We start from the raw sequence: 72,089 nt of genomic DNA on the forward strand, positions 1-72,089 counted from the left end.
AGCTATCTTCAAAATTTCTTTTCTTATCTTGCTGTCTTGTACATGGATCAAGCTAATTCTCCTCTGTAGACCTGTGAGCACCTTGTTCCTTCTTCTCCCTGAGAATAATTTTCTTCCTCTTTTTCAACTACCCAAATCCTTTCATTTGTTCATTCATTCATTGACTTTCGTCAACCTTTTATCAACATTTTATTGAGCAGTTACTATGTGCCAAGCATGGTGCTAGAGTTCGAGCACTAAAGAGAATAACCCTTGCCTTCAAATAGTCCATCTGGGACACAGTCTAGTTGGCCACAGATATGTTCACACGAGGAAAGATAAGGGATAATGCTGGAGAAGTATGGACATGCTGTCACAGGATCCTGGAGTGAGGGAGTACTGGGTCTGCCTGAAGGTGTTTTCATCATGCTACCCTGATACACATCTGCCACCCTCTTCTCTGCCTCCTGTTATTTAAAGAGATGGCCTCACATACCTGAGCCCATAAGAATATTTCACTGGCTACTATTCTAGTGATGCCAGGCTGCAGGTAGGAATAGGTGTATCCAGTCAGTAGAGTTTGGTAAGTACTGGTATATTTTGAGCCAGCCATCAGGAGAACACTAAAAATGCAAACATGAGTACAACACAGCTAGTCCTACTCCTGCCTTAGAAGACAAGTCTCTATCCTGGAAAAACTGATAGCCAGATGGGAGAGACAGGCAAGCTAAAGTATACCATCAATTGGATAAGACCTTAGACAGAAATAGGTATAAAGTGATGTTGGAACACAGAGATAGAAACAGCCAATTCATTCTTATGAAGGGGAAGAAGCTTCTCGGACGACATCACCTTGAGACGACATCGCCTTGAGACGGGACGGAAATGATGCATAGGAATCTCCAATGGGAAGGGGGTGGGAAGGACATTCCAAACATGGGATGGGCTAAGTTAGGCTAAGCTCCACCTCTCACTGAGCTCAGCAAGCAGATCAGATGAGTGGCGGCAGATGGCTGAGTGGAAGGATTAGGGCGCGCATTCTCTGGGGGCAGGAACTCTTTAGGCATTTCTCAGGCAGGGATTTGGATGTTGATCATGTCATTGATTTATAGCTGTTTCATATATCATTTTTATTTCATTTCACCAGGTATTCCCTGGGTGCCTATTATGTACCTAGGAGACAGTCATAAACACTTGAGAGGACATAAACACACAAATCCCCTCAAATTTGAGTATCAAGAAAAGCTTCCTGAGGAAGCTGAAGCTGAAGTAAATCTTGAAGAGTTGAATGGAGTTAGAATGAAGAGGAGGAAAAGAGGAAAGGGGCAGAGTCATCCCACAAGTGCAAGGCATGGGTTTGAGAGGAAGCCCTGTACATATAAGAACCTTTGATTTCAGTGGGGCTGGAGGAAAGCAGTGGGAGAGAGACAACCTCAGATAAGGCTGAGGAAGAAAATGTGGTGCAGGTTGTTGAAAGGCCTGTTAGGCTCTGCTGAAATCTAGACTTCTCTTAGTCTTCATTTGGGAATACCTGATTATCTTATGCAGGGCAGTAATTGGGTCTGATTCCGGGTTTCCATCTTTTGAGTAGCAAGGATCTCAAAACTCTGTTGCCTTATTTGGAAGAGTTCTGACAGTGGGGTCATTTATGAGTGTGGAATTTTCCATAGGAATTGTAAAATGGGGAGTCTTTACCATGAGAGACTGTCCTTGGCTAAGACCTCAGAATGGCTCCTTTGGGACTGGTTTTGAAGGCGATGGCCTGTCTTTGGGGGTAGATATTGATATTGTTTGCCTTTAGGGGAATTTCTGATGCTGCTGCCAGTTTTCTTCTTAAGCTGCCAAGTGTTGAGTTCCACAACAAAATCTATTAGTAACAGTGGAGCTAATAATGGAACAGCAGATAAAGTCAGAGGGCTCTTAAGACAGTATGCTGTTGGCATGTAATTTGTTTAGGCCTATGCAGAATATAGTCTTTCCTTGGTAATTTTCAAGTTTGAAATTTGATTATAAGCCAGTTTGTAATTTCTTGATAGTTTCCTCTTTTTCTCTGTTCACTTTTACATACTCTTTGTCAGAGAGTTATAGTGTGGATATCCTGCGGGCCTTTCCAGCCTGAGGGCATAAAAGCAGCCTCCTTGGTCAGGCTGAAGTCCACTGGCTTGATGCCACTCATCAGTATGAGGGGGGTATGCAGTCTCCAGGTGGAGGTCCCCTGCCTCTCCAGTGGCTGTCTGAGAAGCCCGAGGCCAATTTCCCTGCTGTACCTGATATTGATGTGTTCCTGCTTGCACTTCTGCCATCATTCAGCAGGGGATCCACAATGCCTGTTCTCTCCTCACACGACTCCCCACACCAGTGCCAGTCTCCTCCATCTGGATCCACTGCATACTGGGGGTGCATTCACAAATCTGCCTCCTGGACCAAAAGCTGCTACCCCTTTGTGGGCCTAAGCTGGGAGATCCCCCATTTGCCTCGCATTTAATGAGGTTCATTTCCATCTACCCTTTACTCCTGCTCCTACTTTAGCTCTGTGAGATAAGTAGGGCCAGGATCACTGGAATTTCTATTCCTAAATGAGAAAACGTAGATTTGGAGAGCCAGGGAACTTGTCCATAGTCACCCTGTTGTCACTCGCTAAGTGAGGGGCAGTGGGAAGGAAATCGCAGACCCATTCTTTGGAATTTAATTCAGTGCCCCCTGGATTGCTCTAAGTGACAATGGATACTTTTGTAAAAGTCTCAACCTACTACTAAGAGTCTTTTTTAAAGCTGAAAGCAAAACAAACAAACATGAAGTCTTAAAGAGCTGGGAATAAGCTCCAGAGAGCATGAGGGCAATGGAAATAGTTATTGGGACAGGGAAGCAGATCGCAGGGCACCTCATTGTAAGCCCCGTGAGCTTTGTTGCCTCCCCCACTTTCAAGTCCTGTGGGCAGTCTGAGCTTGGCTGAGGGTGAGGTAGGGGAGACGCCAGGACTGGAGGGCTCAGAACTATTTTAGATTCTATGCCAACATCCACGGAGACCTTGAGTTATGTCATCGAAGCTGTCTGGACTTTGGGCCCCTGATGCCAAATGCGGTTTCCAGAAAAAGGATCCGCCACATATTTGGAAGCCCATCACTTCCAAAGTCTCTTCACTTTTGTGCATGAGATCTTTTCATTTGTGAATAGCATATTATTTTGCTTAATTATGGGCTTTGAGGCGATGGCATAGAACAGCGGAAAATGCATGGGCGCTGGAGTCAGAGGGACCTGGATCTGAATCATGGCTCTCATGTCCACCATCTGTGGCCACTGGCCTGGTGGGCCTCAGGTTCCAGGAACTGAGAATAATCTTGTAATGATGACCAATCTTTGTATGGCAGTTGTTAGGATTTGATAGTTAATGTGTGTCAAGAATCTTTTATCGTTCTGCAACTCAGATGTTTAATAATCAGTAGCTATTATTTATAAAGTCTCTGACATTTAACACAATACGATTTGTCTGACATTTTCACAAATGAGATTACACTTTTACTCCAAAAGCACGTAGGTGTTGGTAGGTTTTATATCAGAAATATAGCTCCTTTCACTAATAAAATACTGTCTATATTACATTTCCATTTCCTAGTAGTACTTAGTGTGATTCAGTTTGAAAATGCCTCTACAAGGTCAGCTTTTCTAGGAAGTTTCCTTGGAGGGAGCCCTCCTAATGGCCCACTGATGCTGATTTTCAGCACCTTAACAATTCATTGTTTCTTAAATACTCACTGTAATTTGTCATCAGTGCCATGTTTAATTATACTTTTCTCAAGGAAGGGGCACATATGGATAGGCGGCAAGGTCAGAAGACTAATCTCCATCAATGCATCACTCACTTCCTGTCACTTAACTTCTCAAGGATGGGGATAATTTTTGAGCTATCTACCTCACAAAATATTTCCCCGTGAAAGAATCAGATCCAATCATTGATAGGAAAGGATTTTTTAAATTACAAGGATATGTAAATGCAAGTTATGAGATCATGATTTCTGCCAGACATCCTTTGAAGGGAGCTAAGAAACTTCTTCTAACTGAGACCACCTACTAACATGGTAGAGAGGCTCATGTTAGGTGGCTGGGAGTTTCCCTGGGGTCACTTAGAGTCTCTGTCCTCCACCAGGTGGAAGGAAATTGGGTAACTTTATTGAGTAATTGTCTCTTCTGACTCATGTTTCTTGCAGTTTCCATTGTGATCTTTGTGCGACCCTTGGTGAGCAAGGGATTCCTCTCTAGAGCTGCTTATGGAATAGCCCAAAACTTTCAGGTTCGTGTTTTTTTCACCTCTTCTTATACTATCTACCTGTGTTGCAAAAGTAAAAGTATTTGCTGTTGCTACTGTATGAGCAAGTGAAATATATTTTGACTACCTACTCTGTGAAGAATGTAGAATCCCACTAATCAAATGAGATTCCATTCAAGGATATCCATCCCCCTTTTAAAAGACCTATCTGGGATGGTGGCATAGTTAATACATGGTGTGAATGCTGATGAGTGGTCAAGAGTACCTCTCAAGTGTACATGACCACTTCTCTTTTCTTAGTCTCTCTTCCTATGGTTTCTCCGCTTCTATCCTTCTCTTTCTTTACTTTGCCTTTGCTACTCTGTCCCAAACAGTAGACCTGTGTTTTGGTTTGTCAAAGCTACCAGAATGCAGTACACCAGAAATGGAATGACTTTTAAAAAGGGAATTATTAAGTTGTAGGTGGATAATTCTATAAAAATGTCTAAACTAAGACATCCAGGGAAAGATAACTTGGTTTAAGAAAGGCTAATGGGTCCAGAATACCTCTGTCAGCTGAGAAGGCATACGGCAACATCCGCTAGCTTTCTCTCCTGGCTTCTTGTTTTAAAGGATTCCCCAGGGAAATTTTTCTTCTGGTTTCTGGCTGCATGGGCGCTGAAGCTTTTTCCAAAGTGGTTCCCACTTAAATGACTCTAGAAAGCAACCACCCATACCTTGAATGGGTGTAGATACATCTCTGCAGAAACAACTTAGTAAAAAAGATCCCACCCAGAAATATTGAGTCAGATTAAAGAACATGGCTTTTTTGGGGGTACACAGCAGTTTCAGACTGGCAGAACCTGCACATGGCATTCCCAAACATAATTCATTAGCTTCATTGGAAATACTCAGAATGCAAACATTTAAAGCCATTTAGTTAAGGTCCGAGGTTCTCACCCCTTTCTGGGTATTGTTATTACTTAGACTGCTTAAAAGTCACTGGCGCCAGGGTCCCAATTGAGTCAGTATCTCTGGGAGTGGGCCCAGGAGGCTTGGACTGTTTTTTTAAAAGAGCTTCCAAAATGATTCTAATATGCATCCAAGGTACAAACCATTGATCTGGTTGAAGGTGTTCAGGAAGGAAAGGTATGACTAAACTATCCTAAAAATAAAATAAAATAAGATTTCAGGCACAAAGGGCTGTAATCATGTGGTTTGGCTACATTTGCTTATTTCCTATCCATCAAATAACAAGTGTTTATGAGAACCACAAAAAGAGAAGATTTGGTCATGCCCAAACAGTTTCTAAGTCCATTTCAAAGATAAGGTGAATGGCCGTGAAATACTTTTTTAGTTAACCTTGGTTGGATGCATACTCTCTGCCCTGTCCTATGCTAAGCACCTCCACTTACATTGTCTCATTTAATCCTCTCAATAACTCATTTAAACCTCTCAATAACTTCATGAGGTATTTTTCTTCTTCCAAGATTACAAATGAAAGAAATAGACACAAAATGGTTACATAACTTATTCAAGATCCCACCACTGGTTAGAAGTGGATTCAGGAGGTTTGAATGAAGGCAATTTGACTGTAGAGTCTACCTTTTATCATCAGATGATACCTCTTCTCTTCACAATAGAAAACTTTACGAGAGGAGTGCTCCTCCATTAGGAACTGCATAATAAGTAGTTTCATAAGGGGAAGCTTTGAAAAAAATCCATTACCCAGGCCACACCCCAGCCCAATTTAAACTGCATCTCTAACAAAAATGAGATCCAAGTATCAGCAGTTTATAAAGCTCCTCAAGGGACTCTAATGTGCAGCCATGATTGAAAACTGCTCGATTAAAGACAAGCGAGCAATACAGATGAGAGTCATAGGGAGATATCAGGTAGGATGTTACCCAAACAGGGCCTGCTATAGGAAGAATAATGCCTGCCCACCCCCCACAGATGTCCACATACTAATCCTCAGGACTTGTGAATATGTTAGGTTACATGCCAAAGGGGAATTAATATAGCAGATGGAGTTAAGGTTGCTAATCATCTGACCTAAAAATGGGGTAGCCTAGATTATCCAGGTGGGCCCAATGTAATCACAGGGATCCTTAAAAGTAGATGAGCTAGGCAGGAGAACCAGAGAGATGTCAGTGTGAGAAGGACATAAACCAATGTGGCTGACTTTGATAGATGGAGGAAGTTGGGCCATGAACCGAGGAAGTGAGTGGCCTCCTGAAGCTGCAAAAGGTAAGGAAACAGATTCTCCCATGGAGTCCCCAGAAGAAATGCATCCCTGTTGACACCCTGATTTCAGCCCAGTGAAACCCATTTCAGACTTCCGACCTCTAGAACTAAAAGATAATAGACTTGAATTGTTTAAACCCCTAAATTTGTGGTAACTAGTTTCAACAGCAGGGGGAAACTAATACAGAGCCTTAATTAAGAGGTAAGATTTAGAGAATGGGTGGTGAGAGTGTATGTGAGAGATTTGCATTTACTGCAGATTCAAATTTTGGTGGAACTCAGTGCATTTCCACCTTCATTTCTTGCCTCATGATCCCCTTCTTCCATCTTCAAAGCCAATAGCATAGTATTATCAACCCTCTCCCTGACTCTGACGTTCTTCTTCCTCTTCTACATTTAAATGACTCTCCTGATAATACTGGATCCACCCAGATAACCCAAGATAATCTTACTAATTGTTCTAGTTTCCTAGCTGCCGGATGCAATATACCAGAAATAGAATGGCTTTTAAAAAGGGGAATTTAATAAGTTGCTAGCTTATAATTCTAAGGCCAAGAAAATGTCCTATCTAAGGCATCCAGGGAAAGATACCTTGGTTCAAGAAGGCCGATGAAATTCAGGGTTTCTTTCTCAAGTGGAAGGGCACATGGTGAATACAGTCAGAGTTTCACTCATCTGGAAGGGCACATGGTGAACATGGTGTCATCTGCCAGCTTCTTCTCCTCGCTTCCTGTTTCATGAAACTCCCTGGGAGGCATTTTCCTTCTTTACCTCCAAAGGTCATTGGCTGGTGGACTCTGCTTCTTGTGGCTATTTCATTCTGCTCTGCTCTCTCTGAATCTCTCATTCTCCAAAATGTTTCCTCTTTTATAGGACTTCAAAAACTAGTCAAGACTCACCCAAATGGGTGGAGACACGCCTCAACCTAATCCAGCTTGACAACCACTCTTGATTAAATCACATCTCCAGGGAGATGATCTGATTACAGTTTCAAGCATATAATACTGAATAGGGATTAGAAGAAATGGCTGCCTTTACAAAATGGAATTAGGATTAAAACAGCACACTGATTTAAGGTCAGATGATTGGCAACCATGACTTCATACCATCTTAATTTTCCCTTGCCATGTAACAATATAATCACATCTTTGGGGGAGTCATTATTCTGTCTACCACATGCCGTGAACATTTGGAGAAGTGCATATGGGGCCTTCAGAGCCAGGCAGGAAAATGAGGGTATAATAAGAAGTAAATGTTTTGGAATTTAATACTAATAACCAAGGTGTATTGTGGATCATCTATATTCTGTGCACCTCACATCTCTTATCGATGCAATGCTTCCACAAAATAGGCATTTCGAACTCCAGAATGGGTGCTCATTTCAATTAACATGCTGTGTGCTTCATCTCCTCACAATAACAATTTGAAGCTTTGGAGTTTTTGGGGTTTTTTTTAAATCTCTTTTGAGCAAAAGGCAAGGAAGCATGAAGTCAGCAGTGACTTTATGGTACAAAGAAAGTAGGGTTCTCATAAACTTTTTAGAAGAAAAAAATCACTGCTAATTATTTGAGACATTTAAACAGAATTGACCTAATAGTTGTGTACAAGAAAGATTGAGGTTCATGAACCTGGGAGTACATGGATTAGTCAGGATCTTGGGCAATAACTTTTGAAGATTTGCCCCAAAGACAGTGGGAGTGGAGAGGAAAGAATGAATCCAGGAGACCTTCGGAAGAAAATCAATCCAAGGGAAATGCCATATGCATTGCCATGTGATGGAAAAGCCAAAGACCAAGGATCACTGGCAACCAGCACTAGAATCCCATAGTTTGCAGGGAGAAAGAATGCCACAGACTTCAGGGAGAAAGCATAACTTTACTCTCAGCTCAGGTTTGAACTGCTCCTAGCCTCAACCAGGAGCTGATAAATTCCCCTTGTTTAAGCCAACCCGTTGTATGGCATTTGTTTTAGCATCCGGGGAAACTAATATAGAGGAGTAGGTGGTAGGGGACACACTCAGATGATGTAAACACTTGCCTGTGGGCAAGCTCAGAATTGTGAGAGACCAATTTTTCCCTCAAAACTAGGGCAAAAAACAAATTCAGAGAAAATTTAAATATTTTTTAGATCTCTACTTCTTGATTCTTAACTGATTTCGCAGACTTCTCCAGTCACTGAACCAGTGTGATGGAATAAAAATAGCATGGATTTTGATGACACAATTGAGTTCAAATTCTGACTCTGTTACTTTCTTGATATGAAATAGTGAGCATGTTTTTCCTTACCTTCTTGGGTTATAGTCCCTTATCTTTAAAATAGGAATATTCACACCTAATTAATAAAGCTTTTAGAAAGGTGAATATAAAAAGGGTGAAGCTCTTGACACATGAGAAATTAAAATAATGTAACTTTCAGCTGTCCTTTAAGATCATTCCCAATGTTAGAATGGAAAGAGATTCTCTTTTATCCAGAATCATTAGGAGGAAAACAAAATGACTAATGTGGCTTCACAGAACACTCAACAAAATGTCTGACTTAGGGAGGCCATGTTACTTAACCTCTCTAATGTAGTGACTATTAGAGTTTTTTCCTAAGGAGACTCTTACCATAATTAAAAATAAATAAATAAAAATCACTCTCATAACGATGAATCCTAGAAGGGAGAAATCTCTACAATGCTGGCACCTGCTTGGTGCTCTGCTTGGAAGAGAATATCTGAGGTGCTGATGCACTGTGTCTATACTTGGAATGGCATCCTTGCAGTAAGCATAACGTAAGTTTAATTGATTTGCCCATGGAGACCAAGCAAGTCTGGAGCCCAGTCAGAAAGCGGGCCAGCTGATACCACCTTGTATTCTCAACTGCCTTCTCCTGATTTGACTCTTTTCCATTTTATGGTGAAATGGTTACAGGTCGGAACCAAATAATTGGCCTGGTTACCTGAGGGAATGTCCCCTTATCTTTGCCCTCAGTGATCACATGACATGGCTGGGAGCCTTCCCTTAATTTGTCTCTTGTGAAGGAGTAAGTTTTAAACTCTTGCTTACTATGCCAAGTACTATGATAGTACCTTAAAGAGGATATAAAAATAAGCTTCTGATGTTTTATTCTATTATGCAGATAGGAAGACTATGCCCCCATACAATTAAGTAACTTATCCAAGGTCACAGAATGAAGGAGCAGAGCCAGGATTTGAAGTCAGGTGTGTCTCATCCCAAAGTCTGCTCTTCTTTTACTGATTATTAACTCATGTTCTCCAGAAGTCTGCCACTTATTCCTCTTACTTGTAGGTATACTGTACTCTTATTTTTTCTTTATCCCCAGACCTTATCAGTTTTTATTTTCTCTAGAAACTTTATTATAATATTCCTTGCTCTTTAAATGTGGCTTATTCAAGAACCTGCTTTCAAATTGTTGGGAAATAATATTAGTGCTAGTTACAGCCAAGTACCAGTCTGCTGCCAATAAACTTGTCCTTTAAAAAAATACCAGTCCCAATTTCAGGGTCTGTGTTGAGACAGGAATTTATTCTGAAAGCTTGAGCAAAGTCTGCTTCTTTTGCCATCTCCTCTTAGTAAGCAAATCCTGGATGCTTTCCTTGCTGAGTACTTAATGACAGAGTACATTTTGTTGTCATCCAAGGCAGGTCCTTTTGAGTGGCATATTCTTCTGGCTAGAGAGGAAAATCTGATGCAGACCCCACAAATAGCAGATGGAGTTTTCCATATAAAACATTACTCCTTAATTCCTGGCTAGTGGATTTCTGTTACTCAGAATTGTGACTTTTTCTCTTTTGATTCTTGATGTCATCACATTTCAGGGTTGATGTTTGGCTTCTTAAACATAAATCCAAAGGTATAATCAGGATTGGTAGGATGTTAAGTTTTAGGGTAGCTGGGACTGTAGATCAGGCAAGCATTTCACCCACTCCAAGCAATAAACTGTGGTAGAGATCCCAATTAAATGAGTGGTGAGGGTCAATAGACAGTAGTAGAGGTCCCAATAAATAAGTGGTGAGGGTCAAAAGCCAGCTAATAAGGGTGTTAGGATTTAGTAAAATGTTGATGACTTAATAAGTGACTGTTGGAGGTCAAGGAGAATCAGCTAACTGGGTTGCTGGCATTTAATGAAATGATGTCTATAATGGATCTAAATGTAGTGCTGTGCTCCTAGAAAGTGTTCAATAATTGGCTTTTACTGTGAGTACCAGGGTTATAATGTAAGAGCAATAGCAAATCAGTAGACAAATCTGTGATTTCCTGACTTTTGGCTTTATGGAGCATTGCCTTCTAGGAATTTAGGTGGCTCTTGAGCCTAGGGCTAACAAGAAAACATTTAATAAATGATGATGATGATGATGATTACTACTACCACCATTAAGAGTAGCATCAAGGAGACAGGCTCACTAGCAATTATAAGGTCACATAATCAGTGCAATGATAAGTGCATCCAAAGAGGGGGACTAATTTTTCCCCATGTTCATTAAGAAAAGTACAAAGTTACTTAACAGAAGCCTTGGTAAGAGTAAAGTGCTCTGAGTTATGCTACCACCTGTGCAATTTAATCTCTCAGAGCCTCATTTGGATTCATAAGGATTGGGGTGGAATCATGTTTCCCAAAATTGCTCAATAAGAATTACAGCGCCTCACCCCTGAATCATGCAATCAAAATTAGCTTGAAAGTTGGCTTCATAGAATCAGTTGGGTAGCTTTCCCTCCTCTTCAATTTTTTGAAGAGTTTGAGCAGGATTGGTACTAATTCTTTCTTGAATGCCTGGTAAATTTACTTGTGAATCCATCTGTTCCTGGTCTTTTCTTTTATGGGAACTTCTTGTGATTGATTTGTTGAGGTCATCTATTTCTTCTCGAATCAGTGTTGGTTGTTCATGCCTTTCTAGATAGTTGTCCATCTATATTAGCATATAGTTGTTCATAGTATCCTCTCAATTGCCTTCTTTATTTCTTCAGGGTCAGTGATTATGTCTCCTCTTCCATTTCTGATTTTATTTATTCTATGAAGCCAACATCACCCCATACCAAAGCCAGACAAAGATACTACAAGAAAAGAAAATTACAGACCAATCTCTTTAATGAATATAGATGCAAAAATTCTCAACAAAAAACTTGCAAATCGAATCCAGCAGCACACTGAAAGAATTAAACACCATGACCAGGTGGGATTTATTCCAGGAATGTAGGGCTGGTTCAACATAGGAAAATTAATTAATGTAATACACCATATCAATAAACCAAAGCATAAAAACACATGTTCATCTCGATTGATGCAGAAAAGGCATTTGACAAAATTCAACATCCTTTCTTGGTGAAAACACTTCAAAGGATAGGAATAGAAGGGAACTTCTTCAACATGATAAAGGGAATATATGAAAAACCCACAGCTAACATCATCCTCAATGGGTAAAGACTGAAATCTTTCCCTCTAAAATCAGGAACAAGACAAGGATGCCCACTGTCACCATTGTTATTCAACATCCTGCTGAAAGTTCTAACCAGTGCAGTTAGACAAGAAAAAGAAATAAATGGCATCCAAATTGGAAAGGAAGAAGTAAAAACTCTCACTGTTTGCAGATGACATAAGACTATATGTCTAAAAATCTACAGCAAAGCTACTAGAGCTAATAAATGAGTACAGCAAAGTAGCAGAGTACAAGATCAACACTTAAAAATCAGTAGTGATAAACAATCTGAGGAGGAAATCAAGAAAAAAATTCCATTTACAATAGCAGACAAAAGAATAAAATATTTAGGAATAAATTTAACTAAGAATACAAAAGACCTACACACAGAAAACCACAAGAAATTGCTAAAAGAAATCATGGAAGACCGAAATAAATAAATGGAAGGGCATACTTTGGTCTTTGGTCATGGGTTGGAAGATTAAATATAGTTAAGATGTCAATTCTACCCAAATTGATTTATAGTTTCAATGCAACACCAATTAAAACCCCAGCAACTTACTTTGCAGAAATTGGAAAACCAATAACCAAATTGATTTGGAAGGGCAATGTGCCAGGTTGAAAGTAATAGAAACTCCAGAAAAGCCATGTTTTAATCCTGAGCCAATCTTGTGGAGCCAGCTGTTTCTTTTAAACCTACTTCAATAATGTAGGTTGGAAACTTTTGATTAAATTCACTCACAGAGCTGTGACGTGCCCAATTGTGATTAGTTTGCTGGAATCCTTTAAAAGAGGAAACATTTTGAAGAGAGACAAAAACAACAGAGCTGACAGCAATAAATGGGATCTCCTCAAAAGTAAACACTTTTGTGCATCAAAGAACTTTGTCAAGAAAGAAAAAAAGGCAGCCTACACAATAGGACACAATATTTGGAAACCACATATCAGATAAGGTTTAATATCCAGAATATATAAAGAAATTCTTCAACTCAACAACAAAAAAACAAACAATCCAATTAAAAAATGGGCAAAGACCAGAACAGACACTTCTCAGAAGAGGAATTACAAATGGTTAATAGGCACATGAAAAGATGCTGAACTTCATTGACTACTAGAAAAATGCAAATCAAAACCACAATGAGATATCATCTCACACCCACTAGAATGGTGATTATCAAAAAAAAAACAGAAAACGACGAGTGCTGGAGAGATCATGGAGAAAGAGACACACTTATCCACTTTTGGGAGGAATGCAAAATGGTTCAACTGCTCTGGGAGGCAGTTTGGCAGTTCCTCAGGAAGCTAAGTATACAATTGCCATATGATCCAGCAATCTCATTACTATGTATATATTCAGAGGAATCGAAAGCAAGAACACAAACAGACATTTGCACAACAATGTTTATAGCAGTATTATTTATGATTGCCAAGAGGTGGAAATAGCCCAAATGTCCTTCAATGGACGAGTGGCTAAACAAGTTGTGGTATATACATACAATGGAATATCATGCAGCTGTAAGACAGAATAAAGTTATGACACGTAATAATGTGGATAAACCTTGAGGACATCATGTTGAATGAAATTAGCAGGAAACAAAAGGACAAATATTATATGGTCTCACTAATGTATAATAACATTAATGAGTGAACTTTGAGAGTTAAAGTTAAGAATATGGGTTGTCAGGAGATTCTGTCCAGGAGTTAGAAATAGGGTAGAGATTGGGCATTTGGTGCTGAAGGAATATAGATTATGCAACAGGACTAATTGCCAAAATTCAGAGATGGATAGCACAATACTATCTGATTGTAGCACAATAATACAAGTACTGAATGAAGTTAAATGTGAGTATGATTAAGGGAGAACGGCTGGGGCCATGTATGAAACCAGAAGGAAAGATAGAGGATAAAGACTGAGACAGTATATATTAGGAATGCCTAGAGTGGGTAATGACGGTAATTAAATGTACAAATATAAAAACATTTTGCATGAGGGAGAACAAATGAATGTCAATATTGCAAGGTGTTGAAAATGGATGGTATATAGGAAAAAGTACAATCAGTGCAGCTAGGGTCTATAGTCAGCAGTAATATTATAATTTGCTTCCTATGAATGTAATAAAAGCATTATGCCAAAACTAAATGTCAACAAGCAGGGGTATGGGGAAGGGGTATGGATTTTTTGTGGAAGAAACAGAAATGTCTTCATATAGAAGATTAGCTTGAAAGGATGGTAGAAATATGTATTTTGAACGAATATCTCAAGTGATTCTTGTGATATGGCAAATTTGATAAACAGTGTGTTGGGGCAATAATTGTAATAATAATAAAGGACCTTCCTGCTCTAAAACTCCAAGAGAATAGGAGCTTCTAATAATTATGAAATCATTTTTGCCTCATTCCAATTTCAGAGTGAGAGTTCATAAGTCCTGGAATTGTGTTCCATTGACTATGGGGTTGGGGTGTCCCTACAGGAGTATCTTTAAAAGTGGTTAAATCCCAAGTCATCATTCTTCAGGATGGCTTAGGTATGGCCAGACTCAAGGCAAGAGAGATGCACAGATGACCTTGTGATATTCCTTAGGCACCTGTGATGCCATGGCAATGATACAGGCTTTCTGCATGATCTGACCTGTTTACCTTCTCTAGTCAGAAGTCAGTGAGTCATGAAAAACCAAAATTGCTGTAAAAATGTCATTTTGGGAGATGTCTTTGTTTCAGTTAGAATGATTTTTTTTGTGGAAATATGACTTAAGTTTTTGTGTCTCAAAAGATGAGGTGGATTTCACTGGGAAAAGACTCAAGAAAACCCAAGGAAATGAGGGATTTAGTTTGAATTAAACACTTGGAAAAAGACAGAAATCTCCATCCATTAGTCATAAGCAAACGCCCAGCAATAGTGTTCCTCCTCTGATGACTCTTCTTTAATCTGAACCTTCCTTTCCTCCCTGGGCTCCCACCTTTAGTCAGAGTTGTCTGTCATCTCATGGCTGAACTGTTCCACCAGTCAACCAGATGGCTTAATTATCTCTAGCCTATTTCTGTTTAGTCCATCCTATACACGCCTGCCAGAATAATCTTCCTGAAATACTGCTTTGCAAACATTCACACCTTTATTAAAACCCCAATGGATGTCACTGTGTTTATGGGTAAATATTGTAAAATTAAAGATTCTCAGGTGGATAGGACTGCAAAAATCATCACATTTTGCCTGCCAAATCCAAACATCTTTGTCTGCTATTCAAAGCCCTGTTTTTACTCTACATATTAGTCAGGGCTCTTATTTGCAAGTGATAGAAACTGACTTGGGTGAAAAGAGAAATTAAGTATTCACAAAACTGAATACCAGGAAGAAAGTAAATGCCTAGAATGCAGGGCTCCAACACTACAAAGATACCTTGCCTGGTTCTCATGGCTAGTTCTTCCTACTCTTCCTTCTTAGCCCCTGATGTCTTAAGTTCACACCCTTAAGAAGCTTTCCACTGAATAGAAAAGAAATTTCTTTCAGTAATTCTAAATGCAAAGATCCTGTGGAAGATCTCTGATTAAATGACTTAAAGTTAGAGGTGGGGCAGGATTAGGGTAGGTAGAAAGAGAGGCAATTAATTATCAGCCCCTACTGGAAATACGTTGTTGGATTGGGGATGGGGTTGGAGAGAATAGTTTCCTAAAAGAAAGGGATGCTTACCAGAAATAAAAATAAAGTGCTAGGTCAAATAAGCAATTAGTTGTATCTATCTCAGGCACTAAACTAATACAATCAACTGCTATTAGCTTATTTTATACTGCCTTCGAATTCTTATACAAACCATATGGATTTAGTCAAAACCTCATACAAACCATATAGCTCTATGCAATGTTATGCACATTATACATATTTTAGCCTCTGTGCCTTTTCCGATAAAATTTCCTACATCCAAATATCCCACCTATTTCTTTTTGGTTATATAATGCCTTCTACAAGACCAAGCTTAGCTCCTTGGCCTTCCCTGGAGTTCATAGATGGCATTTAATAACTGTGCCATGTTTATATGACACAATCAACACTAAGCACATGTTGTTAGTCCTTTATGTGTATATTCTCTTTCCCTGACTAGAGTATATTCCAATAAGAAACATTTAAACTCAGTTATAGACAAGCTTGCTGTGGTTGAATTCCTGTTTTGTAATTTCATAGGTTTGAGGATAGAGAAATTTGGAAAACAACAGTGAGAAAGTCCCAAAGAATTAAAGCATAGTTGTTGTAATCAATAGCAACAATCATAATTATACAAACAAATGGAATAGTAGCCATCAGTAACTTTGATCAAGGGCAGAAAATGGTAAAAGTTTCTCCCTCTGAGTTTGGGTATCAACTTAGAAATATCTTCAAAGGTGCTAAGTATTTTGAAAAGGAGCTACTTCCAGGATTGTAGAAAATTGCTGCATTGGCAAAGAAGGGCTTAGAGCTTTCTCTTCTTATCAAGCTCATGTCTACACTCATGCATAACCACCTGTCTGTTTGTTTGATAGTGATAATTGCACAGATAGCAAATTAAAACAACCTAAGACTCGAAGTTCTGAAGGTAGTAATGGTTTGCAACTTTATCTCTTGCTTAGAACTGGGTATAAAGTGCATTATATTGAGTATTTTAATTGGTCACACAAGCATTTTTGAGTGAATTAATGAGTGAGATTTTTCAACAAAGCTGAAGGTACTCAATGTATGGAATAAGACACTTAGAATAGAAAATCATGGTCCTGAAAATTTCATAAAATATTTTGGCTGACAGGTTTAGAGTAAGAATTTATAAAATTGTTTTTTGGTTTGACTCTTTTATTCCCATAATACTAATCCTTCAAAAATGCTTCACAACCTGTGTGGGTTTATTGGTGGACAACAGGAGTCAATGATTCTGGACTCATGGGGTACAGTTTTAACTCCAATTAAATCTTTCACATCAAATCTTTAAACCATAATATTGACAAGTGCTGGTTTCCACTCTGGTATGTATAGAACTGGAGGACATACACACCTGGAAGTAGTGATGATTCCCAACTTAAATAAAAAAGGGCTAAACCAAGTCCAAGTCCAAATTTACTATTTTTCAACCGCATTGGAAACCTGAGGCCACAGAACAAATAACTGGCTTGCAATCTAAGAAACAGGGAATCCCAGGAGAGGAGGAATGCAGATATGTGCTCACCTGGGGTAAACACAACTGTACACCAATAAGAAGAGTTCAGCTAGGAGAGCTGAAACATTGATGAAGACTGTGTGTGGACTGGTGGAACCGCATGAAACCCTGGTTGCTGCCAAAATTGTGGGAGTCTACATCTTTTTACAAGTTCCTTCTCTATAAGCCTCATGGAACACTCAAAGAATGGATCAAAAATGGTCATAAAATGATGGGAGGAATGATAGTAGTCTGTGGTTAGGGCAAAAATCTCCACCCAGAGGAACAAAAGCCTTAATCTGTGGGGGATAGGGCAACACTCCTGGCTATAGGACATTATAACACTCTTTGCAGCCAAGGTCAGGGAAGAGGAGAGAATAAAAGAAGCCTGCCCCTTAGGGAATGGGCAGGATTAAGTGTGGAGCCCAACTGCAGCCAGGGAAGAGAATAACAGAGGCTGAACCTCCCACTCTTCATCACCAAGCTAAGGAAGCTCCAAATAACAAGTAGCAGTTGAATACCACCCAGAGAGGAATAGGAGAGGAAAAGACTGTGAAGAGAACCAATCTGAGGTACAGCTCAAAGGGAAGCCATGAGACTCAGAATCAGGCGTACATTGTTCTTTTAACCCTCCTTAACTAGAAACAAGCTGTGTCCATAAGAATTTGAAATTTCTGGTACTCTGAGGGTAATCACAGTGGCAACAACAAAACAATCCCCAAATCTAGTCCAATCACTAGATTAATGTGAAAACCATTTCTACTGATGTATGCAACATATTTGGCTCTCAACAACAGAAAGTTGAGGCATGCAAAAAAAAAAAAAAAGTAACAGAATGATAGAACATGACTCAAATATGATATAGCTATTTAATTAAAAAAGTTATCACTATTATGCCCAAAACTCTAACAGAAAAGATGGATACTGTAAAAAGATGGAAATTATAATAAAAAAGCAAATGGAAATGCTTGAAATGGATAAACACAGTGAGGAATGAAGAATGCCTTCAATAGAATCAGCAGTAGAATTGACATAGCCAAGGAAAGAATCAGTGAATTTGAAAATAGGTCAGTAGAAATTCCCCAAACTGAATCACAGAATAAAAAAGCATAGGGGAAAATGATAACAGAATATCCAAGAGCTTTGGAACAATATGAAACATTCTGTGTATTGAGATCCTAGAAAGAGAATAGATGGAGAAATGAAACAGAAGAAATAATAGCCAAGATTTTACCAAAATTAATGACTGATACCAAAACACATATCTAAGAAATTAGGAGAACATGGAGAAAGATTAATACCAAGGAAACATATACATAGGCATTAATATACAAACTGTTGAAAACAAAAGAGCGAGAATATCTTGAAGGCAGCAAGAGGGGACAAATATGTCTACAGAGGAATGGAGATAAGATTTAAAGCAGATTTCTTATTAGGAAGCATGCACACTGAAAGACAATACAGTGCTATCTTTTAAGTGCTGAAAGAAAAAAAATCACAGAAAACTTTATCTAGTGAAAATGTCTTGAAAACAAAGAGAAATACTCCCTTAGCAATCAAAAACTGGGGACATACAATATCCTGCAGACCTTTTCCATAAGAAAAGTTAAAAGAAATTCTTCCATTAGGAAGAATGTAATATCAGACTGAATATTGGATTCACAGAAAGAAATGAAGAGAATTGTAAATACAACAAAAATAAAATTAAATTCCTATTTTCTTACTATAATTACTCTAAAGAATAATGACTGTATAGACCAAAGATATAAGCAATGTACAATGTGTTTGTAGAATAGGTTAAAGTGAGGGATAACAAAGTAGCACAAAGAATAGAAGAAGGGAATTAGCAATGTACTATTGTAAAGTCTGCACACTACACATAAGTCAGTGTAATTGTTGAATATAAACTGGTTAAAGTTATACATTGCAAACACTAGAGCAACAAGTAAAAGATTGAGTTATAAATAATAATTTAATAGAATTAGCAAAATGCTATCACTTAAAAATGTTAAATAATGCACGAGAAGCAGAAAAAGAACTAAAAAATGATACAAAAAATAGAAAGTAGCTACCAGGATGATAGATTTTAATGCAGCCATATTAATAATCACATTACATATAAATAGACTAAATATGCCTATTAAAAGACAGATTGTCAAATTAGATTTAAAAAAAAAGACTGAACTGTATGCTATCTTCAGGCAAGATATTTTAATGTAAATATATGAGGTTAAAAGTAAAAGGATGGGGCGGGCCATAGTGGCTCAGCAGGTAGAGTTCTCACCTGCCATGCCAGAGACCCAAGTTCGATTCCCAGTGCCTGCCCGTGCAAAAGAAAAAAAAAAGTAAAAGGATGATGTAAAGGATATATCATGCAAACACTAACCTAAAGAAGCCTGGTGTTAGAGCAAATAGGAGATAAAGCAGACTTCAGAACAAAGGATATTATCAGAGATAAAGAAACATGTTACATAATGATGAAAGGATCAATTCATTTAGAAGACATAACAACCCTAGATTTGTATGCTTCTACAACAGAGGTCAAATACAGGAGGCAAAAATACAGTGATACTGAAAGGAGAAATAGACAAATCCACAGTTATAGTTAGAGATTTCAACACATCTCTCTCAGTAATTAATGAATAGGAGGAAAGTAAATATCGTCTTACTATAAAGTGTCTAAGTGACAGTACTCAAAACAGTATAGTACTGAAAAACATGCCTATCCTTTCACATAAAGGTTAATTTAAAAGAATAGAGATCCCATAAATAGACCCACACAGCTATCAGTTATTGCTTGACAAAGATGCAAAGGCAATTAAATGGAGAAAGGACAGTCTTTACAACAAATCATGCTGGAACAACTGGGCATCAGTATGCCAAAAGTATGCCTTCATGCACCACCACACCTTATACAAAAATTAATTCAAAGTAGACCATAGACCTAAATTTAAAATGTGAAACTACAAAAATTCTAGAAGAAAATTAGGAGAGTATCTGTGCAACTTTGGGTTTGATAAAAAATGTTTAGCTATGACACCAAAAACCACAATTCATAAAAAAACTTGATTTGATTATATCAAATTGTAAAACTCAACAATTAGAAAAATAAACAAAACAATACAAAGTAGGCAAAAAAAAAAAATCTATGGCAAGCATAAGAAAAGATGCTCAACAGAACTAGTTGTTAAGGAAATGTAGATTAAAACCACAATGAGATACCATTGTACACTATCAGGATGACTAAAATAAAACAGAAAGAAAGAAACTTTAATGCCATTTCTGACAAGGATGTGAAGCATCAGGAACTCTCATTCCTTGCTAGAAGGAATGCAAAATGGCACAGCCAAATTAAACTGCCAAACTATTTCCTATTATAAAGTTGAAGATACACTTACCATATGGCCATCAATCCCACTCCTTGGTATTTACCCAAGTGAACTGAAAATGTATGTTCACACAAACCTATATGCAGATATTTATAGAGCTATATCCATAATCACTAAAAACTAGAAACAACTATGATATCCTTGAACAAATAGATAACAAAACTGTGGCATATCCATTCGATGGAATTCCACTCAGAAATCTAAAAATTAAGCTATTGATTAATATAACAATATAGATGACTCAAATGTATTTTGTTAAATGAAAAAAAGGAAGCCTAAGAAGGCAACATATATGATTCAATTTATATGATATTTGGAAAAAGGCAAAAGTGTAGGGATGGAGGACAGCTCAGTGGTTGCCAAGAGTTGGTGGAGGGGAGAAAGATTGACTACAAAGGAGATACACAGAAGTATTTAGAATGATGGAACTATTATGTATGTACTATGTTGATTTAGGCACTTATCAAAACCTATAGTTCACCATAAAAAATATTCTTAACTGTATTTTAATTTAAAAAATATCCAGGATATAGGAAGCTTTCGGGATGGAATGTGGAAAGTAACAAATGAGTGCAACTGTATTTCAATATGTGATATAACCTAACTGAAGGGAGTAAGGACAAAGAAACTTACTCAGGTAACTTTCTGTAAAGATAGAGACAACTGTATGATACATAAAGATATAAAGATAAAGAACTCTGTAAGTACTGTATTCTAGTGGATAAATTTCCCTTAGGGGTACCTGTTAGCAATTCCAACAATACCTTGCTTGCATTCTAGGATTAAAAAAATAATTACAATAATCGTAGATATGATCCATGTTTCTCACTCTCAGAGAAAAATGTTGTAAATAATCAAGGGAGAGTGGAAAAAAGCTAGAAGGAACCCTACAGTGTTGTATAAGGATTGAAGATATCAATATGATTAGTATGTGTGTATGTTTGTATGTGTATCCATATATATAGAGAGAGCATATATATCTCTAATAGATGCAGAAATATAGATATAAGTATGTATACATGGGTTAATTCATATACATGTACTTTCTAGTTCTATTCACTGAGAGGGTCTAGAAGAGGTAATATCTCACTGACAATGAGTACACCTAGCACTCAGTCCTTGGTTTCTAAGTGCCATTCTCCAATAAAGGAGAAATGGTTGGTTCTAGGGCTAGGGAAGGGAAAGTACTAAATGATCATGGAGAATCTAGTGATGCCGAAAACTAGAAAAATACTCCAAAAGTAGTGGAGGACGTATTTGATTTATGCATTTATCAAAACCTATACTTCACTATAAAAGTAAATTTAACTGTATTTAAATAAAATATCCAGGTTGTATGTTAAAAGGCTCCAAGTTATGCCAAAAGGAAGCAAGAGCCAATGACCAAAGCTGAAACAATCTGAGCAATGAAATAAATAATGATGTTGTTGGAATATAGTCCAAAGAATAAAATAAATATCCATGATTCCAAATCAATAAAAAAAAATCATCGGAAAAAAAATGAGGAGAAGCTTACACAAGCACAATAATAACTGCTATAGACAAGCTATATTGACGAATGCTGAATAACATTAGTGAACAAAATTTTAAGGTGAATCAGAATATTTGCAACGCCTCAAAGTACATCCTTCTTAAATTGCTAATTTCTGTGGTAGCTTTGACATATGACCACAAATCTGTTGATACATCTCCCCCAATTCATGAGGAGCTTAATACCCCTCTCCTAGTGATTCACCTCTATTGACTAAAGTCTGGTGAAACCTGGCGAAACCATCTTTATCCTAGTTGTCAAGGTTCATGTCACCAGGAATTAGTCAGGTTGCCATCATTTGCCCTCTGAAATAATGCAATGAGAAGAGCTAACACTTCTGTGCTATTCTTTCTACAAGTCCACAACCCCTGTCTAATTCCTGAAAGAACATCAGACAAACTGAAATTGAGGGATGTTTTACCAAACAGCTGAACACTATTCTTCAGAAGTGTTAAGGTCATGAAAAACAAGAAAAGACTGACAAACTGTCACAGATTGGAGGAGACAAAGGTGGTAGGTTGACTAAATGTAATGTGGGGTCCTCAACTGGACCCTGAAACAGAAAAAGGACATTACTGGAAAAACTGGGGAAAACTGAATAAGTTTCTAGTTTAGTTAATAATATTGTACCAAGTTAAATTTTTTCTTTTTGATAAATGAATAATGATTACAAAAGATGTTAACATTAGGGGAAGATGGTGCAGGTATACAGGAATATTCAGTGTCCTATATTTTCAACACTTCTGTAAATCTGAAGTTGTTTCAAAATAAAAAGTTCAAAAAGACACACAAAACATTGCATGACTTTTAGTTGTATCACATTTGGAAGAAAAACTTGAAGTAAGCTGAATCCAAAGAAACAGGAGAGGGGCCTGTCAAATTAGCATTTGAATAATTTAGACTTGATGCCATTAACTTGAAAACATTTCTTAAATTTAAGTGACACATATAGGACATTTCTTCTTCTACAAACCAGGAGCTTTGTTCGAAGACCTGGAACTTCTAAAGGGAGAGAATAGGCTATTCATTAATTCCTGCCCTCCTGCTTTGACCTTCAGCATTTAATTTCTACAGTGTTTTCCACATCAAGTATTACGGTATGGGGATTCCCTTTTCCCAGTTCTGAGCCTCTTGGCCTCACCTTTGTTCCCCCCCACATACACATTTATGAGTTTATGTGATATTTACCACATCTTTTGAAGTGGCCATTCCTGATCTCATTTCACAAACATAGGTTGATCTGTGACAGTGTTAAATATTCTAAGTCACAGTCAAGTCAGAAAAAAAGGGATACAGGTGACCCTCTTTTAGAAGGTGATATCCTCTTCTTGGGAATTACTGAGACCCTTACTGACCATGTCTTTATCCTAATCACAATCTAGGATAATCAGTCTCTCTCCTGGGGATTTGAAATTTTGAGTGGAAAATTATGAGCTGTAAGACTGAAAGAAAGTATAGGAACGTCTGTCCCCGAGGATCTAGAGTTGTCTTGATTCTGTCATTTCTGAAGAATAGATGCTACCTCTATTAGTTTCCTGTGGCTTTTGGGAAAAAAAAATTCTATAAACTGGGTAACTTAAAACAACAGAAACATAATTTCTCACAGCTTTGGAGACCAGAAGTCTGAAATCAATGTGCTAACAGGGTTGTGTTCCTTCACAGACTTTGGGGGAGGTGGTGGGAATTTATTCAGTGCTGCTTGTAGCTTTCTGTGGTTCCAGCTTTCTTGTCTTGTAGCTATCTCACTCCAGTCTCTGCCTTCATCTTTACATTGCCTTCTCCTCATCTCTTTCCTCAATGTGTTTCTCATGAGACATTTGTCACTGGATTTAGAACTTTTCTTAATAATCTAGGATGATCTTTTCATCTCAAGATCCTTAACTTAACTGCATCCACAAAGTCTCTTTTTCTGAATGAGATAGTAGTCACAGGTTCCAGATATTAGGATGTGGACATATATTTTGGGGGGACCATCAATCAACCCGTTATATTACCCTTCCAATCAGCTTTCTGTTCTTCTTCAGCTAAGTAGTGTCACTTTCTCTTATTTGCAACTCAAAAAACTTATATAGGTTGGTCTCTCAATGTTCGTGACAACTGGTCTAAGTGGCTGGTGTTATCTGAATGCTGAGCCTGACTTCATGACTTCATCAATTTTGGGTGCATCTGAAAAAGGCAGACTTCTGCCCTCCTCCCCAGAGTTTCTCAACAAATTGGTCCTGAAATCTGCATTTTTAACAATTCCCAGATGGTCCTAGTAATAAAGGTAGAACAGGGAAGATTATGAAAGCCCAGACCCATCCTTATCCCATTCAAATGAAAACAAGAGGAAAAGTAATGAAAAATAACTTGAAAACTTTAATGAAGTTTATATAGTAAAACCATAAACTCTTTTAAATAAGGTACATTCAATTTCTCAGAGCATCTAATATTCAGATAACTTAAATTTCATACACTTTCCAACATTAAACAATGGGCTAAATAATGCATTTTCTATAAAATGATATTATAGCTTATACAGAAAAAATTATATTATAAGAACACTCTACACAGGAAGAAAGGCAGTACCTATTAGGAAATGCTATGTACTTTCCATTAAAAAATATATTTTATCTCTTTCTTTTGTCATAATAATAAACAGAATATAGCAGTTTTCTTCCTAAAATTAAGTCTTAAACAATTTCCCTTTAGGATGATAATATGTACAAACCTTATATCTGAATGGCTATAAATAGAAAATACGATAATAGTGTTACAGCTATATTAGTAACTTTTACAAAGAAGAAATAGGGCTTTCTAATAAAAGCCTGTATTACTGCTGAAATCACAAAGCTTTCCGAGTTAGACATTCCCATATTTAATAAGGCACAATGAAGTCTAGTTTATTACTTCCAGTTGAATTACTGAAGGCAGTAATAAGGAAAGATAGAGTCAGTAGATATTGGACCAGATCTGATGGTCAAATAAACTATTTGGGGTTGACTGAACTTTTGGGGACTGTTAGTTCCTTCTCCTCATCATGGTTTCTTTTAGTGCTGCACTGAGGCAAAATCTAATAACTAATGATGAGAGAGAAATCACTGCAACCCCTCAAGTGCCTGAGGAACAGTTGACCACCCACCACACCTGGCCCTCTGTGCGAACACGGCCCTCTGACCATTTTCACTTATAAGCAGCTTATTTTTACTGATTGGACCTGGTTCCCTATCATTTCTAAAAACAGCTTCTGATATAACCTGTACATGGTAAAGCTGTGAAGAAACCTGATGGTCTTCTTCAGGCTCTGAGTGACGGTTTTGGGAAAGCGGTACGTCTTCAGGTGCTTGAGTCCGTGCAGCAGTCCCTTGAGAGTGTCCTGGTCACCATTTTTAATTCTCCACAGGCTGAGCAGCTTCAGGATCTGCTCACTTGATTTGCACGCCGTCATCGTTCTTTCGATGTCCTCGGCTTCCACTTTTCTCCCCGGTAAGCTTTCCATCAAGCTACTTAGCTGCTCCAAGGTGAGGTTTATGTGCCCGATGTGCCGTTGCACGCTGTTTTCACAGAGGTCAATATCTGCAGTCAGCAAAGCCCCAAAAAGATGTCACGTGAGACATATTAGGCTAATGCCACCACGAACCCAGTCAGAGGCGAAAGGTTCTCCCAGGATTTCATTTTAAGAAAAACCTTTTCCTTTCTTCTTTAGGGGTTTAAATGACCCTAGTTATTTCTGAGGACTGAGAGAAGTATTATTTTGCACCGAAATAGGATAATGTCATAAAATCTAGGCATCCACAAAACTTTGTTAGAAGGTTTACTTTTGGAAACTAATAGTAGAAAATTACAAACACATTACAATCAGTTAAAAAGGAAAAAGTAGATATGATTTCAGTAAAATCAGAATATTTTGGAATAACAGAAACAAAGTATTCAAGATAGCTATTTGTAATAAAAACTTCCATTGTTTGATATCTGACATATGCACTGTTTGAAAGACTCAAATTTAATACATATACATAACATCAGAAAATTACTTCAGTGGAGGAGAATATCAAAAAACTCAGTGATCTGAGGCCACACCCCATAGAGAATATTTCAGCGATGAGGTGGGGCATAAACATTAGAGGGAGTAACTAATGTTTCTAATAGTGATGAGTCATTTAATATCTGTGAGCCCTAAGGCACGCCAGTTAATCTTTTGGGGCTGACATGTCTTCATTTATAAAATGGGAAAATTTGGTCCCTTCCAATTTTATCAGCCTCTGATTCTCTACTTCCTTTTCTTTTTTGCTTCAGGGCTAATTATACTTTCAGAGAATACTTTGATTTGCCAAAAACAGAAGAAAAGAAAAATTGACTCTTTGCACAAGCAAGAACATTCAGCTCCAAAAAGTTTTAGTTTCCTAAAATCTGGTGCCTCAGTTTCAGATGTTTTGGGGCTTTTTGGGTCATGTATGACTACTCAGTCATTTAACTACTAGCGAAAAACAAAATGAATTTCTGTTTTATGAAAGCCTTCTGTCTCTCTCTCTCTCTCTTTTTTTTTTTTTTTGACATGTTCTCTCAATGCTAATTTAAATTAGAACTTTTTGCTCTGTATATCTTAAAGCTTATAGTCCACACTGGATGAAAGTCACTTTTTCTGTCTTAATTCTCTCCCATCATAAACTCACACACATAAAATACACACACTCACAGTTCTAAAGGCAATTCTTTATAAAAACCTGACATATGAAGAGTAGTTGGTTTTAAGCTAACCTTTTCCTCCAAGAAACTCACTTTTCAGACTTTATCTCATTAATCCTCAACATATGCTATTAAAATGCTAATTTTAAAATAGGCTATGTTGTTGGAGCCTCTTTGGAGAGAATTACCAAATAAATACAGCATTTCTTCTTTTTGAAAATGCAAGCTAAGATCCAAAGCAGTTAAGGAACATCTCCTAGGTTATTAGCATCCTAGCATCCAGAGGGGATGCTAATAAAACAACTAAGGGATCTGGAGGCAGATTTCCCTGAGGTCTAGTCTTGCACTGAGGCATGCATTGTCTCTTCTTCCAGAGTATTAATGACACTTTAAAAAGAAAGTAGGGGAACCTAGAACTTTGCATGTTGGTTTAAGGGGAGCATCTACACTATCACAGGGTGAAAACTTTTTTCAATCCAACAACTATTCCAAAGGAAAACATTATCCACAATTAAACAGATATATAGTCTTGTTCCTATTGATTAATAAAAGGGTTTCTCTGGTTTCTGATTGATTTGCTTACTTCATACCTTGAATGATCTTCTTGACCATATCTTGGTCTTTGTTTTGGTGTTTCCATAACTTTAGCAGCTGGAAAGTCTGTTCCTGCGAGCTGTGTCGCCGTTTAATCCTCTCCACACTCTCTGTGTTTACTTTGGTGCCAGGCAAATTATCTGCCAGGACACTGAGCCAATTAGGGGTAAGCTTCGTAGGAACAGCAAACCTGAAGAATGCTTCCTCACACAGGGTGACATCTAAACAAAGAGAGGAAACCAAGAAGATTTACTCAACTATTAGATTCTTGTAAGTCTATGGGACAAAAACAAAAATGCAATGCAATCGAGTTTTCCAAGATATAAAATGCTAAAATGTAGGATTTGAATAAAAGCAACCTCTGTTAGCTGATCTTAGTTGCAGAGTACCAATCCAATTGGGCTCATGTCATTTCTAAAGTTCTCTTGGGCATACAGGTCTTTTGTTGGGGACAGTTAAATAAATGTCTAAAAAGAATGGTAATATTGACACGAATCGCAGCCAGAATGAATTATTTAATTTAATGTAAATATACACATTGTGTTAAAGGTTTATCTGCTGCCCACAAGATCACTGTCAAAACAAATAGGATCTCTGCCTATTAAGGAGCTTAAAATAATCTAGAGTAGTTTATTATTTTATACACATACATAAACACATAGTTTACCATTGTGAACAAGGCAAGGTATGAGTCCATATATATAAGCATACATTAAGTGGGAAAATAATCGAACACAAAAAATTCTTCAGAAAAGAGGGACCAGGGCCAGAGATCAAGAAACTCTTTGGATGCATTAGTTCTGGGTTTGAATGTTGGCTCTGCCACTCACCACCCAGGGACTTTAAACAACCATCTTGGAGTTGTTATAAAGATTAAAGCCTGTAGCGGTGTGCACAGCACATAGTCACTGCTCAATGAATGATAGAAATAAAATAAACATGAATTAAATAAATTTTAGAGAATGATAGAGTTTCGAAGATGCTTAGTAATTCATTCTTCTGACTACCCCATCCCTCATTCCATTTTTCAGATTAGAAAGCAGAAAAGCTAAATGACTTGCCTAAGATTTTGATTACACAAGTTTAAAAAAAAATGTTGGAGCTGACTTGGAATCTGAACTCTCTTAATCCATATTTCTGAGCCTCAGATACTTCTAAATAGCACAAAGAGATGTTTGCAGAAAAAGCCAATCTGCTTCATGACATTGTATGATTAAATGCTAAGAAGCTTAGAATGTAGTTAGTGTGATAAGCCCCTAAGCAGAAGGTCTGAGATTGGGGTAATAGTGGCAGTCACTGGGGGAGGACACCAACCTGATTAGTGTTATCACTAATAAGGAAAACATTCAGATCACCTGAACTTAGTTTTAGTGATCCTTACTGAATAGAGTTTAAGACAACCAAAGGGACTTGGAAATTTCATTCAATAGATGCAATGATTCCATAGGTAATATGCCAACTGTACATTTCTAACTTTGTCATCCGTTTATCTCACTTTACTTCTTAGTCAACAATTTTTATTTTGTCTAATAGCATAATAAAAATGCATGACAAAAAAACATTCTACAATCTGGACTCTGCTAATTTGATCTCAGCCACCTTTTACACTGCTCCTTTCCTGTGGGTAAAATTGGATTTAAGGGTGAAAGGAAGAGAAAAAAGTGTAATCGGTGAGAAGATGGGGAAGTTTTGAAGAATTTTGAGTTGTGGCTTTAATAGTGATGTGCAGGGAATAGTCTTAAGTCCTTAAGATTCAAAACAGGAAAATGTGAGTTTGACTAAGAAGGTGGCCAGGGGGCATTGTGTTCAACTCAGAGATACTATAAAATGCAACAGAAGCTGAGACTTGGGAATATAATTACCTATTCCACATTTTGGAGTTGATTCACTGTTTCCAGAACATATAGTGTCATTTGTTGCATTTCCTTTCTGAATTACCAGGAGCCCAAATGCACTGCAATTTGTGTGTCTCCTACAGGGTGCTTTAGATGACGTCTCATTTGAGAAGAACCCATGTGGACATCTTTTGCAAACTGTATTTCGCTCCGGGGTTCCTACGAAAAATACCAAGCAATTTAGCACCTTCTTCTCAAATATTGTCACAGCAGATACCCTCTTAAAGCAATTTTAAAAAGACTTTCCACTTGGTTTTTACTGTTACATTACCCAAAACTTTAGGCACTTTCATTTTTCACTTAAATAGATAGAGAGATTGAGAGAGAAAGAGAGAGAGAGAGAACAAAACTTCTAGTTGGCCTTAAGGCAGTTTCCTCCATGTAATCAGACACAGGTCTGTTTTGCTGTTACCTCCAAAACACTCATTAAATGTGAGAGGGGAAAGAAGGGCAGGATATTCATTAGTCCTGCCTCTGGTTAAGACTCCACAATATTTTTCACATAATTATTCCTAGAAAATCATGACAATAACTCCTGTATGTCAGCTGTAAAATCATTCTTAGAAATCAGCACCCATCGAATGCTGCCTTGTTAAATTCCAGTCGGTACCTATGAAGATCTTTCCTGAATCTTAAATGCAAAGCAACTCAATAAGTATGCTAACCTTGAGAAGTAAAAATTTACAACATTATAATAAACTTTTGAAGGTGGCAATAAAGTGGGCCACTGACTCAAAAAGTGTAAGCCTGCAGTTAAGCTACATGGTAAATGGAAGATGATATACTGTTTGCTTAAACCATTGCGTAAAACAGCAGTCATTAAAACTTCAGGGAAGGGTGACTGCAAGGGCATTTTATTTCATGGTGGGAAGATATTTGATAAATCAGGAGAAAATGTTGTAAGGAAAAACTTGAATCAGTCAACAACTAAAGAGGCTATTAAAAATTAATATCTTCAAACACTTACTCTATTTTGCGTGGATAAATCATATATTATGGTGTATTTGCTTATGAAAATGCCTCCATCTAGTGTAAGCTAGTTGAACAGATTTAGACCTCAGTATTCAAATGTAGTTTTTACAGGCCAATTCTGGTTTAGCCAAGATAACATAAACAAAAGAGACAAATGACAGCTATAGAAAGTTATTAAACTTCAATATTAAAAATTCAACCTCCTAACTTGAATCTGTTACCAAAACTAGCAAAAAATAAGGGAGCAAAATGGATTGGTTCTGGTTTCATTGCTGCCTGTTTCCTTTCTAAAGGGATTGATGATGTAAGGACTAGTAAAAATGGCAAAATGCTGGGAGAAAAATAGAGGAAAAACAAAAGCCTGAAATCTTCATACAATAAACTGCACACTCAAGCCCTGCAGGGACATTATCTTAGGAACCACGTAAAAGAGGTCTTTGGTTTTGGTTTTGTTTATTTAGTACTTTTCTTACCATATCACCCTCGTAAGTGGGAAAACAACTCCACACTAAATTCTATAATATCATAAGGAGAGATTTTTTTTCGGGGGTCAGAGTTCTATATTATTCCATTGCTAATATATTGGGAATAAGTGGCTTGTAGGTCTCCCTTTGCCATCTGCCACATTCTGGAAAGCCAGCTTCACAAAGAACAGTCATTCTTCAGATACGTTATTCTTGACTTGTGTCCTCTCCTCCATCCTAGTGTGGCTGTCCTTTGTACAAGATATTTTTTCCTTGTACTTTAACATTTCTCAACAAAAGAAACCCAAGAATCATAGGAATAAAGTTTCTTAATGCAATCAGAGGCTTTATTTAATGAGCTTTCTGAACAGGACTTTTCTCTTAAAATTGATAGAACTTAAAAGATGTATCCATCTAAGTAAATGATTTTATCTTACTAATTTCAGTGGAAATATATGATAATTATAACCTGGCAGGCCAGATGTGACTTATCATCTTAATGAGAAGAGTTCTTTTTCATTGAAAATGTCACCATGCTAGCTCTAAGTAATCCTATAGGAATTGTGGGGTTAGCAGATAGAACAGAAGTAAATGAAGTGTGGACAGTAGATAACAGGCCACCAACACACAAACAATGGTTATTAAATATGTTTTGGAACACCCTGTATTCCTTCTTTCTCTTCAGGCTGGAAACTTGCTAAAGGAGCTACCATGAGGTTTTTAGGGAGCGAGAGAGAAATTAGCTCCACTGTAGTGTCACAAATTAAAATGTCTACTTTTACCCTAAATCCTCTTGTTGCTTGCTTCTTGCATTTTGCAGATTGCCATGCTTATGTGAGAAAGATCCTTGCTATTTTCATATTTTTCTAATTTCATTCTGCATAGTCTATGCTTAATTAATACATATAAACTTATCACATTGAATTAAATGGATGTTTTGGTTGGATGGATTTTCTCCCCCCGTAGCATGGCTTAGTTTTGAGTCCCAAAATATGATGCAATAAAAACTAGGAAGTGTCACCAATACCTCCTCCAAGTACGCATATAGAGGCATTTTAAGTGAATCCCACGAAGCTTGTGACTTCTGCAAATAACGGTGTAAAGACACATAACTAAGGAAATTGAGCAGGTTTCAATTTTGGAATATGTTTCTTTTGTATGCTTTAAACCGAAAATATTTGCCATCTACGAATTTAGATTCTGTGCAATGCAACTTCTGAAAATTAAAATAGTTACAAATAATTCACAGCCTCTAAACCAGTGTTTTTAAACCAGGGGCAAGTTTGCCAAAGAGGGGACATTGGCAGTGTCTGGAGATATTTTTGGTGGTTGCAACTAGGGAAGGGGCTATTGGCATTGGATGAATAGAGGCCAGGGATGCTGCTAAAGGCCATGGAATTCGGGACAGTTCCCCACAACAGGGAGCTATCCAGTCCAAAACGTCAGTAGTACTGAGGTTAATAAACCCTGTTCTAAACTGAGTAATCAGAATCTTGTACTGATTACTACTTCCTCCAGAAAAGTATGTAAATATGCTTAATTTTCCCAAGAAATGAGAATACTACACTGGAACTTTCTCAGTGTTGTAGAAGAAAATATGGGATGCAGCTTCAAAATATTCAGCATGTTCTTGCTCTAACCTGTGCTGTTCAAAATGCAAAAGAGAGAAAGCACTTTGTTTATAGACAAGTGCTTACTCTTGGCTTGACAATGTTTTGTCTAAGATAAAGAATAAGCTCATTGAAGAGACACGGCTACAGTCTTTATCCTCCCAGACACTCAACTCCCATGCCAAAGCAAGAACTAGCTTCATTTTTAATAATGAAATGCCTTTTCCCCTAACCATTCTCATTTTTTAAACGTAATTAATTATAACTGCTCATTGTTAGCACGCTAAAGCCTCATTAATATCAGCATAATTATTCTCCTGGTATCAATTAACATTTCTGATGTTTGTCAAAAAGCACTGCAGTTTGAAGCTGCCCGTGCTGAAGTGAAACATAGAGGTATATATCAACTATAAGCAGTGCAACTAGAAAATGTTCCTTTAAAAAAAGGGCAATCCATCATGCATCTCATTAGAGAGCAATTTGCTGCATTTGAGATTTGTCACTAAATTGCCCTGTAGTGGCAAAGTATTCCTCTGAGAAATGTTCCTTTGGCAGCAATCCAGACATATAGTATATACCTAGCAGGTTCCATTACCTTTGCAATTTGCTGTACAGCAATGTCATCAGAACAAAAGTGCTCCCCTATCGTTCACCACTCCCTGTCTGTGTACAAACATAATTAGTATTGCTGCATGTTGAAAGCTGATACGTACCAACTTGTACCACTCCAAATCCTGGGGGACAGCTCCTGTGCTTCGCGCAGAACTCGAGCTCGAGATAGCGCCCTTCCTCGCATTCGCATAAGCGGTTATGGGTGCGATTGCATTCCTGCTTTACATACTGCAGCTCCTTGCACACAGAGTTGCAGTACAGGCACTCATCACTGGTGTGCCAGCTGTCTGCGTAGTAGTGGTCGGGGCACGGGGCACAGACGGTCTTCCACCTTGCTGTACAGTGTTGTTTTAGGTAGGTGCCAGGAGGACATTTGTCACACATCAGCGGACGAGAGGTTTCTGGGTCATAATGAAGATACTTTGGAGGAAAGGTTTCCTGGGAGGTCCATTTAATGGAGATGTCCAGGAACTAAAAGGAGAAAAGGAAATGGTGGCAAATTGGCATGGAAATAGGATGGTTCTTCTGAACAAAGACAAAAAAAAGTGCTTTACTACCTTAAGCCTAATGCCCGTCATAACTACTGAATGCACCACAAAGTTCTAGAGCCCTCAAGCTTGCCAGAATTCTTGTGACTGAATCTCTAAAGCCTGCAAATTGGATGGCAGTGAACATATCAAGTAAATCCAGGCTCATAGATGATTGGAGTTTGCAAGCCACTAAATAGATTCCTAGAACTTTAAGACTCATATTCACTCCAGAAGATCATCTAGTCTAGCATTTACTCTCATAAGTGAATGAAATCCAGAAAATTAAGTGACCATCTCTCTTCAAGGTAATTGGGGAAAAAGTTCAGGAAGCAGACAGGGGTTCAGGAGCTTTAATAAATAATGGCAGGAAGAGGTTTGTGCTACCTAAGAAAGAGGATATCTTGGGCAGGGGTGCTGCTTGGGAGAGCAGCTCCAACTGGGTGTTCTTCCTTGTACTCTAGATCTCAATAGGTCCTTCTTGGGAGCACTGAAGTAGTTTTTCACCCTAAATTACAGGAAACATACACTCAGAAGAAGCAGTGTTGTTTGTGTATAGGGGGTGGTTGTTTGGTTTCTTTTGTTTGTTTTGGTAGAGGGATCAACACTGACTATTTCCAGGCTTTGGGGAGGGAGATACCAAACATATCATTAATTTTTCCAAATTCACTTCTTTGCAGAACTCAAGAAAGCTCACAGAAACTTTTTGACCCGGGGAAATCATGCCAAGCTAGAGAAACAGCGCTGCCTTTTGAATTGGGGCCACAAAGGTAAAGAATGGTCTTTTCCATAAGCATTTAGGTATTTTAATCTAAGTAACTTCATTCATTTCTTACACACTAAATTTCATGGCTCACTCGACCTGATGCAAGTTGATAAACCAGAAGTAAAAAACAAGACCCCTCACCTAGTACCATAACCTTTTTAACTAAAGGCAATTTTCACAGAATAACATTGCTTTGATTTAAGGAACTCCCAACTCACCACAGAACAAACCCAGTGAAAAATGGGGCTGGTTCAGGAAATCCTCTTGACCGGGGTGGGGGAGGAGGATGGGGAGCATTCTGGGGAAAATATGTACTTGATTTTCTCTGGGGCATTTTATTGGCACATGGAGTGAGTCGAAATTAAGAGAAATAAATAGACTGGTTTTAGACCAGAAATTATCATTTGGTCTGATTCTTTCAGAAATACATGGTACCTATTTATTCATTGAACACATATTTATTGAGCACCTACTATATACCAGGAATTTTAGAAGGAATCCAGCATGGTGGTTGTTTTAGTTTCCCAGCTGCTAAAACAAACACCAAATAACGGTTGGCTTAACAGCAGGAATTTATTGGCTCATGGTCTCAGAGACTAGAAGGCACGCTTCCTCCCAGGTCCATGTCTTCTGGCTGGCCAGCAATGTTTGGGATTCCTCATCTTTTCCAACATGTGGAAATGCACATAATGGCATCTTCCCCTTTCTCTGGATTCCATTAACTTCCAGCTTCTATTACTCCCTGTGGCTTCAGCCTCTGGGTCTAGTTTTCTTTGCATCTGAGCACTTCAGCTACATTGGATGAAGGCCCACCTTCATTCAGTTCAGACACACCTTAACTAAGAACATCTTCAAAAAGCCTATTCACAAATGGGCTCATGCCCACAGGACTAGGTGTTGGGACCTGAGCATGCCTTTTGTGGGAGGCTGCATTCAATCACCAACAGTGATGAACAAAACAGAGATGGCCATTGCCTTTATGGAGTTCACAAGCTAGTGAGGAGGCAGACAGCAAGTAAGTAAAGAAAGAAATAGTTACAAATAATGATAAATGTTACAAAGGAAACAAAGTAAGGTGAAATAACAGCTTGTGTTGCTTAGTGGTCATTTTACTATATCATGAAACATCTTTCAAGACCCTTTGTGTGACTTTGGCTCAAATGCTTCCAAAATTCTCAATGCTAAAGAAGGAGGTTTTCTAATGTAACTTGCAAAGACACATGAAAGCAATGAGAAATACTTTTCTCTCTTGCTCTTCACTTTTGCTTTCCTGGAAAGTCACTTTTGAGGGTTTTGTTTGCTTTCAAGATCCTGACTCTTTTTTGTCTTGAGTCTTGCCCACATCCTGGTAGGGTTACTGCTCCTGAGATTTCTCCCAGGCCTGCTTCCCTATTTTTTCCCCACTGCCATTTCAACATGGCTCAAGTGTCCCATTGATTTATCAGTGCTGACTCTTATTTACTTTACTAAGCAGTGATGAGGAGAGGATGGGAAAACCTGACAGATCATACTTGTATTCTTCACTAGAAGTCACTTCATTCGAAATTGCAAGATATAGCCAAGAATGTTGATGAGATTTATATTTTTCTAGGTGATTGGACATGACATTGTTGGCTTCATGAAACCAACATTTGCCATTTCATCAAAGTACAGGGAAGTTGGGACAAACAGAGTCCACTGAGAAAAAAATATAAATATTTTAGGGATCACTGAGCAATTATCTTAATGAAGATAATTTTCTTTAAGGCCACCATATGAAATTAACATAAACATATTTAAAAATCAGAGAGCCTTGACAAACCATAGACTTATTTTCCACAAGTTCAATCGAGCCTGTGTTTTATTTGAAAATTTTCCACTTTGGTAAAAAGACAGAATTCTGTGTGGCCAAAATTGAATGTTTAGCTCTCAATCTCTGGTTAGCCCCAATTCCCACACAGAATTTTTGGTGACTGGAACAAGTTACTGTACAGAGGCAAGATTAATAGAGCTCTTCATCTCAGTCCTCTCTCTTGCTTTTTTATGTATTTCCTGGAAAAGCAACTAAAAGATGCTATAGTATATACCATCCGCATAGTGACCATATCTCCTTTTCCATCAATATTATTTAAATCCTAACAGCAGTCCCTTTCCTTGCCTTCCATTTTTAATGTTAGACAGTGCTAAGTAATTTTCCGTTTCAAATCTAACCCAACTCTAATATTTGCTCTCTTCATCTATCAAATGTTAGCAGATGGTAGTGACGGTAGTGGGTGAAGGGAGTGGGAGGTTGAATTAGTTGTTCTCTAAAGCACCTTCCAGCTCTTACATTATAATGTTCTGTGGTTTGGCAGAGGCTAATTGGCCAATGAACTTGAAATAAATGTTTTCCTCTAACCCCCTTCCTAGATCTTGCTCCACCCAATGTTATTTGTGAAACTCCCTTTTACAGTGGAATTCTTTACCAATCTCCACTTAGCCTACCTTTCAGATTCACCCATACCTCCCATTGCTTCTGGAAAACTGACTTATGCCCCAACAACCTGAATTCTTAGCTCTGCCATCTCTCTAGCAAGCTATCTCCTATCTGCTTTTACCAGTGGAGTTGTATGCTTCACAAAAGTTAGTTCTGTGTTTGTTGCTGAATCTATTTATGTTAGTTGTGCTTGTTGTTATAGTTAGGTAATTCAGTTAAATATTATGTGAATCAATAAACCTGAATGTGAAAAACTTTTTCTATAGAAAGTAAATTAAATGCTTTGGGATGATTTGATAAAGATGAGCCACAAAATAAAAAATTCTATAGAATTTGGGATGGGGAAAACCATTCCAGAAACAAAATGGGAAAAGCTTCTGGAAGGATTACACAACCAATTTGTTTAATAAATATCATTAGCTTCCAAAACTGAAACATTCGATAATACGTTATAGTTATGAGTTTTGTAAGAAAGCATGGAACTCCAGTTAGCAGATACAGACTCTGAGAAAAGACTCTGACTGCATATCAGAACACAGGTGAATGGATATTTATTTAAGTGTTTTCAGTCAAAATAAAATATTTAAGACGAATGTACATAATTTTTATGATTAAATGCTTTAGCTGATTTTTTTTTATTAATCATCCAATCCTTAGTCCCAATCACAAATAAATTTTCTAATGAGATTTCCTTATGTTTAGGAAGTAGAGTGGTATGGCAATGGTATGTGAAGAAAAACAAAAGAAGGGTAATATGAAGATGGAGTTCTTGTTTTGTCTATTCCATTCTAACACACATGTATTAAATCTCTACTATGTGCAGGCAGTGGACTAATAAATAATCTTTATAATATTAGTAATTATTTTGTTTTGTACCTACTTTAAGATACTTTACCATTATTATCAAGAAGCCACTACCAACTATAAAAATGAGTCTCAGAAAGAGTAATTAATTTTTCTCAGGTCACAGTAATTAGTGGAGGCATAATGCAAACCCAGAGAATGTGTCATATGATGCTATTTTTTTGGTGAAATCCTTTGCTATTCATCAAATGCTGACAAAAGTATTTATCATAAGCTCCAAAGTATTTATTTTTCATTCATTTAGGAGAATAGTTAGGAAATCGCCAGTTAGGAGATCAACAAAAGCCTTCCTGGAGTTCAGATGAATGGACGTGGACTTTTCTTTCTTTGTGTTAAGACTAGTCCAAAGCTACTGAGATGGAACTTTCTCAGTTAATAGGTGATTTGACTACAGCTCTAATGGTATATGCTTCTTCCTAAAGAATAAAAACACACACTTCCTCCTGCAAATTTATTTTTGCATTATGCAACACAGTCAGTTCCATACTGCAGGGCTTGCTCTCCGGAACACAGAACGATGAGTGACCCAGTGGCTTTCTGTTTATGGAAAATTCATTAAAAGGAACCCACGCAAGGCCTGAAATAACTGCTTGGTTTGGGAGTTCCTTTTGTAATCCCTCGTCGTAATCTTTGCCACAGAGAACTATTTGAGGACTCTCCAGAGTTAGTTAAACTTCTGGTCAGTTTGGAAACCATGCTCTTTTATGTTTCATCTTAGCCAAGAACGGAAATGTCCAGGCTGTATATCATTGTGAGTTTTTCTAAAGCTCTTTTCCAGTGTATACTGTGAAGGTTACCAAAAACAAAACAAACACTTTTTCCTGTGAGGGTTAGTTTATTTGATGTTCTATAGACTTGTGTAATTCCTTCCTTTTTCCCTCCATTTGTGAAGTAATTCATTTACTCATTCATTCATTCAACAAACATCTATTGAAATGATTGCTATGCTCTGACAATGTTGTTAAGCACTGAAGTTAAGTAAGTGAATGTTCTAACTCTATTGGTAAATTTATTAAAAATCCCAGGGTGATGTAAAATACTCGTAAATCAACTGGAGGGAGAAGAGAGGAGAAAGAAGATTGAGAAAAGATTCAACAAGGACAGATCAGAAATGATGAGAGACTGAATTCAGGCTCTGGTATTGGAGAAGAATAGGAAGGGATAGATATGAAATGTTGATCTGTTTGGACTGGCAGGAGGGGGTGGCAGTGTTCATCGAGGAAGCCATTGAGACACACACCCCGATCTCTAACCATTAGGTGTGTGGTGTCACCATTAATTACTGACAGCAGAAGAAAGAGATAGTTAGAGAGAAAGAGAATAAATTTGACCTGGAACATCTATCTATGAGTCTGAAGTGGTGATGCCTGGTAAACAATTGGATAGATGTATTGGAAGATCAGGACAGAGATGCAGCTAAAGACACAGCCTTCAAGATTATAAGCATATAAATGGCTCGAGAAATAGAGAGTCTGGATAACACTACCCAAGGATACTGCATATGCAAGCAAAAAACAAACTAAAAATATTAACCCTTGCCACTATAAACATTTGCAAGATGGGATGAAGAAGAGAATGTAAAAAAGGTAGGAATGTCACCAAGAGTTTCAAGAAGGCTGCTGAATGAATAAAATGTTCTTGAAAGGGTACAGCTTGGCAATTAGATCATTTCTATGAAGTAACAAAAGCACGTTCACCTGGGAAACCTGCATTTAGATTATACGCCCCTTGGTTTTCTAACTCAGCTCTGCCATTAGCTTAGTAAACTTGAGCCACGATCTCATATCTAAAATGAAAATAATCCTTATTTTACCTATCCCCCCACCTCCCATAACAGTTATTGTACTTCAAATAAATAAAGGCACGCGGATAACCTTGGCAAAGAATAATTCTCCAGAGTGTATGATACATTATTACATAACTTAATTACATAAGAGGTGGAAGTGGGAAATATTTGAATTATACTCATTTCTGAAGACATTTAGAGGTTTCTTGTTCATTAAGAAGGAACATACCCAAAATGTGCCAGAAGTTGGTTATCTACCCTATTAATTGTCACCAGAGAAAGAATCTCTGACTTTTTTATAAAATCAATTTCTGTACCTTCCAAACCAGTGTCATTTCCTAGGTCTAAATCAAATGTTTCAAGGCAGTTCCATGGCTTTGTATGTCTCTCTACTCCTTTAGAGCCTAGCATAGTGTCTTCCATATAGTAAGAACTCAATATATCTATTTAATTTTATTCCATTCAATGGATATACTGAATACCTACTATGTATAATTAGGATAGTGGGATGATTATACAGAAACAGATAAATATCCATCATGTAAAAGATTGATTTGCAAGGATAAGCACAAATAATCTGCAATTTTCTTATCTATAAAATGATAGTGATGATGGATTTGCCCAAAGGAAGCTATTTTCTAAACTATTTTTTGTCTTGCATGTACTATACCATTTCAATTTAACTTCCATTTTACAGGTGAATGTATGAAAAAAGCAAATAGTTCATTTGAGAGGATTACCTACTGCTGCCAGGCCTCCATTTAAGCGTCTATCTCTGGTTAATAATTTTCACCATAGCCAGTTGTTTGGCTGAGGATTATGTTTCTAGGTAAGAGTAGGTAAGAGTAAATGAATTAAATGTGTTCATCTATACAGACTGATTTGCTGCCAACAGCTTTTTGCTGGGAGAACATGAGAAAGGAAATACAAGCAATTAAGATTTACTAGATGGATGAATGAGTCAAATTCTATACTCTTTTACTCACATGAGGGGCTGAAGAACTGTCTCCAGGTAAAATTTAACTTCAAATGTGATTTTTGTTCCTAGGAGTTTCCTTTAGTTGTTTGAAGGCTTTGAATTAATTTGCAATACTGTGTTTGTGGTTGGAATCAGGCAGAATTACCAGGATGGATTTATGATGCTTTTTTTGCTTCAGAGGAGTTTTGCAGACAATTAACATTCAATAGATTAACAAATAAAGGGGAAAGATCTCTGAGCAACAGGCCCTTGTGATGCAGGTGAAAACTTACAAGTTTCCAAAGAAGATTTGCAAAAAAATTACATATCTTGGCTCTTGGATCTTAACATTTCTTCTCCTGGGGCTGCTGTTGATCACCATTTGTGAGATATAATGTCAATTCTGCAAACTCTTTAACTTGACAACAGGACAGGTGGTATGCTGCCATATAATCATTCACATTGAGCCCACTTGGCAAACACAAGGGCAGCTTTGCTTCTGTAGAGATTTCTAGCTACAGTCCATGCCATTTTGGGCTCAGAACTTGCAATACATTTTAGTATGTTGGTATTTCAACATTATTTTTTAAAGTTCACTTTATTTACACAGTACTTTTTGGGGGAAGATAATATCATTTTATGAATTCCTTTTGGCTGAAAATTACCTGTATTGAAGTCCAATCAATATATGGCTAAGGATAGCTGGCAAAAGAAAGGGAAAATGATAGAAACTGAAGATTTCTAAAACACCATCTGAGTCAAATACATGGACATTTACTATGTGCCTCTGATGTATGAAACACCATACTAGAAGTCTTGGCTGATCTCGTGAGTAATAATAGCTTAGTTTATTATAAAGATGTAATAGACTAGGCTGTATACTGAGTCCTTTCTTCACATGCTATTATTGTCTATTCCCCCCCAAAAACCTCTGAGGAGGTATCATAATCTCTATTTTATAGTTGAAGAATCAGACTTAGAGAAGATGAGTGACTTGTCAAAGATCAGAAATAATACACAGCTAAACTGGGATACAAATCCCCTCTTGTCTGACCCTCACTCTTTAATATCTGACTCTACCCTCGAGGGATTTGTGGTCTTCAGAAGGAGACAGCCATATAAATGGTTAACTCTAACACAAGGTAAAGTTTAATTCTATATATCTGTTCATCCATCCATCCTTCCATCCATCTCTCTAGACTGATGAACAAATTCTTCCTCCTTCCTCTCCCATCCTGAAATGCAACAGTTTATACAGCCTCTCTGGAAGATGGTCCTGTGAGACTGAGTAACCATTTGCACTTTATACTAAGCAAGAGCTTTTCAGCAATACCTCTCCTTATGTTTGCGCTCCTCTTGCAGGCTTACCCTTCTTTCACTCATTCCTGCTTTTGCCAGGTTGCATTTTTCAATAAGGCGTGAAAACATGAGTTTTGCCTCATGTTCTATTTCCTTGGGAACCTCAGCTTGGGCTCCTGCTCAGTAAGAAGGCTAGGGCATTTAATTTCAAAAGAAAAGGAAGGGAAAAAAAACATGGTGACATCCTAGGAGCTGAAGCAGGAGCTGTAAAAAGGATGGAAATACATTGGAATTATTCATCCTTCATGAGCCCCATCCTGGGGCATTCTTAACCCTAGAAAAATAGAGAACTGGGAGTTGAAGAGCACTTACAAGGGGTTTGCTCTTATCTATAGGTAGTTTTCAGTGGGCTCAGCTACTTGATGTAAGCTCCTATATGGCAGGAAAACGTCTCAGCTGGGTAACCTTGGTGAATGAACCTCAATTTCCTCATCTGTAAAACTAACCCCTACATCACTGGATTTTTGTGAAAATTAAATGAAATATTATGTGCAAAGTCCACATATTATTGATATTCTAAAAATTGATCTCTCTCTATTTTATGGGTTCCTCCTTTTAGCTTAGCTTAAATGGGTAGAAGTTGTACAGATGAAAGCTGAAGAAGAGTAGATTTCTACAAATTCAGGGTCACTTGGAAGCTATGAAGAGACATGATCTCTGTTTGCTTACTCTCACAGAATAGGGTGTTTTGATTGAGAGTCTACCATTAAGTATCTGATGATCTCCTACTCTGCAGCCCAGCTAGTGTTTATGTGATCTCAGTTCTCTAGATTTTAAATTTTCAGCAATAGAAGAAGCCCTTTCTCATGAATACTTCTCCTTTGGTGAAATAGGTGTTTGAACTGCTAATTCATCGAAAATCATGGATTTTAGTCATTTTTACTTTTAAATGCTCTTTGCCATTACTGTCCCTCAATTATCAAATGTAACCGGGGTTTGGCTACTCCTTCAGCTGGGATTGGCTGGCTTTTATGCTGCGCTAATAAACAACTTAAAACTGCAGTTGCTTAAAAAGCTACACATTCCTACTGGGCTGGCCAAAGGCACTTAGCCTTGTCCAACAAGCAGGACCCAGGATTATGTGGCATCCTTTACCTGGAGCATGGCTGGTTGGCTGTGCAAGAGGGAAAGAGAGCGAGGGAAAAAACCAAACCCTTGGGAAGGGGGTCACATTGTTGGCAATTAAGTCCTCTAATTTGAAAGTGAGTTACATCATTTTAACTCAGAAGTCATTGGCCAGAACTCCTCACATCACTCTCCACACCACCGCCCCCCCCCCCCTTACAAGACAGAGGCTGGGAAGTACAATTCTTCCATGTTTCTGGAAGGGGAGAGAATAGAGAACAATTGGCAAACAGCGCACACGCAACTATAGTTTCGCTCAATAAATATTGCTACCACCTTCTAGTTGACCTTTATTTTGGTATATTCTAATATATATTTATTTTCTTCTTTTTTTACCGGGCATTAAAATAAGAGTCAGGAAATGGAGAGTGTGGAGGCAGAGGTCTTCTCTCAGCCAGGTGTATTATTCAAGTGTATTATTTAATGGTCATGCCAACCCACCCATTATCACGCTTATTCTGCCCGAAAGTTTGACATTGATTCCAAAGAGCAGTGTGCAGTTGTCAAGTATTTCCTTGTGAATACAAATTCAAGGAAAATCCTGCTCAATGAGTCTAAGAAGATTGCTAGTGACCATAATTATAGCTCTTCAGCAAGTCCCGAGGGAATGGCTTGGACCTGGCTTCTAACTAAATGGAATATGAGAAACATGCATATAACAACTTCAGTGCATACCAGCTAAACACAAGAAGGACTGGTTTCAGAATGAGAACACATCTTTATGTTTAAGAGAATAATCTGTGATCCTAAAACAAATAAATTGTACCACTTACAAGCAGGCGATATTTTTTTAAAGCTGCTTCCTCTTGTGAGTTCCACTGACTTATACATGAGCAAGTAGGCAGAAACCTTAACAACTCCAAGACTTTTTTTTTGCAATTCTTTCCTTTAAGAGAATGTTTTCCAGAGGTAAATAAGTCTGCTCGATTTTTGCATGTTAAAGTATAATTTAGTCCACAGTCCTTTTTTTTTTTTTCCTTTAAAATACAGATTATAAAAGCTTAAAACTACAACAGACCTTCCATACATTACCAGTTCCAGTGTCACTATTTTACAGATGAGTAGGGTAAGGCCCAAATAAATGCAGTCACTGACTGGACCTCAGAAACTCAGCACCCCTCATTTCCTGTCTGCTGTCGCAGAGGTTTTATCATCACTGTGTCCCACAATTCACTCCCTAAATTACAAGTTTTGTTGGTAGTGGTGTTGGTGTAAATTGACAGTGGGAAGAACTTTTTAAAGAATACGGTCTTTAAGTCCATATTTTCTTTGAATAAAAGAAATAGTTTTCTGAACAAGAAAGTAATATTACATGACATGGGAATTGAGGTTTCTGGATCAAGAACCAGAGGGAAAAAAGTTAATTTACCAAAGGCAGTCACAGAGCTTTTATCAATTACTGTGTTGTTTTAAATCTAAATTCATCTCGACACCTCTTTTCCTATTTTATAGTTGATTATTTAACAGGCTCTTAGAGGAAATGCTGCTAACATGCAGACTCAATTGCAGTGAAAATCTTAAAACTATTCTTTAAATTTTTTTTATGAGGCATTCGAGGAAATTCAGTAAAGTTTGGAAAGTATTAAAGTGATAATTTTATAGAGGTAAATTTTTAAAAGTCACACAAAAGTGATAAATCAAAGCCATTAACAGCACGTTACTTTTTTTTAGAATGGTATTTCATTTCCTCTTGAATCTTCTCTCTACTTATAGACTGGCTGATTCAGATGCTTCTGAGAAATTGGGGTGAAAAAAAATCTACCCCAAGCATGGGGGAAATTATGTCACTTTGCAGTTGAGAGAACCATTTTAGTGTGTCTGTAGACTAGTCTGGCCTTTGAACATTAATTTAGAGAGGCCAGGTAAATGTGAGAGGGGTAGGGAGCAACACAGCTTCTTACCTTAAGTGTAGCAACACTATTCTTATCCCTTAGAACTGTCTAAAAGAATACTTTTTTTAGAATTTCTATGCTAGTTACCCCAAAATATTCTGTGGTAGTGAGTTCCAAAAGCTAATTACATGTCACATAAAAATACTGTCCTTGTATCTATTTCAAGTTGGCCATACCTCACTCTTTCTTCTTGCATAGATAGTTTACAGATGTTGCTAGGATTTTCAATTCACTAGTTCCTGAATTGTGGGTTGCTAAGTTTTATTTTGATTTTTGTGTTCCTTTCAAACCATGACTGCTATTATTGTTTGTATTTGGATTTTGTCTACCAGACTATCAATACCAGAAATATGCTCTGGAGGCTGCTTCATCTTCTCTTCTCTTACCAGGAGAGATCATCCTTTCCTGTGGCTTTCAAGACAGTCTCTATACTGAAGGCCCAGATTTTTTATGATCATCAACCCAGGCTTCTCCCATGCTCTGAACATTTTAATCTATCTCCATTTGACAAGTCCATCTCCACTGGAATGTTTCCAAACATACACAATTTATCACGCCAAAACCAAACACTTGTACTATGGGCTACAAATAGCACTACAGTCCAACCAGATGTTAAGGTCAGAAAACTGGTTCAGCTGAGCTTAGACTGTGCATCCAAGGATCAATATATGAATCTGGCTCATTTTTTGTTGTTCTCTTTAGACTAAGCCTGCATGAAGGTAATGATATGAACCTTTATCATAGAAATGTACAAAAGGACATTTAAAACATGGTTAGGTAGAGAGGATCTTATATTTATATTTTGAGAGAGGCTGAAGTCAAGCCAATATTAGAACGCTAAATCTCTGGCAGTAAAACTACATTCTGTTGAAACATCCACAGAAATTGCTAGTAGATTATCCAATACCCTAGTAAATCTCAGCGTAGCTTCTTTCATTCAGCAAACACATATTTAGTGTCAGGCACTGTGGACATGTGGAGATTACAAATATGAAAAAGGAAAAATTCTGTGTTTGCAAGGAGCACATATTTTGTTTGCCATATGGGTGGTGCTAACTCCTGGGAGAAGTTCTGGAAATTTGTGGAATATTTCTGTGGCCGTAATGATTGTTCATTGCTAGATGTCCTGAACAATGAAGAATGATCCCATACTCCACAGGCTTTCAAAAGCCCTGCTGACATCTGATATAAGTAATGTAAGTGAAAATCCTATTTATCACTATCTGAGCCAAGATCCCCACTCCATTTTCTATACATACAAAGTGGGTTTTGCATGATTTAGATACATACTGAATTTTCCAAAAATTTAACAATGCACAATTTGACAGAAGACTGTACTTTGTTTAGCCTTGTTCACTATTTCCGAAAATCATGGCAGCAAAGGAAGCACTGCTCATGGTTTTGGAGTCTCTGGTACAACATACGTGCTTCACTCTTTATTTCTAGCAGTCTCTTTATGGCATTTCTACATAAAGATACTAGCATATGACTACTTCATTATGTCTTCAGGTGAGGCTTATTTTATTATAAATTACTTTCTTTTTATTTCTTCTTTATAGTATAGTTGCTCCAGTTTATTGATTTTTTTTTTTAAATATATGTGTCGGTAAGATATATGTTCTATGAATTTCATTTCAGGAGAGCAAGGGCCTGTTACAAATCATTTATTATAAAAGTGCACGAAGAAGTCTAATATATTGAGAACTACTGCCCTACAGGGTAAAACGTAGAAATACACTGATAATTTTGGCATGAGGCAAGCTAAGGGGCAGCCAGGTATCATTAGTCAAGACCTTGGGTAATGCAAACATAAATTTTTATGAGATTAATCTTCTTCTTCAATATACCTCCCAGTCCTCTTTTGTTTTTGGCTGCAAAGGAGAAACTCAGACAAAGGAACTGCTGTTGGTTAATGAGATGCTAAAGAAAATAATGCTTTTCACAGAAAGCTTTCACGCAAGTAGAGAATGCAGGCAGGAGGGCCGAGGGTTGCTGAGAGCGAGAATACATTCATGTGTGTCTAGTGACCCTTTCATAGATGCTGCCATAGCTCTCCTTCTAGAACAAACTGGATAAAACATCTGGCATAGAATGCTTTCCCCCTCAACCCATGGAATTTGACAACTGCGGCTTTAGCCTAAGAAGTAAAATTAAAGACGAGATTGAAATTAGGAAATGTGCTGGAGGTTGCTAGGTGACAGAGGACAGGAAGGTTGCTAGGGACAGGGATCAGTTCTGTTTGGGTCTGAGTATACATGTCAGATCGTCCCATAAATTTCATATTGCTCACTCTAGTATAACAACAATAACAACAACAACAAAAACCAAAGCAAATACACAAACTCAACCCACTAGGGAATAAGGGGAAGAAACAAAATAAACAACAAAATATCACAAGCCCCAATGGGCATTATTCTGAAGGAGAACAGACTGATCTGGAAGTTGTCCTAAGAAAAATACCTACGCCCACTCCCTGACTCATAATATCATAACATTAATTCAGAGCTAAGCCTTGAGAAGTATAATGGATGGTTCTGGCACCACACAATGGGAAGTTTCAGCTACCAGTTCAAATCCAGGCCCAGGCCAGAACGTTTATAGTATGTCAGGGTCGCCTGGACACCCATGAATGAAGCGATTTGGTAGGTGTTACTCTCCTACCTTGCAGAGCAGGTCTCTGCTTACTACATGCCTAAGCATTCCAGGAAAGCCCACAACTATGGAATTCGTCCTAACGATGTCCTTCCTGCACTCCTACCTGCATACCCTCTGCTCTCACAAACTGATGCTGCGCTTCTATTTTGCTGCACAATGTTGCCTTCTCCTACCTCTTGGGCCCAGGATGCCTTGGTTTTATTCCCAGCAATGAAAAAATTCCTACCCATCCTTCAAAGTGATAGCTGGCTGCCATCTCTGCCTCTTCCTCCTTCTGGCATCATCTGAACCTTGTTTATAAAAATGCACTTGGCTCTAGATTTTCCAAAGTTATCTGTGAGCATAATGCTAGAAGCAAGTATAATACGAAGCAGAAACTTTTACATGGTTATTGTGCATGTGTGTGTATCATTATCTCCATTTTATGGAGAAGAGAAAGCTCAAGAGAGAAGTTTCTTACCCACACTCAGGTCTCAGGTAAGTGACGGTACTGGTATTGGAATTTTGGCCCAGCTGATAACCACTGTGCTGCAACTTACCTTATAAGTTCCTGGAGCGCAGATTCCCAAGCCACCCAGAATGTCCCCAGCAGTAACCATTACACATCAACTGCATATTCAGTTGTCTGCCTCCCGCTCAGGCTGTGAAGGCCATGGGGACAGGAGCGTTGTCACTCATGTTTTCTACTTTATCCCCGGTGCCTGGCTGCTTGCCACTACAAAGGACTAAATATCTGTGGTGCTTCCAATTCCTGGAACTGCACCTGCATGTTTAGGAAAGGTGCTAAGTGTCCATTCCTGATCACTTATAAAATAAAGTCAACCTCAGAAACTAAAGAAAGTGAAAGGAATAATCTTCCCATTTTAAACCATTTCTATGTTCAAACCACATGTCTTCCAAAGATGCAGTATCATCCCAAATTAGCATAATCTACCCACATCTCTACTTAACTGTACGGATGTTAAGTTATTTGCCTATTATTTAAGAACACTTATTTTTAGGTACATGTTTTATTCTGTGAAAATCCTGAAATTTGAAAGTCCCTGATAGTAGTTTAGTAGAACTTTGAGAGAATACAAAGGGCTATGAAAAATAATAGTTTCCTAATATTAATAACAGGATTTTTTATAATTGCTAAAAGCCAAAATGACTAAGTAAATTGTGGCATATCCATACAATGGAATGCTATGCAACAATGAAAATAGATGAACAATTACTGTGCAATCAAATAAAGGAGATGAATCTCACAAATGGAACCTCAAGAGAAAGAAGCCAGACACAAAAAAAGTACATAAAGTCCATTTATATAAAGTTAAAATCAGGCAAAACTCATTGATGGTGTCAGAAGTCAGAATATTGATTTCTCTGGCCATAGACGCAGGGAGCTCCTCGGATGCTGATGGTGGTGTATTTCTTGATCTGGGTGCTAGCTCACAGGGCTCAGGTGGGGAGTATTCATTAGGCACTTATGACTTATGGCACTTAAGTATTCATTAGGCACTTATCACTTATATATATATATATATATATATAGTTTTGTTTGTTTTTTGAATGCTGTATTTTAACAAAGGTTTACTTTTTTAAAAATTCTCCATAGCATCCATATTGGTGGAGTTACATGAAAAAATTATACAGCAGTAGATAAGATGAGCCTACTTCTGTATGCACTCCCCTTCATCCTACCTTTTCTTTAGTGACTTTGCTATTTAGCGACTTCTTTATGTTTGTATATTCCAGAACTTATTGGTAGACAGCTGGCCTTCCATTCACTATTTGTGGTTTGGAGGTTGAAATTCAAACATTTACTCCAACACATCCAAAACACATATGTGGCTTTAAAATGGGTTTTCCTATCCTTACGTGAAGATCTGACTCATATCTTGGTGTTATTCCACACTGTAGCAACATAAAGAAAATAAGTCATTGGTCATAGAATCACCTACAAAAAAAAATCTCATTAACTGGATTGGTCAAAAAGCTTAGCGAAATCACAGACGTGAGTTTCTTTGCCAAATAGCATGTTAAAAACAATTTTTAGCCCTATCTGGGACTGAACTTAAAATTATTTAAATATATCTTAGAACATAACATTCTCTCTCCAACATTTTCCACATTATATTGAAGCTGAAACTGGAATCATTTTAATAAGATCTTATAAAATTTTAAATTACACAGATAAGAGGTGTGTGTGTGTGTGTGGAATCTTTTCTCTGATGCTAATTATTCAAAATATCCTATAGCATTCACATAAACGGCGAATGAGCCTAATGAAGTATCATTCCATCCAAATTTTGCTCTAATTATAGTAGTTTTAAAAATACTTGCATCTTTTCCCAACTTATTCTGAGTCTAAGGGATTATTTCGTTGCCAATAATAAAGCCCAAGTTGATTAAGCAAAGATGGTACGAACTAAATGAGGGCATTAATAATCTGAGATGAAGAAAGAGAGGAATGACATGGTTGAAAATCATTCTAACTGAAAGGGCTAGATCTTGTCTTGCTAGCTGTTTCCTAAACTCGGTAGGAACTTTCCAGTGTAAAAGGAAACCCTAGGAGAAGGATGGCACAGCCTGAAAGACGTCTCCTGTGTCAACCTGACCCCGCATCTCTGCTGGACGAGGGAGTGAGTTGAGCTTTTTTCTCCCCATTAATCCGCTGGGGCGTCCGGGGACCAGGAGGCAGGCAACCTCCCCAGGCGCCCGGGGCGCGGGCACCCGCGTCTCCCTGCGCCACGGACTTACCACAAGCGCGCAGCACAGCAGCTTGTTCATTGTGGTCCCCGGGAAACCTCAGGCGTCCGGAGGTGGCGGCGGTGGCGGTGGGGCGAGCGCTACGGTGCGTCTCTGCCACCCGTGCACACATCACGTTATATATAGCGTTCTGGCAACAGGAAGTATCGGCTTAGCTTTGATCAGTCATTCCCTACCCTGGACCAAACTTTACACCTTTCTTTTTTAGGAACCTTGGGCCCGGAGCAGCGGGGGCTGGGGATGCGGAAAGCTCCAGAGTTAACGCTTTCAGAGCCAGGGTGGAAAAAAATGGCCCAGGGAGGTGGGGAGAGGGGCGGGGATGTCCGGCCCCAGGCAAAGGGAAAAAAAAAAAAAAAGCCACCGGGCTGCGGAACAAGGCGGCTGCTGTCTCCGCGCGGGGCTGAGGTTTCCCAGCCCCTTCCCGCCAGCGGCCGGCCTCCTGGCAGCCGGGACCAGCTGTGGGCACACGCTGGGGAACCGCTGCGCCTGGGTCTCCTCCACCCTGAGTGTGCGAGCCACCCGGGATCCGGGCGCAGCATGGGGTGCGTCCCAGACACTTTGTTCCTTGCTGGGACAAAGCTGTGAGCTTCTGTCTTGCCCCTTTGTCTGACCCCTTATCTGCCGTTCAGGGAGCTCAAATAAAAGGAACTCTCATTTATTCATTGCATTATCTCAGAGAACCGTTGGGGGAGTTTGCGATCATTAATCTTCTTACTAAGGAAATGGCTGGTTCTTAGAAGTGAACTGACAAGGTTACGTACACAGTGGAGAAGAAGAAATTTTCTAATTTACGTCTGCTTGGCTGTATAGCCTGTGGTTTTTTCCCGTTTACTTTTTGCTGCCTGGGGTAGTTAGTGCCAGAGACAATGAACAGAGGGGAAACTTCAGTCCCAGTGCAGTAAAAAAAAAAAAAGTTATAGGCTGTGAGACACACTGGTCATTATTCTCATCATCATCAAAAGTAAAAAACAGAACAAAACATGAAACCGTACAATACAAAGAGTAAACCCTAATATACGCTATGGACTACAGTTAATAGTATAATTATAATAGTATCATTTCAACAATTGTAACTAACATACCACACTAATACAAAGTGTTAATCATAGGGAAAACTGCGTGAGGAAGTAGTATATGGGAATTCTGTACTTTCTGCATGCTTTTTCGTTAAACACAATTCCTTTAACAACCCTCCGTTCACACACAATGGAAAAGAAAAGCCTATAGGGAATTTAGGGCTCTACACTGAATTCATGCCTTCTAGATTTGCCTCTTCAAGGTCAGTCCACAGCCCCCAAGTTCTTGACAAAACTTGGCGCTCTGCATAAAGTATTCTAGCATGTTCCATCACCATCATGTACAGACAGGGCTCATACAGTCACTTGTCTGAGAGTTGAAACCATGACTTCTAAAGCTGTTCAGATCCGAGGCACTGCAGTTCACTGATTGGATTTCTCAAGTTGCTACCAGAAATCTCAGCTTACAGATGCTGAGAACGTGTCATTCAGAGCCAGCTCCCACATGATGGTGGGGAACAGAACCAAGGGCCAACCAAGTGTTGAGGTAGATGCCTCCTTAGATGGGCAGGTTCTGCTCTCCATCAGAGTTCAAGAAAAGGAAGGGAAACAGTCAGGGAAGGGAGCCCCCCTGGAGGAAGTATTGCCAGTAGAGATCAGGTGTGTGATTCTTCAAATGGTTTGTTCTTGCATCAGGTCAAAGCAGATCCATAGACCGAGCAGAAAATATTTAGAGGAAAAGAATGACAGCCTTGCCATTCTGCTACAAATTACAGAAAACAGGGTTCCTATTCAGCTTTATATCTTCCGTGCCTGTACACAATAGCATGCCCATCTCTTAAGTGAATTAGTGAATAAGTGAGGTCAGTGAGTGAGGACGAAGTGGTATGACTCTAAGAAAGCCCTCCACCTCTAAGCATCGGTTTTGATATCTAGAAACTGAGATACTAATACTCATCTTGGGTCTCAAGCGAATCCAAATGTTAGGAGTAAAGCACTATAAAAATGGCACTGTGTGATGGCTGATTTCATTTCTCGTCTTGGCTATATGGTCAGTGTGCAGCTGTGTGGTCAAGTAAGCTCTGGTCTTATTGTTACTGTGAAGGTATTTCACAGATGAATTTGCAAATGTAGTCAGTGGATTGCATCTATGGGTAATTACATCTACAATCAACAAAGAAGATTGCACTCAGCAATGAGGGGAGTCTCCTCATCCAATCAATTAGAGGTCTTAAAAGCCAGAACTGAGGATTTCATAAGTCAGGAAAAAAAGAATTTCTACCTATACTTCAGCCAGCATGTTTCTCCTGGGGAATACCAGGTCACATTCATCAGAGTTTCTAACTTGTGGTCTGCCCTACAGAATTTGGACTTGCCAATCCCCATGGTTACACAAGTCAATTTCCTTAATAATTCTATTTTTAGAATTATTAGAATTTTAGAATTCTATTTTTATGTGTATAAAACATATATGATACATATAAGCATATGTACATACACAAACACACTTATATCCTGTCGGTTCTGTTTCTCTGAAGAACCCTGATTAATAGACAATATTGTGTTTGATTAGGACAATATTTATCATTTATCTAGGACATTATCTCAAGGCATTTTTCTTGAAACATGCAAGAATGTGCAGTATGCAGGGAAATTGGATTTTGGAGAAGACTGTTCAAAGACTGAGTCCTGCAGAGTTAACCTTGGGGAAGTTTCATCTCTCCTTAAGCCTCAGTTTCCTTATCTATAAGATAAAAATATTACTGATATTACAGAAATGTGATAAGAAACAAATGAAAACATTTAGAAAATATTACATAAATGGTGGTAGTCACTAGTTGGAAGTGTTGCATAAAATAATACATGCAGAATGACTTAGCACAGTGTCTGGCCCATAGAAAGTATTTACTGAATTATAGTTATGATTGCTTTAGGGGAGTAGCTAAGAAACTTGGTCTTTTACAGCCAGATTTGAATTCCATGTCCACTACTTCCTAGCTAAGTGATGTCAGGCAAGTTACCTAGTCTATTTGTGTTTCCGTTTCCTTGTCTATGTAATAAGGATTATAATCACATCTACCTTCAGAGTTATGAAGATTAGACCAAGGATTAAATTAGATAAAACATGTAAGCACTAAAAATAGTATCTAGCACTTAGAAAGTGCTAAGTCTTAGCTATTATTGTTATCCGTCTTTTCTAAAGTGTTCCTGAGGATATTCATGAGAGGACAGGATGAGTCTAAGTTTTAGTTTCCTGAGGATAGAAACCAAATAATTTTCCTATTATAGTTCTTGCAGTTTTTAGTGCAGGCTCTGGCTCCCTGTTAAGTATTCAAGAAATAATAGCAATAGTGGTAGTGGGGTGGAGGGTGGCTAATTAGTTATAATTTCATGATCTTAGGATAGTTAAGATCCTAACATGGGATCTAGATAAACATGGGGCCATGTTTATCTAGAGTCACAAAAAGGCTGTGTACATTGGGGCCTGACTGTGACTCATTAATTAATCTCCCACTGACACCAAACTTACAGACACTAGAGAAATCTGGAGAATTCCCTAAAATATTCCCACTAGATCTACCCTATGTGCAATAAGCCTTGAACTGTAATTCATCTTAAACTTTCATTGGAATGGACCCAGGGATTCCAGACTAAACCAAGGGGGCACTTTTGAACAGTAACTTGGCAGACAATATTCATCATCCTGTAACTGATCCCTCATTGACAGAAGCCATCAGTGACATGAAGAGGAATGTCCTGCAAATTTAACCTTCTGTTTCTGGGCATCAAATATGTGCGCTGCTAACTCTCTAGTGACACCTAATCAATCTCCCTTATTTCTCTTCACTGAACTCTTTGGTGTCAGGCCCCATGTTGAACCAATTTCATTGTACATATTTCTAATTGCCCTCCTGCGCCCACTCCCCCACAACAGGCTTTTTTATCCTTTTTAAGTCACCCATAAAGTTTAGAGAGATGAGTCTGACTTTTGGGAGCTCCTACAGGAAAAACTCTTCCTCTTTTCAGCACAGCAGGATAGCACCTGATGCAGAAGAACATTTATAATCGTCATCATAATGGAAATGCTTGAAAGTCAGGGCAGGAATTGATTTAGGTGATATAGGAGACCAGGCCGTGGTCTGAAAATAACTCATCAAGTCTTTAAAAAGTCTTGTGCCTAAGCTCCCTCAACTGGAAATTGGAAATACTAGGGCTAGGTTTATGTGTATGAAGGGTTATTAACTCAAAGAACAAGAACTCATTCCTTGTTATCTCACTGCTTAAGAAGAAGTTTTATTCTGATTTTATGGAAGAAGGAAAAAGATGATGCACGTTGCCTATTGATGCTCATTAATTTTATTTATATTTGCTAGTCTCTTCTATAGCAGACATGATTTTTAACTGTATTCATATTCTAGATAAATGCTATTTAAATTTCAAGGTGCTGTAGATTGTGTAGAGAAATGTATGTGTAATTGCTTTAATAAAAAAGAATATGCAGGATAAAGATGGCAGAATGAGATGCTTCAGGGCTCCATCTACCCCCACCCCTGCAGAGGCTTTGAATAATCAGTAAGAATAGTCAGAAACGTCTTTCTCAGGGTTCTAGAAAAAGTTAAAGCATTGCAGTTATAGGGCAAGCACTGAATAAAGAAAAAGCCTTCCTAAAAGCAGTAGGATCTTTTGGCACCCTGGCTGGCTTCAACCCCTCACCTGCTTGCTGTAGAGCTTTCCCATCCTCCCAATGATGATGTCTCGTCATGGTTCCAGAGGGAGCAGAGTGATCCTCGTGCACATGCTGTGAGCATGTATGTCTGGTGAATGACTTATTGCCCCAAAACTTGCCCTGTATGTAGAAAGGAGCTCAGAGAATTCACCTGTAGAACACTAGGGGAGATCAGTCAGGTTGTGCTGCCTAGGTCAAGGGAGTGCTGGCTTAGGACATTCAGTGCAGTGCCCAGGACCGCAAGGAAAGAGGGGACTTTCATATCTTTATAAATGGAGAAATATTAGTTCCACATATACATGCCCAAGAAAGGATGCATGTGCAGAAAGGACCAGGGAGGACCCTAGGCTTTGGCCCAGAGGTATTCTCTAAACTCACTGTATAGATAAACTGTGAAGGAGAGTACCACAGAGGTCAGTCTGCAAAGACTGGGATAGGTATTTTCTCTTGTTCCTTCTTTTTTTTTTTTTATAGCTACTGGCAGTCAAGGAAAACTTGGTCACAACATAGCAGGGTACAAGCTTAAGAAATAGACATCACAGAATCTAAATTTCAGTGATAACATTAAAATATCAAAATATCCTGGTTTCAACAAAAGTTTACAAAACAGGGCGGGCCGCGGTGGCTCAGCGGGCAAAAGTGCTTGCCTGCTATGCCGGAGGACCTCGGTTCGATTCCCGGCCCCAGCCCATGTAACAAAAAACGGAAAAACAAAATACAATAAAACAAGAAAATGTTTAAAGTTGTTTCCCTTTCTTCCTTCCTTCCTTCCTTCTATCCTTCCTTCCTTCTCTCTGTCTTTCCTTTAAAAAAAAAAAAAAAAAAAAAAAAAGTTTACAAAACATACAAAGAAACAGGAGGTAATAGCCCAGGAAAAGAAGAAGATTAAGGCATTAAAAACCATCAACAAGGAGGATCAGACCAGGGGTTAGACAAAGACTTTTTAAAAAATGGCCCTACATATGCACAAATAGTGAAAGGAAAACATGGGCCAAAAACTGGAGAAAATCAGGAAAATGATAGATGAACACTAAGAGACTATCAATAAAGAAATGGAAATTATAAAAAGGAACCAAACAGAGATGAAGACCACACTAACAGAAATTAAAAGTTCCCTAGAGTTGTTCAACAGCAGATTGGAAATGGAAGGAGAAAGAATCAGTGAACTTAGAGACAATTAATATCATCCGGTCTGAGGGGCAAAAGAAAAACAGAAATGAAGAAATTGAACACAGCCTGAGGTACCTGTGTGACACCATCAGGAGTACCAAAATATGCATTGTGGGAGTCCCATAAGAAGAAGAAAAAGAGAAAAACTCAGAAAGAAATATTAAAAGAAATAATGGCTGAAAATTTCCCAAATTTAATGAAAGACATGAATTTGTGTGGATATATATATATATATATCTGAGACACTCAATTAATTCTGGACATGATAATCCCAAATAAATCCACATGATGGCATATGATAATCAGACAGTTAAATATCAAAGATAAAGAAAGAATTCTGACAACTGCAAGAGAGAAGTAAAGTGATCTACAAAGGAGCCTCAATAAAATTAAGTGCCAATTTCTCATGGGAAACCATGGAGGCAAGAAGGCAAGAAGAAGTGGGATGACATATTTAATGTGCTAAAAGCAAAAAATTGCCAACCATGAATTCTATATCTGGCTAAACTTGTCTTTCAAAAATGAGAGTGAGGTTAAGACATTACTAGATAAACAAAAGCTGAGGAAGTTCATCACCACTAGACCAGACCTGCAAGAGATGCTAAGGAAAAGTTCTTCAGGTTGAAAGGAAAGGACAGTAGATAAAAGCTACATGTAGAAGTAAAGATCTTCAGTGAAGATAATGACATGGGTAAATATAAATGACAGTACTATTGGATCTGTTTTGTAATTTCACTTTATACTCCCTACGGGATCTAAAAGTTAAATGCATAAAATTTAATGATAAATTTTGTGGTTTTGGACCCATAATGTATAAACATGTAATTTGTGATAAGAACTACATAATGGTGGGGAAATGGAGAGGTATAGGAACATAGTTTGTGTATATTATTGAAGTTAAATTAGTATCAAAGCAAGCTAGATTATTATTGGTTTAGGATGTTAAATTTAAACCTCATGATAACTGAAAAGAGAATATTAGAGAATATGCAAGCTCAGGAAAACAGAAAGTACAAGTTGTCAGGGGCAGGGCAAGGTCAATGATGGGGAGTTAATAAATTAATGCATAATGAGCATAGGGTTTCTGTTTGGTGAGATGGGGAAGCTGGTAAGGGTGCCACAACATTGTGAACATGATAAATCCCTATGAATAATATGTTCGGGCGTGGTTAGGATAGGAAAGTTTATATGGTATATATGTTCCCATAATTTTTTTTTTAAAAAGAGCAATTAAAGAGACAATGACAATTAAATGCAATGCATAATCCTGGATGGGATTTAGCAAGAGAGGAGGAAAGGCCCAAGGAACATTAGTGGGATATATGAAAAAAGTGGGATATATATATTAGATTATGGACTGTAAGCTTTATATCAATGTTAATTACTTGAACTTGATAACTGCACTTAAGGTGGTTAATAAGTGAATGTCCTTGTTCTTCTGAAATGTACATGGCAGTATTAAATATTCAAGGAACATGATGTATGCAACCTATAGTCAAATGTTTAGAAAATGGATGGATAGATAAATAGATAGAAAATGGATGGCAAAGGTGAGAAAAATTAAAATGAGTAGATCTGGGTGTCTGGGGTTGTAGGGTTGCATAGGGGTATGTTGGAATTCTCTGTATGGAGTTTGTATTGTTTTATAACTGTTCCATAAGTTTGAATGTATTTAAAACTAGAAAGTATTTTTCTTAAAAAAAACTACACACAGAAAGCCAGGAAGAAGGAGCTGAAGCACTCTGTAATTGATGAAGCCACTGCTTGCTTAAAGATCTGCTTGAAAGTTTTGGACCCAGATCAGTAGATCTAGTTGTGTTTCCCCCAATCACTAGTACTGTAACTCTTATGGCATTGCTGCTCATTCATGAAAATAATGGTTTCATTAAACACTGGCATTAATCAAGCAATCTGTTTTGATTCACTACAGTTGCTGGAATGCAGTATGTCAGAAATGGGTTGGCTTTTTTCAGATTTACAGTTCTAAGGCCATGAATATACCCAAATTAAGACATCAAGATGAAAATACTTTCTCTGAGGAAAGGCTGCTGGTATCTGGGGTTCCTCTGTCACATGGGAAGGCATATGGTGATGTCTGCTGGTCCTTCTCTCTAGTTCTGGTTTCAATGGCTATCTCCAAATATCTCTGGACATTTCTCTAAACATCTGTGGGTCCTCTCTTAGCTTCTCTAGGATAAACTCTGGATTTGATCTCTTAGCTTCTTTGCGTCTGTCTCTCTGTGTTTTCTGTCTTTATTCTCTTCAGAGAGGACTTCAGTAAAAAGATTAAGACCCACCTTGAATTGGGCGTGTCACATCTCCATAGAAACAACCTAATCACAGGTCCCACCCATAATGGGACTGTACCCACAAGAATGAATTAAAAGAACATGGTCTTTCCTAGGGTACATAACAAATTCAAAGTAGCACACTCCACCCTATGACCCCCCCAAAAGATGTGTTTTTTCCATGTGCAGAATGCATTCATTCAGCCTTAAATCATTCAATAATACTGTTGAACACAAAGTTTCATCAAAATCAATTACAAGCATGGTCTATCCTAAAGCAAAACTCTCCTCTGGCTGCAGATCTGTGAAACTCAGAACAAGTTATCTGTATCCAATATACAAAGGAGGGACAGTCATAGGATAAATAGTCCCATTTCTATAGGGAGAAATTAGAAGGAAAACATGGGTCAAATGTCCCAAATAGTCCCAAAAACTTGCAGGGCATACTTCTTTAGATTTTAAGGTCTGAGAGTCATCCATTGAATGACACTTTATCCTTGGAATTGAGAGTGTGGCAGTCCCACCTTCTTCAAGGGCTTGTGCAGCAGCTCTGCCCTCTCCAAACATGTGGGTGAGGGCTCCAGCATCTCCAAGCCTTGGGGAGACCACCATGTTCTTGGCCCCATCCTCCTTAAGTATCTGTATGGCAACTTCAGGGCACACCCTCAACCCCCCTTTGAGCAGTATGGTGTTGGCAAGGCTTTCCTGAATCCCCTAGGAATGTGTTCCACCCTCTCTGAGGCCTTGGGTGGAAACATTCTTCCTGAACAATGGGGAGGAGGAACGTCTGTCTTCTGTGAACTCCAGGGCAGACACACCCTCTCCATGTGCATGGGTGGGTCCACTCTCCTGGTCTGAGGTTTCTTGACTCTAGTCCTCAGATTCTATGGTTCTGCTATTTGAAGTTATTTTTCCTTTAATCTGTCCCTTGTCTGCGCCTTTTAGTCCAGGCTGGCAGAGTTTCCGTTTATACAGATCCTGCAACAAACTTGTCAGTTTAGCATGTAGCACACAGGGGTCCCTAGGACTTTCCACAGATGCTTTCTGGATAACTCCATTTCCAATCCTGCACTGTCCTGAAATGGCTGAGTGGTTCCATGTTTGGTTAAATCCTCATGTAGGACACTATTCTCTGGGGACTTTTTCTAAAAGTTCAGAATTTTCCAAATTACCAATTTCTGGTTTCTTTGTACACAAGAGTTTAGTTCTCAGCTTATTCCTTTCCTTTCATATTTTACTGTAAACTGCAAGGAGAAGCCAGGCTGCATTTTCCACATTTAATTTGGAAATCTCTTTTACTAAATATTCCAGCTCATCACATTCAAATTCTACCTTTCATCTGACATTAGGACTCAATTTCACCAAGTTCTCTGCTGTTTTAAAGCAAGGGTCACCTTTCTTCCAATTTGCAAGGGCACATTCATCATTCCTGTCTAAGTCCTCATTATAAGTACCTTTAGCTCCATATTTCTACCAACAGTCTCTTCAAAGCAATCTAGGCCTTTTTGATCAAGCATCTCATAATTCTTCCAGCCTCTTTCTCTTATCCATTTATAAAGCCATTCAAGTATTTTTGGTATTTGCAAATCACAGTATCCCACTCTTCTGGTACCAAAATCTGGTTCCGTTTGCTAAAGCTGCCAGAAGGCAATAAACCAGAAAATAATGTTTTTCGATGAAGTTTTATTAGTTTATAGATTTGCAGATCTAAGGTTCTGGAATGTCCATATTAAGGTCTCAAGAGGAAGATACTTTCTCTGAGGAAAGGCTGCTGGTATCCGGGATTCCTCAGTCACGTGAGAAGGCACCTTGTGACATCTGTTGGTCCTTCTCTCCTGGTTCTGGTTTCAGTGGCTGTCTCCAAATGTTCTGGGCATTTCTCTCTAAGCATCTGTGAGTCCTCTCTTAGCTTCTCCAGGGCAAACTCTGGATTTGATCTTTTAGCTTCTCTGTATCTGTCTCTGTGTGTTTTCTGTCTTTATTCTCTTCATAGAGGACTCCAGTAAAATTATTAAGACCTGCCTTGAATTGGGTGGGTCACAGCTCCATAGAAATGACCTAATCAGAAGGTCCCACCCACAATGGGTCTGAACCCACAAGAATGGATTAAAAGAACATGGTCTTTCCTAGGATACATAATAGATTCAAACCAGCATACAATCACACACACATATATATATAAATATAAACAGGATTATGTGCTAGATCCAAGTAATAAATTGTAATACAAACACCTGACCCTGTGTGACTTTTAAACAGAGCTCTGAAAAATGAGTGTGTTAAGTAATGGTGAAAGATAGTGGCTGGGTGAGGGGAGGAAGAGCCTTTGGGTAGAGAGTACAGGGTGTGAACAGGTTTGAAGGTGGAAGAAAGCAAAGTGTGATTTCGAGAAATTAGAAGAAGCTTAGTACGGTTGATGCACTGAGAGCATCAACTATTTTTTTTTTTAATTTAGAGTAGAGTAGTAGAGTTCAAATAGTATCAATACATATACAATGGAGCATAATCTCCATTTCAATTCAGACCTCCACTGCCACTCCACAAAAGCAGATACTGTTAATGATTCTTGTATGATCTTCTAGAAATAGTTGACTTGTCTGCAAGTACATGTTTATGGATGGCTATTCTGTTCTTTACACACACACAAAAGCATACTCTATATAGTGTTCCAGAGGTGGTTTCTTCCACTTAATAAGACTTCTGTTCCATACAGGCAGTGTGACAGCTAAGGTCTGACCAGGAAGACAGAAATCATCCTGAGGTCTTCAAAAGGGTAAACTTAATATATGGAATTGGTTGCACAGATTATTGGAATTGTTGAGAAGCCAAACAAAAGATGATGAGGCAACCATGAAATGAGCAACAGCAGAAAGTTGTTACCTCCCCTGACTTGGAGGGTCAAAGGGAAGAGTCAGGGGGTTGGCTCACCTAGAGGAAGCTGGAACCACAGAATATCTATATTCTGAGCTATAAAGAATTGGAGCTGATATCAGAAATGCTGCCCTCCAAATCTCCTGCCAGGACTTCCCACTAGCTAAATACCATCAGGAGCCAGTAGACTTTGGAACCTGGGAACGAAGCATACAAGGGGTGGGGCCTTAGTGGGACAGAGAAGGGAACGGTCTGTCGGCAAACAGAACAAGGACTGGTGCAAACGGACTGGTGCAAACAGAATGAGGACTGGTGCAAACATACATGCGAATGCCTCTTTTTTTTTTATTTTAACTATAGCACGGTATTCTAGTGTATGAATATGTCATAATTTATTTAACCTATGCTTTATTGTTTATTGATGAGCAATTCAATTGCTTCCAGTATTTCTTCTATTACAAGCAATGAGACAATGAGTATGCTTATGCATACATATTTGCTCACTTAAACGAGCAGATTTTTCGGATAAATTCCTTGAAGTGTAGTTGCTGGGACAAAGATACATGTATTTTGCATCTCAGTCGGTCCTGTGAAATTGTCTCCCAAATATGTTATTATTCTTAATCTCACCACTTTGTGTATCGGAAACATCTAAAATCAGTTAATACTACTACCTCTAAACCATGCCACATGGTATTGGAAGCAGCACTGCATTTTAAAAATGAGAAGTCAGTCATTCAAAGTGAGATCAGTACAGAGAGCTGCCTCACTCACAATTCAGGACTTAGCACCTGCTGTCAGCCTTTTGAGAGAAGTGTTGTGTGGGTGTATTTCAGCCCTTCTCTTTTATGGCTCATAATCCCATGCTTAATTTTTAAGGACATTTGAGATTTTAAAATACTTGCTTAATGGGTCTCAACAAAAGTCACAGATATATAACTGAGTGCCACTCTTTTTTCTCCCTCTCAAATTTTTCTCTTCCTTTTCTGGACTCTTTCCCCCTCTTCAATTTACTAAAATAGCCTCCATTCAAAAGTGGTTCAGGTGGTTCCGATTTATGCCTACATTGCCTTCTAAAATGTACTGCCTAGTTACAGACTCTGGCCTCTCTGTGTGAGGTTGGCAAGCTGGTAGCAGGAAGGACGTCTTGTATATTCTTTGATAAAAACTTTTTATAGAAGAGCTCAACTACATTAAATTGTGTGATAGACCCTGCCCACTTGAGTAGAGGAAAACATGTCAAACCATTTGCATGTGTAATGTGCATCACAATTTTCTCTTCGAAATTTCTGTCCAGGATTGTGCCAAATCCAAAATTTCTCTAAGAGTGGAAGTTGGGAAATAAGGAACAAAAATCCCAACAGACCACAACAGATGTCTGATGTTTTATCAGCCAGTAAAAGAGATATAACCTCTTTCTTACACATTTTGACCTTTTCTACCAATACCTCCAGTCATTTCAACCTGGAGTCTACTGAATCTCAGATGCCCATTTAGTGCCTACTCAGTCCTAAGAAATTGGTTCCTTAATTAAATGGCATTGTACATTCCAAACAAACACTCACCTGGAAACTGATGAACAACAGAAGAGTGTTAAGGAATCTGTCCTGCCCACTCAGTGTTCCAACTCACAGGGCTTTGATGAAATTTGGTCATCTCCAGCATCACTTCACACATCCCCATCCCCACCCCCAGTACTTTGTCTGCACCTGGCTAATAAAGATATGGTAGATTAGAACCCTTAGGACTATTCTCTTAATAGTCAATTAGTTGCTTCAATCTGGAAAAGTCCCCTCCTTTAATTAGCAAACCTTTAGAAACAAAAGAATTTGATGAACTAGTTTTCAGAGAAATTAGCCTACAAGCGTGAATTGCTTCCTGAAACAAGAGCTTTCCTATAAAAGGCTTAGTCTCAAGTAATGTCTTGAGGTGAATGTTAAGCTAAATAGGGGGATGGAGTTATTTAATATTCAGCTAAAGGGATGTGATTAGCAGAACCAAGAGAGAATGTCTGTTTCAGCACCAATGAAAATAATTGTCATCCTTTTATTCAGCAAATGTTTATTTGGTACCTGCTAGGGGCCAGACCTTCTGCTAAGCACCACTGATACAGATGGAAACAAACAGTCCTCATATTTGTGAAGTTGACAGTGAGTTTAGGGAGAGTAAACAAATAAACCATGAAATTACTCTTCAGATAGCAATAGGACAATTTCAGAGAGTGATAAGTGAAGTAAAGTCTGCAATACAAGTTACTGGCATGGTGACTGGCTAAAAATGGCTGAGCTTTTCAGGGAAGGATTCTCTGAAGATGTGCCTTTGGATCAGAAGATAGAATGATTAGGCTGCCCATTCTGAGAGGTGGGCTCAGAGCTTTCCAAGAAGAGGGATGTGAAAGTCCTGATGAGAAATGTCAGTGAAGCTAGAGTCAAGTGAGTAAATGAGAGCATCAAAGCATATGTGGCCAGAAAGACCAGCAGGGTCAGACTATGCAGCTTCTAGAGGATAAGGTAAGGTTGTGGCATTTTAGTCTGTGGGCAATGTAAAGCTATTGGAAGGTCTCAAGATGTGCGTGAAATAATGTGATGGTCATATGAAAGGATCACTTTTAGTGGTGTTAAGTGGCATGGCTAGAAGCAGGAGGGCCACTGGGTTATCATCACCAGGGGAATCATCATCCAACCCTTCAGTCCTCAGAAGAGGAAAAGCGAGTCTTAGCGCCATCATTTGTAACCAAGTATCTTTGGGCAAATCACTCAGCTTCTCCAAACTTCAGTTTCTCGATCTATAAAATGAATATTCTGGTGTCCTAATGAAGCTGTATATACCTCTAAGGTTATCATGAGAGTCACATAATATATGGAAGGAGTTCTTAAATCCTAAAGTGCTATGTAAATTTCCATCACAAAACAGAACATTTCTTTGGACCCTCCATTCTGAGTCAGTGTCCAGTGTACATAGAGGAACAGAAGAGAACTAAATAGTAAAAGAAGCTGGTATATAAAGAAAACATTTATGCTAAATGTACATGATATTTTATATTTTTCCAAAGTTTCTAGTTTCTACATATTCTTTAAATATTTGAGGTTTATTATTTCTAAAAAAATAATAGTAATAACTATGTTTTTGAATGCTTACTATTTGCCAGATATTTGCTGTGTTTTATAGGCATTAATTTCAATGACATAGATACCATTACTATTCTCATTTTACCAAAGAGGTAACTGAAGGCAAAGGGATATCAAACAGCTAGCAAGCATCTAAGTTAGGATTGAGCCCAGAGAGTTGATTCCAGAGTCTAACCTCCTAACTGGCTATGCCAGTTTTGTCATGCAGAACTGTTACCTATTCGGTAGATCTTGGTAGCAGTCAATATTGGTTGATGAGGGTTAACTTCTCTCCTAGACTGAAATCTATCTATGTATTAGGATTAATATGTATGTATTTATTAGCAAGCAGATCGTAAATATTCATTCAGTGTCAACTGAGTCCTTGGTGAAATGCTGGCTCTCTTTGAATTTTTTTGTGTTCTGAACAGAATTTGTAAGAGAGGTTGACCTGAAGCAAATGTGATAACATCTGATGGTAAAATGCAGCTGCAATGCCTCAGTCAGGCAAACAGATATTCCTTCAATTAGAGGTATAATCCAGGACAATTCAGGGATCACACATAGGACACCCATTCTTAAAAGAAACAATGAAAAGGGTGGTGCAATAGTGGCTCAATGGCAGAATTCTCGCCTGCCATGCTGGAGACCTGGGTTCAATTCCCGGAGCCTGCCCATATAAAAAAAAAGTGTGGGAGGGGAGGAGTGAAGAATATACTATATTCTCTATTCATGCTAGGTTGAGATGATGCTAACATATTGAAATGATGCTGGACTATTTTAGTCCAGTGTTTCTTCACCTTTTTTTTTTCAACCTTGCCCCAAAAGGAGAAAAATTTATCTAATATCATAAGAAAAATTAAATACCAAGGAACAAGATGTTGATGATAAGGTTGAGCTTTGGTGGGGCACAAAACCCTTGTAATATCTCAGATTTCTTTTTTTACACCCCCTCCCACAAGAACCAATTTTTGCTCACTTGGGGCCTATAATGCCCCACTAAGAATGATTGTGCATGCCTTCATCCTCCCATGCCTTCATGAATGCCTATAATTTCACAACAGCCAACCTTACCATCCATTACGCTAAGTAACAAAGCCCCTGTTTCTGTCGGGAGATGAAAATGGCTCAATCCCTAGAATGTGACCTGTCTGATGAAATCCTGGGTCACTTCCTGGGACATGGGAATTCCTGCTTAAGCCAACAGTCTACCTCTAACTTAACCTAACTTGTACATAAAGTCGCATTGCCTGTGCCAAAGTATTTCAAAATAAAGTATAGACATCGTACTGGGAATCCAGAGCACAGGAATGGATGGAGTAAAGATTTGTGTGATGGGAATAGCTGGGATACAGTGAGAGAGAAAGAATGGGTCTAGCTCTGGGGCAATATAAGCAGCACACAAAAGAAAAGCAAGCCAACTTCTGTGACCACAGCTCCGCCACAGGTACACGAAATAACCTTCAAAGGTTCATATTTCTGTAGTGCCACATGGCAAGAGAAGCTGCTGCTGTCAGTGGAATTAGGCGGGGTAGGCAGAGAAAGCTGGAAGCAGGCGAGGCTAACCTTTTTGGTTCTGGGAAGAAGCACATGAATCGTGCCATGGTTTCTTCTCTTAAAAAAAAAGTATATTCCTACTGCTGGGAGGAATGCCAGTAGATGCAAAGGAACATTTGCATTTCAAAATCAGACCAGTTGGGAGGGTTTTGTAGAGTGAGACCCAAGGCTGGGCCTAGAAATGATAACTTTCTGGTTCCTATCCCAGTGGCATGCAGCAGGAAGGCTTTCTTGGCAAGAAAAAGCCTCATGGCTGGCGTTGGGTATCAAATTCATGAAATCTGTGGGTCTCCTGCCCAGAAAAATGTACATAAGCTCACACAAATTTAGCATTCAGTTTCAGAAGGTTCATGGCCTATGGCTCCCGTGGGGAAACTGATTTGGAACTTGGTGAACATTTTTGCTACTCAGTTTTAAAGAGATGTTTGCCCCCTTGGTTAGTAATAATATTATTGTATCATCATTTGTCATTTTTCAGTATTTATCTTTCCCTAGTTCTTGTCCAGGATGGCAATCCTGAATTTTCAGTGTTCTATAAATAAGGGCTGTTTTCTGCTTCCTAGTGAGTGCATCATTATACTAAGTCTATAAATGGGCTTGCCCTTTGAAATCATATACTACCGGAAGAGCTCAGATCTCAGGACAAGCTGATTCTGCTTGGCAAATGTGGGATGTGTGATTGAGTCATTCCAGAATCTCAAAGGCATATTTGTTAGAGGGAGCAGCAAACAGTGACTGATTCAGTAGCTCCTTGGGATCCAAACAACCTGGTACTTACCACAGTTTATATTTGAAGGAAGCTCTATCCCTTCCTTAGTGGCTGATAGATGCAGGGGAGATGAAAGGAACACAAAAGCAGAAGTCTCAAGGAGCAGGCGTGGTGGGAACTGTTAAGAGGGGATTTTTTGTGGCCCTTTTCTTTTTTTAGCTTAACTGATGTAAGATAAGGCTTAGAGAGCATAGGATTAAGGTCTGACAGCAAGCACAGGCAAGGCATTTGTGGACCTTTTAGACTAAAGTCATGAGAACAGAGTCACCAGATCAGGATTTGAAGCTACACTCCTTCCATTTGTATCCTCGCTCCCTTGCTCACCAGCTTTGTCCTTTGATTTCTCAGTGTCTCAGTGTCCCCATCTATACAACATGGAAGCTAATAATATTCCTTTTAAAAGTGTAGACTCGATATCCAAAGCAGAAAAATCTCCTGACAGCCAGGGCAGGCTAGTTAGCTGTGACTTAAGGGCTCTTGTGTGCCGGCAATGTGTTCAGCCCACGCTGGGACACTGCAGAAACCCGTGGGAGTTCTTGCCTTCCAGAACTTCAAAATCTGGTCTCTTAATCAGAGCTTGTCCTATACTGTTACAAATGCTTTATTAAAAAGTTATAGAAAATCAATGTTGCAAGAGTTCAGAAGGTGTAATGATGCAAATATGAAATGAAGGCTTTAGGAGTATGGGGTAGTAACAATACATTTGAAATAGAATGAGGGGTATCTGGAAAGCCTTCTTGAGAGAGAGGAACTCTGAAAATTTAACAGGCCTTTCAGATATGAGAAGGCAATGGATTCCAGGCAGGAGTAACAAGGCTATTGAAGACTCAGAGTTGGGTGGGAGGTGAGTTGTGTATGTGGTGGGCAAATGGGGGTTGCAGGATATGTGACTGCAGCAAATGAAATGTGAATGGCAGAAATGTGGATGTTTTTGAATGCCAGGTAGTGGTTTTGCTGTTGCTGCTGTTGTTTTATGGGCAGTGGAAATACAAAAGGTTTTTGCATATGATCAGTGCTGTAAGCCATTTTATTCTTTTTAAAGTACTTTGGTATACTTTTATTATAGTTTGTCCTTATCACAAAGCTGTGAGATATAGAAACAAGGCATTATTTGTATCACTTTACTTGGCCATATAGTCACATTGTACATGAATCGGAAAGATCAAGAGGTGTTGCTGTACATACCAAGAGAAGAATCGGGAGGAAGGGGGCTGAACGATATGGCTTCTGACCTGTCAACAAGGGTTTCTGTAAAGTTACTTGTGTGGAAACAGAACCTACTTTTATTCCAAACTGTGTCAGGAGTTGAAATAATGATGTCCTTAATCATAAAAATATCTACATTTAATGATATCTTTAGATATATACTATTAATTTATAATTTAAACTGCAAGACAAAATCTAACATTTGTACATTGCTTTTAAGTCACAGCATATCATTTGGCCACATAATAACTTGACATTCCCAATAACTGACACGTAGACAGGTTTAAATCATGTTCATATTTCTAGTACAAAGTGAGCAATCTAACACTCAGAAAGGCTCAGTAACTAGTCCAAGGCAGAACAGTTAATAAGAGACCAGCACAAACTTAAAGCAAAAGCTTGAACTCTAGATTCTTTCAAAAGTCCATAGTCTAATATGTTTTGCTAGCCATTTCTGTTTAACTCAACAGCCATTATCCATCGTTTGGTAGTAGGCTTCTTTGCAAGCAAAAGGGTATTTTCGACCATTGTTAGAATTTTTCCCTGCCCATGCCTGATTTATTTGAGGTTGAAGGGGGGCTGTCAAGGTGGAAGACTACATGCGGCTTTTCTGCTGCGGAGGCTTCTGTCCCCTCTGCTCCTCTGCTCCTGCCCACTTGGCCATGAGAAATGCTGCACCTTGTTGATTCCATTGGCCTGCCTTCCTCTCCTCCCATCTCCCACCCTCTTCTCTCCCAAGCCAGAGAAACAGAGAGAATCTGACATTGGGGCTCTACCTTTTCTGGCTGGCTACCCACCTGCGTCAAAGTGGTGTTGGCTTTGGTGCCAGTGGCTGGACATGGGACTGTCCTTGGCAGCTGGGATTATTCCTTTCTAATGGTTTCTTAACCTGTGGAGCCAAAAAAAGGTTATTTTTGCTTAGAGAGGCCTCAAGATTTCAAAGGGGGGGAGTTGGTTTTGGACGCTTTTTAATGCCCTACTCAGTTCCTAAGAAATAAAAAGAGGCTAAAGAGTTTTCAGAGAAGTAACTTTGCAGGTTGGCTTGTCAACTGGTGGGCCTACAGCTGAGTTCATGCTCTCCAAGCATATGTGTCTAAATAAGGAAGGGAACACTATCATCCCCTGTTGTTTTACATTACCTAAAAGCAGACACTCCCATAGGACAGTGGTGGATGTAAATTCTGGCATCCATAGAAAAATGTTGAGAAACATTTGCAGTCTCCTTAGAACCTTGTAAAGTTAATAGCTCACCATAGGAAAGTTCTGCGGGGGCAGCACCTTTACTCTAATTGAAAGGAGTGAGAAATCTGCCTATGAATGAGATGAACTAGTTACATGGGAAAAGCCCAAGATGAGTACTGACCCTTGCATACCATAGGGTATTCCTGTGTATTGCGAAGTGGCCATAATCTTCTCCCCTGAAATGATTGCCAGTTTGCATTCAAATGAAATTTTGTTGGATGAAAATATGAATGCCAAGTACATTCTATTTCCCAGGATTTAGTGAAAATGTTGCCTTTATCTGGAGGGCTCTATACCCAACTGGCACTGTAATACGGATATAATGGGAAATTATATCAGAATTCACAAACTCAAGGACTTTATAACCCAGTGGGAAAGTGACAAGTTGAAACAGAGGATACACAAGGCAAGCAGAGTGTATGGGATGTCTTAGAGTGGAAAGTAAACCCAGGCCTGGCAAGTCAGTACGGAAAGTCCAATAACAAAAACCAACCAACAAACAGGAAATCAACCAACATTCAATTCAAGAGTTATGGAATAAAATGATAAAAAGTAATGAACACTACTGTCTATTGAGTATCCATGAACTTCAGGGTCTTTTATATGGATTATCTCAAATATATGTAGCTCTTCATGATGGCTATTATTATAATACCGATCTTCCAAATTAGGAAAGTAAAACTCAAAAACTTGCTCAAGTCCACAAAAGAAATGATTGCCAGGGCTGGGGTTAAGATAGATCTGTCATAAGTTACTACATGCCATGTGAATATAATGTGAGGTCTTGATTAATATGGCTGCCCATTTTTCCGATATTACGCTATCTAAGCCTCCACACCTAATTCCAACTTAATTCAGTCATCAACTCAAATAACTCTCTCATTAACACTCTTATCATCTAAGATACAATGTACTGTATTGTATTAATTCTAAGATGCCCTGAAGTTAGGATGCATCAAAACATCAGTGTCATGGCATAGTTTGAATGTCCTTTTCATATATAAACATAAGAGTGTGTATTTAAATTGACAGCACCTTAACTTCTTTAAATATGCAATATTTTATGTTATATTGCTTATTTTCCATCTAAGAGGTAAGCTTTGTATCCTTGTAGCTTAAAATGCCTACTCTGTGTCAGAAGCTGTCTGAGGTGCTGAATATGGAGAGAAGAATAAAGTAATCATGGTCCTTGCACCCTGAGAGGAGATGGATATTAAACAAACCAATAAGCAAATGAATGTACAGGTGATGTGGGTGGCTGGGAGAAGTGTTTTGATAAAAATGTTTAAGGTGCAGTGAAGAGAATAATGGTGGCTCAGGTGGTTTCCAAGTTCAGATTGGAAAGTCAGGAGGCCCTCTTTGAAGAAAGGAGAACAAAACTGACACCATAAAAGTGAGGCAATAATTCCAAATAACCAGACTGTTGTGCTGCCTGTCACATATAACAGCCAACCTGGTCATCCGAGTCCAAACACTCTCTCTCTCCTCGCAACGATATGACACTTACTTACCTGCATGCACTTATAGTTATAATGCAGATATTCTTTATCTCCAACAATATTACAAAAACTGACCTCTTGCAGCAGACTAGGAAGGATAGTGGATTAGAAACCACTAGACCTGGGGGTTAGTCCCGGCTCTGCCCCTCCATTTACAAATTGGGGAAGATTATGTAAATTCTCTAGCCCTCAGTATCTTCACATGTAAAATTAAGAGGTTTTATTAAAGTATCTCTTAGGAGTCATTGAGCTATATAATTTCAAATTCTATAATTATCAGTCCATGTTAACAAACAGTTATTGAGGAACTACTATGTGTTAAACTGCTAAACTCTCCAAAGGGCACTGGAGAAATTAAGATTAAAAAAGAAAAAAATATGATCCCTTCATTTAAGGTGCTGGCAATCTTGAAAAGACTGACACGTCAAAGATTTCAATATAATGCAGCCTAAAATCTCCTCTGCTTCTGAACTTTGAACCATTAATATTGTCTTTACTAGCCGTGAACAAAGTCCACCCCCCATTTTTGTGAAGTTACTTTATTCCACCTGCCACCCACAGATGGTGCAAGTGGTCACCTCGCCTGGATGCTGTTGCAATGGATTTGAGAGCTAATAGAGGAGAGCAGCTTTGAGAACCTAAGTCAGTTGTTTGTAGGACAATTAGTATCTGTATGACAGGGTGGCATGGGATTGAAAAGGAAGGCCACTTTGTTCCACTGGGGTGGGAATGGGACAGGGTGCTGTGGGGTAGATAAAAGGCTATCTGGGGAGGCATCTTTGCATGATGGTGTCTCAGCAGAATTTTGAAGGAAGAGGAAGAGTTAAGCAGGTATACCTACTAATTGGGATACCTTCAACTACAAAATACGTGCTGCCCAACTGAAAGTGGATTAAATAAGAAACATCATCCCACATATTATAGAGTATGGAGGAAGGGAAATTCCAGATTTAGGTTAGTGACTTAAAATTCTGTCACTGAAGACTCAGGCTCTTTCTGTCTTTTGGCCCTCTCATCCTGGAATGTTGTTTTTTGTTCTTCAGAGTTACTCCTCATGGTTGCAAGGTGGCTGCCCAAATGTTTGGCATTATATCTTTACACAACCGTGTAAGAAAAGGTTGGAAGGAGGCAATTTTTTCTCATAATTCCCTTAATCAGAGGTGGGAACCATGTTCTTCTTGCCCTGTTTACCCCATTTCTTGCACTAGCAGATTCATCTTAGGTCCCAGTGGCCATGACTGTGTCACATGCCTAGGTCCAAAGTGCAAGAGGGGCTGGGAAAGTGTGCACCTTTTCAGCCACTGGATTAGAGAGCAGGCTTTGACTGTTGGGAGGAAGCATGTGTGAAAGAGGAAAGGAGTGGATGGAGTGGTTGCTGGATAGGTATCTAATGCTGTCCTTGAAACAGGGAAGGAAGGAAGGAGGTGTTATTCAAAGTTCTCATCCTCTGTTTCTGGCGCAGTGCTTTGGTTTCTGCATTGTAGGCATTCGATTAATGTATTTCGATGGAGGGATCATTGTAAGAGAAATAGAAAACCAATTTCAGATCAGGTGAGTGAGTAGTAAAATCAGTTCATCTTTATCCAGTTCATCTGGATAGGAAAAAAAAAACTTCCTAATGTGAATGGGCTGACTGTTGATATTTCTAGTGAGTGGCTCAAACTGAATTACTAATTCAACATCAGGAAAGGTGGCAGTGGTAGTTTTATTTAAACCATGTCTAATTTGG

General features: G+C 38.5%; 1 protein-coding gene across 1 annotated transcript; it reads right to left on the bottom strand.

Annotated features, from left to right (window-relative positions):
- Positions 1–24,314: 24,314 nt before the first annotated feature.
- On the bottom strand, positions 24,315–50,236 carry TNFRSF11B (TNF receptor superfamily member 11b). The gene is made up of 5 exons (XM_077167538.1): positions 49,900–50,236; positions 32,872–33,241; positions 29,080–29,271; positions 27,214–27,438; positions 24,315–25,513 (listed from the first exon to the last, which is right to left on the bottom strand). Exons 1-5 carry the CDS (start codon positions 49,927–49,929, stop codon positions 25,125–25,127), a joined length of 1,206 nt encoding a protein of 401 aa, XP_077023653.1. The 5' UTR covers positions 49,930–50,236; the 3' UTR covers positions 24,315–25,124.
- Between the last annotated feature and the right edge of the window lie 21,853 nt (positions 50,237–72,089).

The sequence above is a fragment of the Tamandua tetradactyla genome, chromosome 6 (genome assembly GCF_023851605.1).
Source record: "Tamandua tetradactyla isolate mTamTet1 chromosome 6, mTamTet1.pri, whole genome shotgun sequence".
In the NCBI taxonomy this organism is placed as follows: Eukaryota; Metazoa; Chordata; class Mammalia; order Pilosa; family Myrmecophagidae; genus Tamandua; species Tamandua tetradactyla.

Coding starts and splice junctions, on each gene's coding strand:
- TNFRSF11B (XM_077167538.1), bottom strand. CDS start 49,929: ATGAACAAGCTGCTGTGCTGCGCGCTTGTG. Junction 27,439..29,079: donor AACTCCAAAATGTGGAATAG/GTAATTATATTC, acceptor CTCTTTGTTTAG/ATGTCACCCTGTGTGAGGAA. Junction 25,514..27,213: donor GGTCAAGAAGATCATTCAAG/GTATGAAGTAAG, acceptor TGCTGACTGCAG/ATATTGACCTCTGTGAAAAC.